Source organism: Plasmodium malariae, assembly GCF_900090045.1.
Source record: "Plasmodium malariae genome assembly, chromosome: 8".
Classification (NCBI taxonomy): domain Eukaryota; phylum Apicomplexa; class Aconoidasida; order Haemosporida; family Plasmodiidae; genus Plasmodium; species Plasmodium malariae.
In genome coordinates this window covers 31,045-103,133 of record NC_041782.1, presented here as the reverse complement: position 1 = coordinate 103,133, position 72,089 = coordinate 31,045, and the positions used below count along the sequence as shown (strand labels likewise).

Here is a 72,089-nt window from a genome sequence, read left to right as displayed (position 1 = left end):
AAACAAATCATTACCATATTTCTAATTGTTAAGTCTATTTTACTTTAGTAAAAAGGGAAAATACAATAACACATAGGAAGCTTATTAGAATAGGAGATATATATGAATTAATTGTATGGTCTTTTGATTCTGTAATGGTATTTTAAATGTATATGTTATATATTGAAGTTATTTAAAAAATAGAAGAATAAGTAGCATTAATGGTACATATAGTTTTAATTGGCTCATTATAATTTGAAAAACCTGAGGCAGAGGCTGATACTTCAGGAGCCAACTGAGGAGATTCAGGGGAATGATGTAATTGTGACCCTTGAGGATCTGGATCTTGCGGTGCATTAAGATCTGGTGGCAATGTACCCTTAGATTGAAGTTGCATTGGCGTTTCTAAAAGTACATTTTGTTCAGTTAGAATATTTTGAATTTCTTCAGTGTTACTTTGCGTACCTGAAGATTCCTTTGACGGAAATTCTTGAGGTTCAGATTCTAATGCTTGCTTAACAACTTGATCAATATTAGTACCGCGTAAAATGATAGAAAATTTTTTTCTATCCGTTTTATTATATATATACGAAACCCTAATTTTTTTAGAGATAATAAATAGAATTCGGTATTTATACTGATTCTTATTATGCCCACAAAAATTTACATTATTTTTACAAAAAATTCACATAATTATGTAATATATAGTGAAAAAATTAAAATAAGAATAAAAAATTTATTTATAAAGATAAGCTTATATTTACTATTGCACAACCTCAAATAATAATGGGAGTTTAAGTATAGTATAATAATAAAAATGAAATAGAAAAAATAAAAAGGATCATTTAACAAAATAAAACTTCTATTTAATGAATTTTCAGTGAACAAAATTTTTTACAGGTACAATATATACTACTAAGTTATTTTTATTATTATTCATATAATTATTTCCATAATTTAATTAGGAAAAAATCATTCATTTTTAAAAAGAAAAAAAGAATTTTACGAGCTATCGTTTTTACGAATATTTATATGTGTAACCATAGTGTACAGTTATATATAATTATAGATTAAGAATTATGAAAGACCTAAAAAAAATTGCATTGGGAAAATGTAATGAAAGAACTTATTTAATACTGTTAGAAGTAATGTATAAAATGTAATCGTATATATTAAGAGAGAAATCATTTAGTTACATAAAAATAAAATGGAATTCATATTTTATATTAACAAGTATTAACATTAAGTATAACAAATTATATTAATGTGAAATACTAAAATTTTGTTTACGTACTGCAAAATATACATACAAAATAGAATTATAAATACTAAAATTAATAAAAAAGGATATATTAAAAAAAAATAAATAATAATATATTTAATATAGTACATGTGATAATTGTAGTTAATAGGGATTCCTTTCTTCCTATACTAATATATAAGATAAAGCTTTATTTGATAATTTATTTTAATAACTCCATAAAATTAATGCTGTAAAGTAGTGGTGACAACCCCCTTATAATAAGAGTAGGTAATATGTTAGTAATGTTCACTATAATTATAATATAGTCAAATAAATTATTAGTTTTATATATATTTCTGAAAAATATCAATTATACAAAATTTATTTTAATTATATTTTATTTAAATATTTTTATTCTTAATTTTATAAAAATTTTATATAAGATAGTGCACTACATTCTCAATAAATATGTAATTATAATAATAATTTAAATAAATTAATTTTAGGCGTATATCATTTTTATTAAATTAAAAATTATTAAGGTTTCTTTTTTTTAGGATTTAGTTTATCTCTATAAAAATATTAAGAATTAACTTTTAATGGAAGTAATAAGTTGTTGCTATATATATTGATGTTATTAATTAAAGTTTCATAAAATGTATTTTAAGAACTTTGAAAATTATAAAACCATAATATTTATAAGTATAGAGAGATATAAAAGATAAATATATATATCAAGGAAATAGTTCTATATATTAAATGAAAAATTGATATTTTTAAATTATTTTTTTACACATAATCATTCCAAAATTTAATATTACATATTATATAAATATTTCATTAAATATATTTAAAGACAAATATAGCATGAATTTATATATTATAAATAATTTCTTAATTTTAATATTTGCAACGAAATTATAAGTAAATAAACAAAGTAAATTATTTTGTCAGGTTAATTACAAATATATAATTACATATTTTAGAGAAGAATTTCTTATAATAATAAATGTAAAAAAATTATTTCGTCATTAATATATACCCAAAAATTCTTATAAAAAAAATTATATAAATGTATATATGAAATAATTTCTGAATATGTATATTAAAATAAAAGTTATCCTACTTGCTATATGTAATTAAGTCGTGTAACATTTAAGTAAGTTAGAAAATCTTAAAATATCGTTATTCTTATTTATTCTTTTGTTGTATATATCTTATACAGTGTATATCATATTTATAAATGTTACTTTTACATAAAAATAATTATATTATTTAGTTTATATTTCAAAAAAAAATTGAAAAAGAATTATAAGAATATAATTACTATATACTTTTTTAAATATTTAATATAGCATAAGAAAAATATTAATTTCTAATATAATATATATATATAAAATTATTTAAAAAAAATGTTTTTTCTTTTATTTCTAATATTCCAGGTATTAACCCATCTTTAAAAATGACATCTATACTACAGGTTTATAAACTTTTTAATATTACATCATATTTAGTATTCATTGAATAATATTTGTTTTTTTAAATAAATATATTAATAAAATTATTCGGAGTAATAATATTTTCCCATTATTTGTAATTTTTTTTTTTATTTTAATGCTAAGAAAAGTATTTTAGATATATTATCATCGAGAAATTATAAAGATTTTGAATCATCAAAGGACTATTATTGTTACAGTGAAGAAGATAAAATTAAACCATTTATATCTCAATTAAATAGTTACAATGATATTAAAAGTGTTAAAGATAAGATTCTACATGCTTTATGTTTCATATCTTTTTCTGATAATGGTCATAAGTGTAATGAACAATGTCATAGTTTGTACTACTGGATGGGTAATAAATTATTTAATACATTATCAAATGAAGGTTCGTTTTCAGATATTATTACAATATTTAATACTTGTTCAAAAACAATTGCTGGAAGGGATAAGTGCAAGTGTGATTTTTTTGGAAGTATTAGTAAGGAGGAGTTTAATAAAATGAAGATTGTGTATGAATATTGTAAATATCACGATACTATTGAGGCAACTCTTAGGATTCATGGTAATTTTTGTGATAGTGAATCTAAAGAATACCTTGATCAAGCTATCAATACATACAATGAAGTGTTTGGAATCTGTAATTCATCCAATTCTATGGATTACTGTATAGTACTTAAGAAGCATGTTCCTGAATGTTTTAGCAAAAAGCTAACTACTTTAAAGTATGAAATAAAAGAATATCATTCAGAATATAGTGATTTGAAAAGAATAGATGATCATTTTCCTGGTGGAACGACACCTACAACTGGTCAATCTACTTATGGTATATCTCAAATTTTAATGTTGGTTGCTTTTCCACTTGCAGGAATTTTATTTATTAGCTTCATTCTATATAAGGTAAATAGAAATATAGAATATAAATATAAGTATTCTAATTTACTAATATATATTTATCTTTAATAAATAAAAAAATAATAAATATTTATTTAATAATTCTAATGTAAACTTCTTATACGCATCGTTTGTAAAATAGTTTACTCCGATTGTATCCTGGATAAATACAAAATTAATAGGGAAAAAATTAATTAGACGTAGTCTAGATGATAGTCATAAACAGGAATTAACAGAATACATATCTACACATGCATTATCAAATTTAAGGAGAAGAAAAGTAAATATAGCCTATCACCCTGCGTGAAATTAATTTACTAAAGACAAAGGCTACATTAAATGAGTCATTACTACGAATATTAATTTTATAAAAATTGTTTTTACGTAGATATTTCTATTAAAAATAAAAATATATATAATATAAAGAATTTAGAACATTTAAAAATAGTAATGAAAATAGTACTTTACTGTATATTATTTGGATGTACTGAAGAACATAACTGGTTGATAAATTATCTCTATAAAGAAGATGATTAATTGAAATATGTATAAAATTTTAAATAGGAAAATAATTGGAGGACGTAAATTAAAAATTTTGATGCTTGTTGCCTACTAATTTACCTATATCCCATTATACAATTAAGAAAGAATTAAAAGATTTTCAGTTAATGTTTTTATTAAAGATAAATATTTTCTTATATATAATAGTTTTATAAAAGTCATTATTTAAAGTAGTAAAATGAATAATATGACGAATATATTGAATAGGTTAGTAAGGTGTTAATTATTCTTATAACATAAGAAAAGCCCATACTATAAAAGAGATCATATATAATATACCAAGAGTAAAATATAAAATATACAAAAAAGTAATTATATATATTGTAAATTATACAGTATAAAATATAAAGTTTAATTTTAGAAGTATTTTATAAAGATAAATTAGAGTATATAAAAAAAAATTTTATACATATATGAAAAATTAAGTGCTTCATTTGCTCTAAACGACCATAAAAAAAGCTTGGATATCAAAAATATTAAATTTATATTAATTTTTATTATGTATATTTTTATTAATAAATTTTATATATAGAATATATTCTCTATATTTTCATATTGTGGAAACTTTTTATCTAGAAATAAAACAATGAACTCAAAAATATTTTATTGGTCAACGTAGACAAATAAAATTGGAATATTTTTATTGATAATAAAGTGTATTCTTATTATCATGTTACATAATTAACTAATGCATATAATTTGCTAAAATTTATCAAGATATTTTGCTTATATGAAATATAAAGATGATCTGTTAAAAATTAAGATAGCTCACATTAAATCAAAACGTTTAAGGCTGTTGTGTTGTAAATATACCTTTATATCATACATATATGTATTTATATTTTCTACTAAAAATATATAATGTATGGTTAAAATATAAATATACATTAGTAATATATATACTATATAAATAAAGGATGTATTTATAAATATTATGTTTAAATATTAAAAACCTAGTTATAAGATTTTCAAGTATAAAATATATGTTAGCTTACATAATAGAGTAGAATCTCTTGTATAGTATAATGAATCTATTTCTCTATAGATTTGAGTGCGTAAAATAACAATAGTGTTATTATTTTTGAATATAATACCGTATTATTAATGTTTAAAATATACATGATCATAGCAAATATATAAAATAGCATTAGTATATTAACAATGTATAAGTAATAAAAAATGACAAATATATCAAGAGAAATGATTTAATCAAAAAGTGAATAATATGAATAACTATAAAAAAAATTAAGTTAAATATAAATTTGTATAATAAAACTATATTATTATAATTATAAAACAAACAAAATATATAAATAGTTGTAAAATATTAAATATATATATTATAGAAAACTTTTTTTTTTTTTTAAATATTTTTTATAGGTGTATTTTTTTTAGGAAAATTATTATAAATTTACTATTATATTATTAAAGTAATATGTTTAATATATTATATTTTTATAATTATTCCTAGTTAGCGTAAGTAAGAGTGATCAATAAAAATATTCGTATATGCATATTTCTTGTTGTGAAGATATATTTCTTAAAACATAACCTTTATTTCAGTCATTTTAGTTTAAGACGAGTTATATTTTTACAAATAATTTTAAGAGTTATATATTTGCTTATGAATAAGCTATAAATAATTTATTCTAAACTCTATAACAATCTAATAAAAAGTATCTATATATAAAAGAATTTTCTGTGTATTATTGTTTAATATTTAATATTTTATATATTAAAATATCTTTTTTCTTGATAATATTATGTTATATTGTACATTATTCGATTTGAGTAATGTTTTAGTGGTATTTTTCTTAATGTTACATCAAGTGCTAAAATTGTTATTTTAATAATTTTTCTTTAATATATATATATTTTATTGTTAGTATTAAAAGTAATAATACTTCACGTAATTATATTCTTTTCTTTATTATATATGTATATTTCTAAAGATAGTTTTATTTTGTATATCATAATACTGATAAAAAATTTTAAGATATATTTGTATAATTTTAATTTTTAGTAATAATATATGTAGAAGGTTATTAATTCTGAGTAATAAAATATGTCAGAAATAAATTAAATGATACCTATATTTATTATATTATTAGAGGAGATACGTAGTTGTTGATATAATTTAATTTTATAAATATTAGTTTAATATATACCATATAATAAATTCATAACGAATGCGATATATATTTATATTAAAGGAAGAATTAAGCAAACACATTACTAAAACTAAATTATGTACGTATTAACGTATATTATGTAATAATATTTTTTTTTTTTATTATAGTTCTTTTAAGTATATATATTAAGTCAAAAAAAAAAAATTAAGTTAAGAATTTAGAAGCATTTCATTTAAATGTATTGATATAAGTTAAACATAATCAAGAAAAGTAGTTATGAAAAATTTTTTAAGAAAAATAAAAAATTAGTCTTCATTTTCCACTAAACTATACATTTTTTCACGGATTATATAATATAAAATTAATTAGACCTATTTAATTATATTATAGCGTATAAAGTACTATATGTGCTTCAGAATTTACTAAATTATGCGTTATAATTCAAGCAATATATAATTTTGTTTTTTATGTATTATTAAAATAATTTTTTTATTTATATGAATAATATTTTTAAGAATAATAAAATTTTCTTTTAAAACAAAATATTAATAATATTAGTAATTATTTTTGCAACATGTAGAGAAATGTATTAAATATATATTATATACCTTCTATGTATTCTATATACGCTCAATATTTCTAAATATTTAAAAAACATTTTTTTTCATTTTTATATTATTATGAAAATGTTTAATAAAAAAAATTATTTTATCAGTGCATTACTTTAATTAATAAAATTATATATTCTGAATATTTATGAATATATTATATTTTTTTTTAAATGAAATTTGCTTTTTTTTTGAAAATATTAAGTTAAAAATATTGTAATATACATATAAAGTTTTAAATTTTTTTGTAGATGTAAAGCTCCACTTAGTTTTTTGCATTATATTAAGTGTTTAAGAAGCAATAATAAAAATAAATATTTTAAACAAATGTAGTATTTTTGTTAATTTGAATTATATTATAATAATATTATTTTATTTCTATCTGAACATATCACAATATTAATGGTCTATAACATGGAGCAAATAATTAAACTAAAATTATACATTAAATTTTCTGCGTTTATAATTTTAGCTTCGATATATCATTTTAGCAGTGATGTACTATGATTATTCCATTTAAAGACAATTTTATTATTTATATTCTTAGTTTTATATATTAATTAATGATGTTTTTTATCATTACATTCTGTATTCTAATATGTGGAAAATATTTACACTTCTCTTTTTTTTTAGATAATGTTTAACAAATCTTTGAATGTGAAATGGAATCTCGATAATATATCAGAAGCAATACATTATCGACTACTAGTAAAATATAAAAAGGATAAGGATTCAAATAAAGTAGGTTTAACAGAAGATATATCGAATAGTATGAAATGCAAAAAAATAAATATATGTAATAATGAAAAATTGACCAAAGGTAAAAACAATCCATCAAACGGAAGTTTACTAAATAAGCAGCAATACTACACGGAAATTATAGATTATAATAATGGAATGTTTGATGGAAAACATTTTCATTTTCCAAAAAAATGGATAAAGAAAAAAGATTTTGATGATTTTGTTGAAAAAAAGAGGAGAATTTGTGATATAGATTTAAAGAAAATAAAATTTAGGAATTACGGTTTTGGATTCGCTCTATTTTTTATTTTTTTATTGTTAGGAATAGGAATACCAATATCACCAGGATTAACATTTTTGGATGTTAAATGGGAAACGATTAAAGGGAATCCATTTGGGAATTTATCTATAATGTTATAGATAAGATGACAAAGCATACAGGCAAATATTCTCTAATAGTATTTTTTAGCTTTTTCATGATTATATTATCTGTTATACTTATAATTGCAATTTATAAGATATTAAGGAATAATGAAAAATATGAAAAAATTAAGTTTATGTCTGAGTAACATAAATAATAGAGAATGCATATTTTTATATAGAGAAGACTTTAATATGAAAAATTATGATATTTTTAGTGACATTCTTAATAAACGTACATATAATGCTTGAAGTATTATAAATAGTATTGTACACCTTATATTTCACAATATAAAAATATAAATAAATATGTTCTTTATATTTTAGTGAATTTGAATTTTTTAATGTTTTCGAATTGGTATTTTAAATCCTCATTGTAATATAATATACATTGTTGTATAATAAAATATGTTTTTATAAATATATGATTGTTGTAAAAAATTAATAAATAATGCCACAATTAATATAAATATATATATAGGTGATAATTTAAATTCCTAGAAATCACTTTTCCATATTATTTAGCATATTACACTGGTCTAAAATTATTTTTCAGGTTTTCAAGAAAGTATATTATTGGTATTAAACTTAAACGAAAGATGTGTTTTTTTGTGTTTTATTAAAGGAATTGTATGTATTTCTATACATTTATATATATTTATGTATATATTTTACTAAGAAGAAGAATTAATGTTTAATATATAAAATTGGTTTCACTAGAAGCATGGAGCAAAATATATTTATTGTAACAATAATTTTAACTTTTTTTTTTTTTAATGTATATATATGAAATTAAAAATATATACTAAAAAAAATACACTTTGTAATAATGGACTATTTATACGTTTTTGTTGATCAGTCGATCCTGAATCGTTGCAATTAAGTGAATAATTAAAAAATATATTATTTTAATATTTTTATTAACAACAAAGTAACTTAATTTTGTAAGTATTATTAAAAAATATAGGTTACTAATAATTTTTAAATAAATATAGTATATATTTCATTTGCTTGTTTGTATCATTAAAAGATAATATTAATTAATTAAAATTAATCAAATATTTATAGATCATTTATTGAAATTGTTTTTGCTTTAGTAACTGTTTAAAATTCTAAAATACCCAAGGCTTCATTTAATATATCTAACATAATATATTACAACAAATTAGTTAAACTATTGTTAATATATAGAAAAAAATATACGTATTCTTTTCTATTCTAATAAAAATTTTTTACTTCTAATAAAAAAAGATATGTTGTTTACGTCAATCCCTCAACAGAAATGGTTAAATAATTTTATGAATACAACATATTTTTATTTCATTTAGAGAAAAATATACTATTTTCATTCATTAACGAATTCATATTTTGAAACATTCATATAATTGAATTTTTCTTTTCTAGTTTATCTTAATTCATTATACCTTTTTTTAAACATGATTGATAAAGATTTTTAGTATAAGGCAATAATATTGTTTTTGTAATTTATAATATTGAGAATCTACTGTCTCTTATTTTAATAATTATTTTTATGTTATTAATAATTGCATTTATTTTTAATTTTATATATTTATGATTTTATTATAAATATTTTTTAATATTTCTATCTCATTTTTTTAGTAATGTTTTATAAATTCACCAATTAATGCTTAAGTTTTATTATTTCTTTTATTCTTTTATCAGGATAAATATGAACATGTCATCATATTTACATTTATTTTTTCCCTGTAAGTGTAAATATAATCAAATTCTTAAAAATACATTTATAAGATTTTATCATTCATACATTATTGACATTTGTTCTACAAAGTAAAAAGTTATAATTATATGAATCTACAATATATGTAAATTCATATGTTTAAGTATTTATTTATATTAATAAATTTAGATAAAACATATTAAATTCATATTAAAAATACTTTTCATTTATATTATGGTATGCTTATAAATGAAATGTAGTTTAATTTTTTGGTACATATATAATTACATTAATTCTAGAGATTATACGAAAAAACAAATATATATAATTATTTCGATATTCATGCATGTCTTTTTGAGAATGTATGGAAAATATATAAAAATATATATATAATCACGCACTATTATCAATGCAAATAAATGAGTATAATAATAATATACGAGGTACTAGCTTTTACGTAATGTAATTTTCTATTTAATATATTATGTAATGTTCTCTTCTAAATAAAAATCTAATAACAATGTGTTGAGTATATTAATTAAAGTTATAATTATTTATGTATATAATAAATTTTTTTTTTTTTATATTTCTATAATAATAAACATTACATAAAGAAAAATTATAGTATAATATGTCATAAAATATTTACACAAATAAAAGTTATAATTATAAATCTACCATAAAAAGATCATCCAATAAATATATTATTTTTTAGTTATTATTCTCCAATTATTATAATGTTCAAAATTTCCTTTTTTTTAAAATTAACCAAAATTATACTAAAAAATTTTCTTAACTAAATGATTCCATGTAAATTAGCATATCCTTAAATATATTAATCTTTGCGTAAATTTATAGTGTTTAATAGTTTTTTATTTTTTTTTTTATTGTTAAATTTTTATAAAAATTAATTTTTATGTAATTAAGAGTTTATATATAAAAAAGAAAAATAAAAGTAATTTCGTGATATATTACTAATACATGAAGTCTATAATTTTGAAGAAATATATATGGATAAATAGTAAAATCCTTTTATTGAGAAATGTGAGGAAAAAGGAAAAAGAAAGAAAAACGTTTACATAATTGTATAAAGATATATATTTAAGAAAATAATAAAAAAAAAAAAAAGACGAGTAATATATGTGAATACGAACATTTAACAACTGACGTATTTTTTGGAAAATCATATTATTTATATATATATAAAATAAACATAATTATATATAGATCTAAGAATAATTTGTTCAATTTTTTGTGTAGATTTATTTTTTAATTTTTTTTTATGCTACGTAGATTTATAATAATATTTTTGAAATATTTTCTCTTTTTTTAGTTATCTATCTTTTATTTTGTTTTATATTTTATAATTTATTTAATCAATATTTTAAAACCATATTTTTATTTTAAAAAGTGTTCAAATAAAATGTATAATATCTATAAAAATTAAGTTAATACATTAGAGATAATGAAAAATATCGTTACATATTGGGGATTGAAATACAGAATATTGATGAAAAATGGTCAACTTTTATTAGAGTAAAATTAATTTATGTAAGAATTGTTTGATTCAGGATATTAACATTAAATCTCATAATTCCATACAATAATATGAAAGGATATTTATATTTATTATATGATTATTACAAGTACATAATTAAGCATTCAAAATCTTTTTGTAAGAATTTCTTGAATAACTATGATATAATAAATTGACAATAAATAATATACATTTATATTATTATTGAAAGACTCGATATATGAATAATTGATCATAGCAGTTTATCCTGATAACAATATATTTCATAACATGATAAATGATATTTATTTATTTTTTTTTAATTATATCGACAATATTTCTAAATAAATATATATAATTAATAAAAAAAAAATTTTATGTAAAGGAATTTAGAAGCATAATATTTACAAATAATGATATGAATCAAATATAATTAAAAAATATAACATTCGAAAATTATTATGCAAACGTGAAAAATCATAAGTTATTTACCTTTTAAATATATAATGTTTTACGGTTTTGGTAGCGCAATATAAATTCGATTTGTTAAATATATAAAAAACCACTAGAAAACATAAGTACTGTTATTAATAAATCATAAAAATTTGTAAAAAACTTTCTTATTTAATTATGTCTACTATTGTATTATCATAATAATATTATTTATTAATAATAAGCTGCTCTAAAGTATAATATTTATATAATTATAATTTCTGACGGAGAAGCACAGTTAAAATTAGTTATTGTTCTTTTAATATATAGAACATTAAATTTATCTATATTCTACATATTCTGTATATTCCATATTCTACATAAAGCCAATATGGAAATGCTAAAGAAACTTATATATTTTTTTTGTTTTATTTTTAAAGAATACTAATAATATAAATAATTTAATTACTGAACTACAATAAATTATGTATATATAATATTTATGGATAAACTCAAATTGCTCCATTTTAATAAATATTAGTTTTCTAAAAGTTAAATTAAAATAAACTTTCTTCACTATATTTTTAAAATTGTATTTCCTTGTCTCTATTGTAATAAATATTATATTTACATAATTTTTAATAAATTTTACGAAAACAAAAAAAAAGAAAAATTAAAATTAAATAAATAGTTATGTTTTCTTTTATTATTAAAAGATTATTATATTATTGTTAATTTATTACTTAATATATTATAATATTAAATAGCCATATAATAGAGAAGAAAATGAAACTATGGTTTTTAATTGAAATTACAGCATTTACCCTCTTAACATTGAGAATAAACTTAATCAATGATGTGGTGCTATAATATTATATAAGAATATTTCCATTTTTCATTTTTTTCTTGTTATATTTTTATTAGAAATGTTTTTGAGAAAGTCATATCCTAGTATTTATATAACAAATATTTTTTTTTTATTTTAGTCTTCTTTTAAGAAATATTTCGACGAAAACTACAATGTTCTTAGAAAATTAGATAAAAGAATTTATAGATTACTAACAAAAAATAAGCAGAATTCTCATTTAAGTACTATGAGTTTAAAAGAAGAGGTACCCTATAATGGAGAGAACAAAAAGAAACATACTTATAATAATGAAAAAAGAGAGCTAACAAGAAAGAAACTATTAAATGTAAGTTCATTAAATAATTGTAAAAGTCATAAACAGGATAGAAAAAATAAATCTTTTATTTTTGAAACAAAAACATTTTCTTATTTAGAAAAAAAAATATTTAAAGAACTTGATTATGAGAATTTTCTTAAAAATAACAGGGTAATAAATAATAAGTTGTACAAAGAAATAATGTTTAAAAAATATGGACTACGAATTGCCTTACCTTTATTATTGTTTTTGTTATTATCAATATCACTAGTATTAGATTTATTTGTGGGTTGTGGTCTTATAAATATGTTGCGCCAATTACTGAATACGCATGATGAAAACATTTGGAAGTTTTTAGGACAAACTTTTGGAAATTTTATAGGAAAAGATTTGGCAGACTTTTTAAAGCCTTTATGGACATATACTAAAATGGATGGTAGTAATATTAAAAAGGAGGTCTATGCGTCAACTGGTTTATGTGGTATATTAATATATTTCTTACCTTTCATTATATTAGGAGTGACACTCATATCAGGAATTATTTACTACCATAAAAAAGTTAAAAAATTTGAAAAAATTAAGTTAAGAAAAAGGTAAAATGAATAATATTTAGTATGTTACTCTCTGCAATGAAGTCATTAATATAAGGTAGAGATAGTTATATCTTTACTTATTAACATATTAAGAATAACCATAATTTCTTAAATTTTATAAATACACCAACGTATACATGCACTTTTTTACCCGAAAGTGTAAATTAAGTTCTTAATTTTTTTGAAATTTTTAAGTTTTTAATATATATTAATTTTTATTATAAAGTATTATTGCAACTTATTAAAATATGTTTTTTCAAAAAATATATTTAGTTTTTATTTAATTAGATTTTTATCATAAAAAAATTTTGTGAGTTAACATTAGTATATAAGTAGGAAAATTTATATAATTTTATTGAAATTTTGTGCTAATATATATATTTATTTAATTGTGCTACTTTCTATAATGTATTTTGTTCTATTCGATAAAGGCTATTTTTTCAGGTTACAAAGAAATGTATTATTATTTTTAAACTGGTTATAAAGGTGTATTGCTTGGAATTTAATGTAAGAAAGTGCATATGTTTTGTTATTTTAAGATGTATATATGTATTGTTTTTAGTAAATATTAATTTTAATATTTATTCTATAAAATATATTTTATGAGAAATATGATATAAAACTTAATTAATGATAAAACTATATTAATACACTTTTAGTTTTTTTTTGATTTATATATATTTGAATATTTACATAATAAAAACATTTCCTTATTAAATTTTGATTATTTATATGTGTTTACCAAATTATAGATTCTGTTTATTTACATTTAAAATGAAGATTTAGAAACATTTATTAACTTTAGAGTGTTGATTAAATTTTAGACCACTTAAATATATATTACATTTGAAATATGCGAAAACTATTTACATTTTTTTTTATTTTTTACATTATATAAATGTTAAATAAATTAATTAATTTTAAACATATGTTAATATATAGTATGGATAAATACATTTTTCATATTTTTTATAATTGAACAAATTTTAATGTGAGTATATATCTGTAAAACGCTAAATTATCATTAGTGGTACTGAAAAATTATATATTACTTGAACAATCGTAAAATAATGTGTAAATGTTTTTTTATATATATTTCCTAATTTTCATGTATACTAATATATAATAAAGTTAACATGATTTTAAAGTTGTATATAAATATGCATAGTTTATGATGACAATTAATAATCCATTTATATGGCCCAATTTTTAAAACAAATGAAATTAAAAAAAATATATTATTTTTTTTATATAATTCATATATATATGACTATTTCTTTTTTTGACCACATAAGTTTTAATAAGTTGTGTTTAAAAATTATTATATATTTTTATATGTTTTAATTAAATAAGTGTAATGCAAGTGATTTCGTGTACGAATAATTTGCTAGTAATATTATAATTAAATTTAATTTATTAAATTTATATTTTTATAGACTAAAGCGAAAATTATAATAAAATATTAATATATGTTTCAGTAATAGTATTAAAATATTATTATAATGTTTCGTTTAGTCAATGCAATAATGCGTACATGTTTGTTTTTTTAAAAAATATAATAAAGAGAGAGAGTATATGAGAATAATTTACAAGAAACATTCTGAGTGCTGAAAGACAAAATGCTGCTAAGAATTTCAATAAAAAAATATTTACATGTATTTCTGTTTATTAATATTAGTCGTTGCTGTATTTTATTAAAATATTATCTTATGTGTATATAATATATATACTTATGTAAAGTGATTATATTACACTAATATATATTTTCTTTTTCTTATCTGTTCTCTACTTTTTGAATTTTTTTTAAATAAATACATGTGCATATGGGTACTGAATATAAATTACACACATATATATCTCCATAAAAAGTTTACTACTTATTGTTTATTTTTTTTTTTAACTCAATTTTTTCGTTTTAATTTTTTTTGTATTTAACACGTGGAAAATTAAAATACAAAAATAAAATGTTATTAAATTTTATTTGAATAATTTTGTGTAAAAATCTTTAAATTATTGAAAGAATAAAATTTGCGTTCTATCATCGTAACATAGTCATTGAATTGTGAACAGAATATTACACTGATCTAACGTTAGTTTTGATATATGTAATTATAATTATAAAAATTATTATATTTTGGACGAATAGTGTACCATATATCATTGTATGCATAAGTATTGAAAGAGTAGGCATTTAAAAATTTTATTAAAAATAAAAAATAAGTGTTGTATGAATTAACAATATGTAAACTTTAAGAATAACAATATTATGGATATGAGCCATACGCTTTTTTTTTTTTTAGAATATTTGTAACTCTCTCAGGATAACTCGTTCAATGCGAAAGTTACAATTAAAAAGGGAAGAATGGAGAAAAAGTTAAACCATATGTCGACAAGCCATGCAAAAGTAAATCCAAAAAAATGAAAATAAGAAAAATAAAAAATAATTAAGTAGCATAAAATCTGATTAATTATGACACAAAGTATATATGTTTAATTTCAAATTCGGAAATTACTCTTTTTCTCTCTTTTTTTGCAATGTTATAACAAAAATTACAATTACATTTTGCTAAAAACGAATATGGATATACATATAAATATTTAATGTAAAAGAGAAAGAAAAAAAATGGAAGTGTATCTCTTTGCAAAATTTTTCTAATTTATTTTTTCTTTCCTTAGTTTTTCTGAAAAAGCTAATAATAGCAAAAATAAGTCTCTAATTATATACGTTCCTAGTAATTGGGAATATGAGAACTGAAGAAAAAAAGATTTAAAAAAATTTTTATGTGTCATACATGTTGCTATACCATGTATATACATGTGTGCATGTGTATGTACATATGGGAATTTGTATATACTAATGTAAATACATGTATTCCATAGGAATATGCGTCCATATATATATTTTCACATATATAACTTCATATATTTTATAAAATCTGTATTTATTTTTATGAGTACCATTATATTTTGACTTATTTGACAGTGTTATCAATAGTGTTAATGTGAGAATTTTCTACTGCACAGAATAAACAAGAGAAAATTAAAACAAGTAAACGTCATAAAAAGTATTTTACATGATATTATTTATCCATTTTCCCTTATGATATTTTTTGAGGAATTTCTTCTAAGATCAAGCTTCCTATATCTGTAGGTAAATTGTTTTTTAGTTTTTGACTCCATTAGAAAAATATTTTTTAAAAAACACTAATGTGTATTCTATCCATTTAAAACTAAACATATCTAATTAAACATTTATATTTGAAAGGTGATTTTACATATATTAATAACTAAATTAATTTTAGGACATAATTCTGCACATAATTTTGTGTGTACATAAGATAACATTACTTATGAATAAATGCTTATTTATTCATATAATACATATCTATATATATATTATTTTTTGTTTTTTTTTTGTACTATCTTTCTTTGGGTATATTAGCTTTACATTGAAAAGTTGTAAACGGATTCACATAAATATATATATACATATAAGCATATGCATGATGAAAATTTATTTACATGTTATTTCTCACATTACCAACTTATTTTCTCTTGCACGTGTGTCCATGTAAATGCTTATGTATAAAGGATAGAATGAAACGAATGATGGAACTGTGATGTATGACAAGGTACAATATCAACTATATATATAGTTCATTGAAAAAGATATTTTTCTTAAGTATATTAAAAAGAGGAAGCGGATAAAATATGCGGGGTAAGGCACATACACCTAGCTCCGTTTAAATAAATTTATTTCTCAGAGAATTCTTTTAATAGGAACTCCATTTTATATAGCATCAAAATTGTGGAAATACTTTTTTTTACTTCTATGAAGGAATCATTTATAAGGTTTTAATTTGTATTTACATAATAAGGTTTAAGAAGGTACAAAATAAAACATAAAAAATTCAAATGTAAAAGTGGTTAGTCGTTTGTAAAGTGGAGCAACACTAGTTGTATATGCACATAAATGTGTGTACGTATAAAATGAACTTACGAGTAGATGCACATGTTTATATTATTCACCATGTATAAACGAGTAGGTAAGGAAGTGCACTAAAGTATTATTAAAAAATATGTACAAACAAATTATTTATACTTATGATGAATACATTTATTTGTAAGTTGGAAAAAAACAAATTATACTATAATCTTTGTTGTTTTTTTTTTTTTTTTTTTTGTAAAAATTACTTTATATAAATGTAGGTAAATGTATTTTTAATATTAAACCGTTAAGTATATATTGAAAAAAATAAAATAGTTGTAAAAAATAAATGTATATAAAGTGCTAAAATAGAATGAAAATGAAGTAAATAAACCTCTTAATTATTTTCATTTTAACTATTAATGTAACATATATAATTTGTGCGGATATGCTTCAATATCCTTCATAATGATAATAACATTGTTGAAAAGATTTAATAGTTCAATAATAAAGATGAATGTAATAATATTACTTAATGAATCAATAGAAAAATTATAATTTCACTGAAAATATATATAATCCGCAATAATATATTATTAAATAGGAAATTATTAATTTATGTAATTTTATTCATCATATATTTTTCATGATGGATAGTACTAATTATTAAGATAAGTTATGTTTTTTTATATAAACATAAATTTGGAAATTTTGACAAGGCACGGAACATAAAAATATAAAAATTACTTAAGATATTAGAATCATATATCTTTTTAAATATATTTATATATATATATATCTATATATGTATATAAAAATATTACATAAAAAAATAATTTTCTTATTTTTGTAAAACATTGTAGGGTAATATGTATGATATATAATACTAAAAATTTAAAGATTTTATATATTTTTATTTAGTTAATTATTCCTTTCAAAGGTAATTTGCTTACACAAATTAGTATCAATTTATTATTATACATATAATGTAATATATGTTATATATTATATTTTTGTAAATATCTACATTTAATATATACAACAGACAATATGCAATATAAAATATTCTGCTTTTATAAATATATTTAATTAAATATTTAATGTATTTTATTTAAGTTACATAAAAGTTATAATTTAATATATGCTGTTGAGTAATATTTCTTGGAGAATCAACAGAAAATTATATAAATTGTTATCTCCAAAATAAGGATGTCAAAAATATAAATAATGAAATAATTATATTCCTGTGTTTATTGTATGTTATTTTGTGTATGTTGTTTTCGCATTAAAAAAGATATTATTTCTTGTTGTAAATTATTTTATTTAAAATAATATTTTCATCATAAGTTTTTCTAATTATCATGGCTCCTAAAAACGTTTTTTTACTGTATTCATTTTTATATTTTTATTACTTTTTTTATTATTTTTATATCTATAGAACTTAATAATTTATATTTAAACAAAAAAAATAATTAATATAATTTAATTCTTAAAGTTAATAAATTTTATTTTAGTTATAATAAATAAAGTGTTCTATTTTATATAACATAAAAATTATAGTGTTCCATTAATAATAATGTGACGAATATATATAGATGTGTTAAATTGGGAGTATTTTTTAGAACGTAAAAAATTTGTAAGAGAATTAAATCAAAAATTCATTTTAAAAATTCTTCTTGTGTAAAAGCTCTACGCGTTGTAGTTATAAGGTACATAGTGGAATATTTATTATTAAAAAAATCGTTGTCTTTTATTTTTATTTTTTTTTATCATATGAAAACTAGTATATGCTATGGAAAATGTATGCTTTTTAATTATAACTTAATTTTTAAAAGGTATAACTTATACCAATAACTAAGCTTATTATTAGTAAGCCCAATAAAAATTTAATTATATACGTAATATACACTTATATACCTATTGTCAGCGAATATATTTTTCTATTTTAATTGTAAAGTAAAATATTTATAAACAAAAAAAAAAATTTTATTTTATTTTTTGAAAAATATGGGCAACACTAGTTTAAAATTGATGTCAGATCATTAAAATATATATATATATTTATTCTTTGAGCATTTATTAATAAAATGAGTTTTATCGTAAATTGTATTATACGTTGTTGATCATTTTATAAATAAGTTTACTAGAAATATTTAAAAATATTTTTTAAAATTATCTCTTCATTTTTATACTTTATGTACTTTTTTTATGTCTATAGTTTAAAACTCTCTAAAAATAAAAATAACAAAGACAATAACTGCATCCTTTTGTTACTATCTTATCAATATAAAATTTTTTTTTTAATTATTTGGAGTATTGCAAAATTAATTAATTTTAACCTGTATAGATAAAATAAATATTTTATTTTAACTAAAACTATACTATTTGTCATTTTTATTTGGTTCTATCTAAATTTAAGTAATGCGGTATAATGATATTATATTAAAAAATGTGGTATATTCTTTTTTCTGCTTTATATTATATATATATATTGGATATGTTTCTTTATGAGTAATAAAAATTATGACATTATAAATAATAAAAATATTTTCTTGTTGTTGTAGTGTATCATGATAAATCTTAATATAATTTTTACAGTGAAGATGAAACAATAGATTTAAGAACTCATATATTATTTTTAATAAATGAGGAACGAACAAATAATAGAGGATTAAATAGATGTTATTTGAAAAAGGATATAATTGTATAGAAAAAGAAGTTGTTAATATTGAAATATATTATTATGGAAATGTATAGTGTAAGGATAAATAAAATTCAAACGATAAATCCAAGAAATTATTTAATAAATGCACATAAGTTATATGTATGCTATTTAAAATGATAGATATATTTTTTTGAAAATCTACTTTTTAGGTGGTTTATTCTTATAAATAAACACAGAAAATGTACGTATGATACCCAGAAAAAACATTTAAATATTTCAACATTTATTAGTAGAACTTATCATTAACTTTGCAAAAATGCTTTCGTTAATAAAATTTGTATTACTGTTATAATTTATTATTTCATTAGGAAATTATTTATATATAGAAAAGTCAAAAGTAATAAGAAGATTTAGTTCCCATGAGGTACAAACATATAGTTATTTACTTTATTATGTATCTTAACGGTTATTTATGTATTTTTAAATTTCTTAAAATAAGCCGTAAAAATATGTGAAAATGAAATTTAAGCCTGGTTTTAATTAATATATTTATTTCAGAAGTAATTCCTTTAATGTATCTGAAAAAGTTTTTATTTATGATTAAAATAATATAATTGTTGTTTACTTATAAATTTTCTCTCATTGAACCCAATTAATGTAAACATACATAATGATACACAAATTTATAGAAATATATAGTTAATTATTTTAATAGCTTACATGTTGTTGTATCTGTATTCTTATTATATTTTATTTTTTTAAGATACATTACTTCTCTTATGTAGGACCTATATATATGTCGCAACATAAAAAAGTTTAATAGTTATTGCTTAATATTACCAATAAAAATATGTGATTTAAATTCAAAAAATTATGTGTCAATATTTCAGCTGAATTTGAGTTATATGAAATATCTTATCGCTTAGTTTGATATATAATATCATAATTAATATAAGTTCAACCAATGTAGTAATTTATTTTCAACAATTTCCCTTTTTTTTTATTTATGGTTTTTAGTGACTATATGAATTGTTTTTATAAAATATTTGTTATATATCAGATTTAAATATAATGTATATTGTTTTGTTGTTCACTCAACGAAAGAAAATTCATTATTCTTTTTGCATTGACATGTTTTTTTTATTTATAAATAAGCATAACAAATTTTACACATAATTATTATGAGAAATATATGTTTCATAACAGGACGTATAATAATTAAAAATTGTTTTTTTTTTTTTAAGTTCTAATATGAAATCATCAATAAATAGTATCATATTTTTTCTTTGAAAAATAAATTATTAGTAGATTATTAATAATTTTAGAATTACTGAAGTTTTATAATTTAATGGGTTCTTAAATTTTAATTATCATTTTACTTTTTACTTATATAACCGTTGATGTCAATAATGGTTTATAAAAATAAATATTTGTGATAAAATATATAGTTATAAACAAATCACATTTATTATTACTTTTGATATAATTAAGAAACTACAGTGTTCTACCAAAATTACTTTTATCTTAATACAGTTTATACAATAATTACTGCATATTAATAAATATTTTATTATCTTATCGTGTAATTTATAAATAAATAAATAAATATATATATATATATATATATAATTAAAAAAAATATTAAATTAAATAGGTAAATTTCTAAATTTTTCATTTAAAAATAATATCTTAAATTATATATAATTAAATATTTTGACCATCAAAAATTATATTACAAAAATATAAAATCAGTGTCTACTTGTCTTTCAATTATATACGTATATAGTAGATTATAATTTCCGTCATAAAATTCATTTATATATGTATTATCTACGATAAAAGAATATATATTAACGTAATACATAATTCCAATACTAAAATTGATATCGAGAAAAGATTTATGGAAAATATTTTTTTCTTTTATTATTTGTACTATTATACTATTATAATTATTAATAATTTTTGAGGCATAACTTTTTCAAAAATAGAATGTTTATAAAATTAAAACTATTATTACGAAAACATAGATGAAAAGTGTGTTATATAGAATAATGTATTATCTATATTCTCTATATTCTATATTCTACAAATAATAAGTATCTGGATATATTAAGTAGTCAAATATATTTTATTTTATTTTATTTTAAAATGAATTAATAAAAACAAAATTTAATTACTTTATTATATTAAATATGTAATTTATATATTTTGAATATTTATTGAATATTTTTATTTATATTATATTAACTAATCTTATTTTTTTTAAAATAATATTTAAATAAAAAATTTTTAGTTTAAAATTAGAGTTATTTTTTTTTATCACTGTTTTAAAAAAATTAATAATATTTATTTTTTACTGTTTTTATGAAAAAATAAAAAATAAGATAAGGAGTTAAATAAATTATAGTAGAATCCATCATTGGAAGAATATTAAATTCTTGTCAATTATATCTTTTTTCAGCATATTAACCTATAAAATATATATATATTATGGAATATAAAATTAAGTCTCCTTTATTTAATAAAATTGCTATATTTGTCTTTTTAAGTTGGATATATCATTTTTACCATGATGTCGTATGATAATATTTTTTAAGGATATTCGTACTATTTATATTTATTGTGTTTAATTGTTAGTAGTACTTTTCTTACTATAGAATTATTCTTCTGATTAAATAATAATCTTTTTTCACTTTTTTAGTGTACTCATAGCAAATTTTTAAATAAAAGAAGTAATAATTGCGGAAAAATAAATGAAAGAACATATCGATTACTGGGAAAATGCATAAAGGATAATTATTCAAATATTTTAGGTTTAAAAGAAGAAATACCTAATAGTGTTGAACACAAGAAAAAAGATATAACTTATATTACGAAGAAACCCTCAAAAAAAAAGGAACAATCTCTTAGAAATCCATCAAAGTTTTTAGGATGCCATAAATCAGCTATGAAAAAAAAAGCTAGTATATTTGAAACAAAAAAATATTCTTATTTAGAAAAAAAAATATTCAAAGAACTTGATTATGAGAATTTTCTTATAAATAACAAGATAATTAGCGATAAGTTGTACAAAAAAATAATATGTAAAAAATACAGATTACGAATCACCTTACCTTTACTATTTTTCTTGTTGTTGTCATTATCACTCATATTGGATTTTACTGAGGGTTGTGGACTTATATATGGTTTATTTAAAATAATAATAATTGTCAACCCAACTATGAATAGTACTGGTAAATCATATGTTGTTTTAGAATCTTTGGCTAATTCGTTGAAGGATTCACCATTAGAATGGCTTTTTAAATCTGTGGTACGACAAACAAATGGTAAGACTTTTGTCTATCGTATAACAGGTTTTTTTGGATTTCTAATATATATTGTACCTTTCTTTATATTAGGTGCCATACTTGTATCAGGGCTTTTATATTATCATAAAAAAGTTAAAAAGTACCAAAAAATTAAGTTCAAAAAAAGATAAAAATTATAAGAAATATTTTTATTTATAATTAAATCAACAATTTGAATTATTGTCTAAGATATCCTTAATGATATGACTAATAATTATATCCGTAATTACTAGAAAATTCATAAATGTGCGTACATGTACTTTGCTTCATTAAGACGCACAGAATAAAACAATTTGTTACGAATTTTATTGTGATTTTGAACATTTCATTTTTTTTAAATTTGTAATCTAAAATATCTTTTCAGATTAATTAAATTCTTTGGCTTAATATATACATTTGTGTATATAAATAGATTCCTGTGAAAAATATATACGTATGGGTTATAATTAATATAAGATAAAATAATTAATATACTTTTATTGATATTTTGTATTAATTTATATTTTAAGTATAACCAATAGTTGGTGATATTTTTTTATTTTTTTCTATGCTAAATATATTTATTTGTTCATGTATTTAGAAAAACATTTAAATTAGCTTTATATTAAATAAATTATATCTTATTTTGTGATCAATAGCACAAAATGAATGTATATAATTGTATATATATATACATAAATGAAAACTTTGTATATAATATATTAAATGAATTTTATGAGAAACATAATATGGAAAAATTCCAAAAAAAAGCCCTTTTTATTAAAATTTAGTTTTTTGACACAATATAAAATGTAACATATAAATAGGCAATAATATAATAACTTTATTAAATATTGGTTATATATAATTCCTTAATAACTTAGGATTTCTTAATATTAACAATTTAATGATGTAATAATGTCGTTCTATTTCTTTATTATTACGTATAATTGTAAAAAATTAATTAAATATATATTATATTGAAAACTTATAAATATACTATATATATATATTTTGGCACTATTAAAAGATTAAAATAATAAATTAAATATAATTAAGCATTAATATATATTATGTATATATACTTTTTTTTTTCTTTCTATAATAGTGTAATTATGATTGCCTTTATCTATGTAAAAGGATAAATTATCTCTACGGGTAATGAAAAAATATATAATTTTCCTACATTAATATAATAATGTGCAGTTATTGTTTTATGTATACTTTCTAATTTTTTATTATTATTAATATATTATGTAAATAGTTAATATTCTTTTAATGACGTATAAAAATGTATGTATTTTAGGTTTAAAATTACTAATTAATTTATATTTATTGCGCTTCATTTTTTAGCAAAAAAAAAATTACTTATTTTAAAAAATTCATAAGCCCGTTGCTTTGTTTGTTTTTTCTACATAGGTTTTAATTAGTTGTTTAAAAATTAAATCTATATTTTCTTGTAAATGTCTTAATTAAATTAATGTGATAATTTAATACTAAGAATATAGAAGAAATCATAAGAGATAACAAGTTATAAAATATATTAGATTTAGTTCTGTATATGTAAAAATATTTTAATTACATTTTAGACAATAATTATGAACAAAAACAAAATTGATTTCTCTAAATATTTATAGATACGATTATCTTATCAGCTAAAAATACAATACATTAGTGTAAATAATAAAATTAGAATAAACTCTTGAAAAAATAATATTGTATCTGCAGGTGAATGAAATAATCGTATGACATTAATACCATATATATATAAGAGAACGATTCACTTATGTTTTACATGTTAAAGGAGAAAAATAAATATTTTATAAGGAAATTAATTTAATTGTATATTATTTCTTAATTTAGAAAAAATATAAATAATTTAGAAAAATATATATTATTTTAAATAAAATGGTTCAAAAAATCTATTGAAATCATGCATGCTACAAAAAGAGGAAAATCCTATTTATAATTAATTGTTCAGTAAAATTACTTCATTCAATGAGCTTATTTTTATAATGTATCTGTGGGTTATTATATGTTTTAAATGTTAGGTGGCTTATATTGCATATTTAAATATTAGCTGTGAGTAAACTGTTAATCTATTAATTCATTGTAACAATTAAAGGATGATAAGTAGGAGTCTTTTAAAATGTCAGAATAAATGCACAAATATTGTATAACTATAAAAATTCGATGATATTAAATTTTGTATTATTTCAACTTTTTTTTAATTTTTTATTTATTACCTTGGAAAAATGATAAATTTTAAATAGAAAAATAATATAATGTTATATTTCAGATAATAATAATACTTGTTTAAATGTATAATTTATTTATAATTACGATTATTAGGGTTATTATACCCAAGGAAAATAATTATTGGGATATACTAAATTTTTTTGTTAAAAGAATTTTAAATAAAATATTATATTTTATATATTTATATAGACATATTGCGACATAATTTTAAAATATGCTTCTCCTATATTACATTTTTAAGCTAATAAAAAAAATAATATATTCTTTATAAAAATAACAATAAGAAAATTACCAAATCATACACTTAGGTAAATTATACTGTAATCCTTTCTTATTTGTTATATACATATTATACGCTATATATAATATTCTTATTTATAATTTTATTTCATTTGAATTATTATTAAATCCATGTAAATTAATGTAATATTTATGTGACGTTCTTAAGCTAATTCTCTTTTTTTCTCTTTCTTACTATATTAATAACCTATATATGTACATATTAATTAAAAAAATTATAAAAAAAAAATTATGCGGATAATTCTGTAAATGTTTCTTTTGGAAATAATGACATAAATTAATCTTAAATAAAAATAACAATTTCCAAAAATTATTGTTAAAGAAAAAAGATTCGTTCATTGTTTTCTCATAAAAAATGTTCTTTTTCATAGGTTATTTAGTATATTATTATTAATATTTTTTAAAAAAAATGTGATCTATAAATTATTCTCTGTGTATTAGGAGTAACTAAAAAATGTACTATAATTAACATAATGTAAAATACTTTTTTTTTCATTTATTATTATTATTATTAGTTTGTTATTATAATAAGTATTTTTTAAAAATAGTTAGTTCTTAAATATGTTAATGAAATTATAAATATTAATGGAATAGCATCCTCATAATTAGTGATTATTGTTATAATATGTAGAAAAATGTATTATATATATGTTCTATACGTTCTATATTCTATATAAACGCAATATTTCTAAATATTAAAAAATGGCATATATATTCTTTTTTACTTTTTTCTTAATATAACATTAAACAAAAATATTTAATTAGTAAACTATATTAAATAACTTGGTTATATATTTTGAATACATAATAATAAATTCAAATTATATTATTTTAATTATATTAGTTCTTTAAAAATATAATTAAGATAAAAATTTTGTAATACATAATTAAATTTCTTTTCCTTTATAAAATTCGTATAATATATTATAGATATATACATTTTAATAATAATTTAGAAAGAACGAATAAAATATTTTTTAGATGTATATATGGATTCTTTAGTTATTAGAAGAATATTATATTATTTTTAATTTGTTACTTATTGAATATATCATAATATTAACTCTCTATAAAATGGAACGAATAATAAGGTTACTATTACTTATTAAAATTACTGCGTTTATTTATTTAACCTGGATGTGTCATGTTAACAATAATATGGTATGCTAATTACATTTAAGTTCCTAAGAATTATAAAAAAAAATTCTATTTTTATTTATATTAATATTTTTTTTACAGTTAGAACATACATTTTATTGAAAATATAATATGTACTATTTTTCTTTTTATTAGAGGACATATGACAATTCTCAGAATGAGTACTCTAATCAAAGTAAAAAATTATCTTCAAGAAATTATCGATTATTAGCAAAATACAAACAGGATAGTGATTCACATATTGTGTGTTTAAAAGAAGGAATACCAAAAAATAGGAAACACGAAGAAAAATATATACCGTATAATGTGAGAGGTACCAAAGCAAAACAGAAACAATCTAATAAATGTTCATTAAGTAAAGCACAATATTATGTAGAAGTTATGGATAATAATAATGGAATTTTTGATGGAAAACATTTCCATTTTGAAAGAAAATGGATCCGAAAAAGAGATTATGATTATATTATAGAGAAAAATAAAAGAATATATGATATAGCTTTAAAAAAAATTAAATTTAGAAGTTATGGATTTGGCGTTACTTTATTTTTAATTTTTTTGTTGCTAGGAATAGGATTACCAATATTAAAAGGACTAGAGTCAATGGAAAATATTCTACAATATAAACCATTTGGAAGTTTTTATGGTTTATTAAATGAGAATAAGCTTCTAGAAAGTGTTTTACCAGAAAAATACTTTTATGTGTTATTATTTGGTATGATTATCCTTATATTAGGTGTCATACTTATAATAGCTTTTAATAAGATATTAAGAAATAATGAAAAATACAATAAAATTAAGTTGATGACTCAGTAAAATTAATAATAAATAATATGTATTTTTCTTTAAAGAAGTTATAAATATGAAGAAATACCTGTAGTATAGCTGAAGATATTCTCACAAAACCTATTTATATTTCATTAAATATTATAAATGAACCTATACAAGTTTTATCTCTTTGTTGCAAAATAGTAATAATATATAATATTAATGTTCTTCAGAAGTTGATGTTTTAATTTTCTTATGTGTGTATTTTAATAGGAAGTTTTAATTTAATTAAATATTGTGGTTGCATACATATTTTTGTGTATATAAATAGCTTTTTATTATAATATATATTTTTTCATTAAAATGAATATACAATAATATAATATTATATATGTATGGAACTTAAATAATATATACTTGTAATAAATATTTGCTTCTTCTTATTTTAAATTATTTTTTACTATAAAATGGCATTTGTACAGGTTGTTAAAAAATATAATGTGAATTATAAATTATAAATAAATGTGTTTTGTTCTTTATTTTAACGATAAAAGGTAAATATATTACATTACATTGATATGTGAGTATATACTTTTTTTACTTAGGAAAAAACTTAATATTTAATTTATAGTATATCTTTTATGTGATATATAATATAAAATGTATTAGTTGTAAAGATATTTTTAAGATATACTACAATATTTCTTTGAATCAATTAAATATGAAATTATAAGTATATATTAAAATGTTATTGTTAATAATTATGGATTATTTATGATTACTTATCAGTGTGTGGACCTTATATTAGGACAATTAAGTGAAATCTATAACGAATTGTAATATGAGTTTTACTAATTGAAGTGATAATAAAATTTAAAAAAAAATTTATTAAATACATAATGTATTGAAAATAAATAAAAAAATATAAGCTATTTTTATTTTTCATGTCTTTGGAATATTAGATTAATGAATTAAATTTAATCATATATTAAAACATAATATGAATAAACTTTTTTTTTTTTTTATAGATTTAAATTTCTAAAATACATTTAAAAATATAGAAATAATCATTAGGAGCAAATAAAATGAATACATTTGGAGACATATTGCTTTATAATGTGTAGGTATATATTTGTGTGTTTGTTGCATTTTTTGTGGTTGTACATAAATATATTATTAAAAAAATTTATATAATTTTTTATATATATAAATGTGCAAATGATTTATATTGATTATTAATAATGCTTTCGCATTTAAAGGATTCCTTTTTTTTGTTAAAAAAAAAGTAAAAACTAATTTTTTTTTTTTATTATTGATATATAGATTTTTAGAATTTATAGTTATGGACCAGAAGTTAAAAGTCAGTTTATTGCCAAGAAATAGTATACATGTATTAGTATAATTTCAATTTCAGTATCATTCTTATATAAACAAATACTTATTTTGTTATTTGCTATAGTGCTTCAGAAAATATGAAAATAATGAGATTTATATATTAATTATTTCCATTGATTGTATGTCGATTTATTTCTAATTTATAAATATTACTTAAATGTCTATTATAAAGGAAAATGGCATCAAACATATAAATGTGTTTATATTGAAGAAATTAAAAATATTTATCAAAAAATATTTTTTTTTAAAGTAAGGAAAAAAAAAAAAAATGTTCCAAATTAAAGATTATTCGATGGAGTGCTCTAGATTATAAATATATTAACATATTATCTTCATTATATTAAACAGAACTTATATGCTAATTGAATTTATTTTGTAATGTTAGTTATAACATTTTTTTGTTTTATAAATTTGTATATGTTTAGCAATTTTATATGTAAAAATATTTATTTAATTCGTTAAAAGTTTTCGTTGTTAGAAGGATGAATAACTGTAAAAGATAATAAACGAATGTTATTATGTACGTTAAAATAATTATATATAATGTAATTAGAAGAAAAAGTAATTATGTTTATTCAAGCAACATAATTTAGTTATACAAAAAAGTTACTATAAATTTAATAAGTTTTTTTATTCTTTTTTTAGATATATTAATATTTCTCTAGGTATATGTTTATTTATATTTTGGGAAGAAAATATAAATACGTAATTTATATACTTTTAAATAATTCATTAAATAACAATAAATTGTATTCAGATTTATAATCAAAATATAATATTGCAAAATTCTTATACAAATATATAGTGCTAATTATTATAATGCTTCTAAAAATATACGTATATTAATAGATTTTTGTAACTATAAACGTTGTTTTATTAATATATAATAATTTATATAAGGAGATATATTTTTTATAAATATATTTTAAGGTTTATATAATCTAACAAAATTTCATTTCAGAACTTTATATAACTTTTCTATAATTTTTTCTGTTATATTAATTTATATTATTTAAATGCAGAATGAATATTTGCATGACATGCTTAAATTTAGAATTATTTTATAAAAAAGTTAAAATTTTTGATAACTAACATTTGCATATATATTAATATATATTTTCTATATACTGCGCTTTCTTTAAAATATATGCATTATTTTTTCAATGATTAAATAATTTTCTATCTGATTTTACCTTGTATAATTTTGTTCTGCAAATAATTTTTTTTTTTGTTTATATAATAAAAAAAATTTACTGCAAATTTTTGTTTAAAAATTAAACCGAATAATTTAAGAATTTACGGTATAGTTGTATTTAAATTTTTTTAAAAATAGTCATTTTTTTTTTTTTTTTTCTATAATAGAATTCTATATAAAAATTATACTGGTTTTAAATTTATTTTACATATGTAAAATTTAATTCGAAATATATTTATATAACTTCAATTTACTACTTTAAAATAAAATAAATAAATCAAAAATAATAATATAAACTGTTTCCTTTATTATTTTAAAGATTTTGAATATAGTTAATATTTTCATTATTTAATATATTATGGGATTCTATAAGTATACAATGAAAGAAAATATTAAGTCGCTAATTTTTAATAAAACGTTTGCATTTTTGCTTTTTATTTGGATGAGTTATGATATAAATAATGTGGTATAACAAAAATATTTCATATATATTCTTTTTTTTTCATTCTATTTTTTTATGTTTTATTTTTAATAATAATATTTTCTCAGTATGCAAACATATATTTTTATAAATTACAAATGATTATTCTTTTTTAGAGGGGTGTCATATCGTTAGATAAACAACATGGCTATATTACTTTAAGAAGTAATAGGCTATTATTAGAGCCCTCACTTGATTTGGGATCAATTGAGTATTTAAATTATGACGATAGTAATTCTACATTGCAGGACGAAGATATATATAAAAATGATCATGGTTATAAATCCGAAATAGGAGAATCAAGAAAAAGCTTTTTAAGTATAGGAGAATTGTATAAATTAGATCGAAAAAAAAAGTCCTCATTACTTAGTAGAATGGATAAATTTTGCGAAAAAAATATCTTTAATCAGTTAGATTCCATATATAAAGTTAAGGATAATAAGTTTATTAATAAAATGACTGCAAACAAAAAGATATTTAAAAAGGTAGTTTTAGCAGTAATTCCACCTTGTTTAGCTATGGGTGCTGGATTAATAATAGTTACAGTATTAAGTTATTTATTTTGTAGTACTTTATTGACCAGTTTGTCATCATCTTCATTACTAATTGTACTTCCCGCATTAATAGCATGTATGCCAATCTTATCTATAATGTGTATTGCTTATATTTTCAGAAAATTTATGAAATATGAAAAAATCTATGAAAATAAACCAAAACTTACTCAAAAATTGTTAAACCTTTTGTTTGGAAAAAATTTTAATATGGCATCAGAGAACATGTAGTATTGTTTAAAATAACACGCTAATATAGGAAATATGAATACAATTATTTAGTATATATGACGTCATCTACTTATACATGAATATATGCATATAAATTATAAATATGTATATTCTTAATTCCTAATGAAAGTGATCGTTTTAATTTTTTAATTTGTGTTTTAAAGAATTGTTTGAATATAATTTATTATATTGGAATAATATATATATGTGTATTTATGTATACTAGCATATATAATATATGCATGTTCCATAAAATTCATATAAAAATGGGAAGTTTCTAATAATTCGTTGAGTTAATTAGAAAATTTATAATGTTATCTATGAAAAGAACAACTATAATATTTCATTTCATTTTATTTACATTTATTTGACCAACATGATTATTTCGTTAACTAGTTAATAAATTGTATGATTTTCCTTAAGTTAATTGTAAATATCTTTTTCTATATATTATAAAAACAAATAAGTGTAATTATTTTTTTTAATAAGAGGTAAGTTTAATTATTATTTATTATAAATTGTATTATAAAAAATGGACAGTCGTACTCATTTGCTACAAATAGGTTTTTAACACATATTTAACATTTTGAATGATTTATATAAGAAATTATAAATTTGTGATAATATAATATTCATTATAAAAATGAATTATATATAGATGATTAATAATTCATGTAATCATAGATTATTAAAACCAAACTTACACTATATAAATATGATACATTAATTACTTAATATGTACATTTCAATAAATTTTATGAAAATTACATAAATATCTAATATATAGAAAAGTTATAGATAATATATATATATATATATATATATATATATATATATTTTTGAATTAATAAAATATAATTATATATATATATATATAGTTTTACATTGTAATTAAAAACAAAATTTTGTAACAGAAACAATTGTTTTTTAGGTATAACTTTTTTAATCAGAAATAACTTGGTTGTTTAAGGTTCTAGTATATACTAATTTCCAATAAGCCAAACTACATGGTATAATAGAAAATATATTGTATCTTTTTTCTTTCAGTGAATTTTACTTTTTGTCTTATATTTATTTATATAGTAAAATTTATATAATAATGTACATATATAAACTCATATGTATTTGTAATCTTTAACTAATTTAAAGAAATTTGTTTTTTAAGTTTTCCTAAATATAATTTGGAATAATTTAAGAATCTAGCATAAAATATATTCATACATAGTAATAGGTAGTTGCACACATTCAATTGCATAGTAAACATTTTAGTGACTTTAAAATGATTAAATTAACATTCTTTTTAAAAGGACAGCACTTTAAAGAATTATTTAACTTATTTTGTGGAATTATTAACAAATTATATTCATCACATCTAGGATGAAAATTAGGTTAGTGAAAATCCTTATATAATATTATTTTATTTGTTTATATATTTATGCATTAGTGATGAAATTAGATAAAATACAATTAATCAAGTTCATTAAAATATGTATATATATTAATAATAATAAAAGGAAAACAGTACTAGTTATTATCGTACTTATTATGCGTTAATTAATATCTACTGCCACATATTAATAAAAGTTGTTTTTCAAAAAATTAACAGTGTTATAATGATCTGATAGTACATAAATAATAAAATTAAATTATCCTAATATTATTCGTATTTGACACTTATGTTGTATAATGATACCTAAACATATATAAAAATGAATATTATGAAAGTGATCAATATAAAATTGTTTAATTCAAAAAATTTATATATAATAAAAGGATGATTATATCTGAAAATAAAATCATTATGTGTAAAGTTGGAATAAATGTATACAAGAACGTACAATAAATAATTTATTACATTATATTATTTTGCATACATAAATAAGTGTACCAAAAAGTAATAGTGCTATAAGATTACGTAATAAATATCAACTGTGATATTGCATTATTATTAAATAATAAAAAAATTAAGTAATAAAATTTTTGTAGAACATATTTAATAGATATTTATTATTTATTTCAAACAAATATGGGTTGAAAAACATTATTACTATATATTATTATTGTCTTGATCATTAATCAAAATAAAAAAATTAATATAATAATATAATAGTATTAAAAATTATTAAGCCCTTATGTTATATGATATCTTATTGTAAATTTGTCAACGTTAAAGATCAATATAAATATATATAAAAACAAATTCACTTATAATAGACATATTAAACATGGAATAAATTAAATATTGTAGAAAAAAAAGAAATGGTTTACAAATGCCTCAATTTTGTGAGAATATAAAAGATTTAAGTGATGTTTAATATAATTTAATTATGAAACCGTCAAATAATAAATCTTTTTAGGAATACTAAATATGGTTATTTTTATATTAGACTATAGTTCGATTTATATTAAGAATAAATCTAGAATTATAATATTACATTCGTTCAAAAATTTTCATCACAAAAGTAAATAGATTTATGAAAAATTTTCTTCACATATATTATTAAAATAAAATATTAAATAAAAAATAATTTATATGTAGAATTTATTTGGAAATATATTTAAATAAATTATTCTTAAAATTATTATTACTTAATTTAATGAAAGTTAACCAAAATTATTATGAATTTTTTTCTTTTTAATCATAAATATTAATTCATTTATTTGAATAAAATAAAATAAAAAAAATTTTTATTTTTTAAATTTATTGATATATTATGTATAACAATAAAATGTATTTCCAGAATATAAGCTATATATAATATTATTAATTTATGATAAAGAAGCAAAGCTTTCATATGAATTACACTTTTGAAAATATAAAATTTCATATGTTAAAATTATAATGAAAATTCCATATCCTACAATGTATTGTATTTCATCAAAAAATCCGTTCTATATTAGTTATTAAAAAATAAATTAGAATGGAATTCCTTTCTTAGAAAATTAATTTTTTTATATATTTTTATAATTAAAAACATTTAATTATAAGAACTAAATTTTATAATATATACATTGCATGTACTAAAAATAGTAATAAAAACAAAAGTTGAAATTAATAAAGTCTTAATTAATTGTATTGTCTGTATCAACTACAAAATGTGCTTTTTATAATTTTGATATATCAAAGAAGTAGAAATATTCAAATAATAATTTTTTTTTTTTTTTCAAAAGCGTTAATAAAATATTTTTTAGGAAGTTTGATATTAAATAATTATTTTATATATTTCGAGTATTTATTAATGAGCTTAAATTACATTATTTTATTTCAAATTAAGGTTTTATTAATAACATTAATACAAAAATTTTATAGTTATTTTTTAATATTCCTTTTATGAAAGATATTAAGTTTATATGCATTTTATTAAGTTCTGTATGAAGTATTAATAAAAAAAAAATTTTTAATTAATATAGAAACCTTTATTATTATATATAAACTATAATGGTGTTAACTTTTTTTTAATATATATATTATAATATTACTAATTAGCATAATGAAAACAAAAAATAAGTTACTGTTTTCTAATATAATTTTTATGTTTATGTGGTTAAGTTGGGTGCGCTATATTAGCAGTGATAAGGTATTATAATATTATTTAAGAATATTTTGTATTATATTATTACTGTTGTTTGTTCATTAATATATTAGATATGAATTAATTTATTTTTTCTTTAAATTACAAATATTTACATTTTTTTATTTTATTTATAATAAGTTTAATGTATCTTTGGACGAAAACTACAATCTTCTTAAAAAGCTAGCTAGAAGAACATGTAGATTATTATCAAAATATAAGCCCATTAAGGATTCAATTACTGTATTATTAAAAGAAAATATTTCAAATAATGAAAAATACAAAGAAAAATATGTATTAAACGATGTTGAATTAACAAGAGGAAGTTATATACATCCAAGTAAAAGTTCATCAAATAATATAGAATGCTATGAAAATTCTAGGAAAAGTAAATCTTTAGTATGCCAAAGAAAAGATCCACATTTTGGAAAAAGAATATTAGACAAAATATATTATTCAAATAATGTTAAGTGTGCTATGAATTCTGATTTTAATTTTTTAAAAAATTGTAAAAAAAACAAAATATACTTTTTGTACGCTTTGTTTTTCTTATTTGTTGTACGGCTAATACTAGATATTGCTTCAATAGATTTTAAGAACTGGAATATTAACTTAAAATTTCTACAAGAATGGGAGATACCAGCACAAATATTAAGCTATATATTGACTTTAATATTTTTATTAATATTTATTTTAGTCTGCAGAAAGATTAAAAAATACGATAAAATGTTGCATGTAAAAAGTGAAATTAATAATAGCCAATATAATCATTTCCATAGAATAGGCTTATAAAAACATTGTTACCAATTTTTTTTAGTTATATATATACATCAAAATTATAAATATAATTTCGTAACTTTTATAAGTTCACCTTTAGATATCTAGTCCTTTTTATAGGAAACGATAATAATAAACGTCTTCAATTTTTTTTTTTGAATTTGAATGTTTTAATAATTTTCAATTTGTATTTTAAATTATTGTTTCAGTTTGACAATAGATATCATCATAAAATGTATAAATGCGTATTTACATGTATTCTCTTGAAAAAAATATATATTTATGTGCGTTAAGAAGAATATTGATTGGCATAAAATATATAATTGTATGAATGTGTGATAATTCATATTTTATGTAAAATTGTTTCTTTCTGTTTTTTACCTTGTTTCCCTACAAGATGACTAACATTTTTATATTATTAGTTAGATGCATTATTAGTTTTAAATAATCAATATATGTATCTTTTTTGTATTTATTAAGGAAATTTTAATATATTCTGGTGAAAAGATCTTCATTTATTATTTTTTTTTTTTTTTTGCTAAATATAAAACATAATCTTTGTTTTACAATATTTTTTTTTTGAAATATGTTACGAAACATAATTACTGTAAAAACCTTTTTAATATATGTATAGTGCTTTTTGACAACATAAATATTATGCTATAGATACATAATAATAAAGTAGACTAACGAAAATAATTGTTATTTATAAATAGTTTACTAATTTATAGGTTCTACACCTGTAGTATTAAATGAATAATTAAAAAATTTTCTTCTATTAATGTTCGTTTTAAATGTAGTGCTAATTAAATATTAGAAAGTTTAATTAAACATATAAGTTTACTGAAAATATTTAAATAAATATAAAAATTATATTTTTATTTTTAAATCTTTAAATGATTACATTAATAAATTGAACTTAAGCTTGTATTAATAGAGAATATGCTGAAATTATGTCTTTTTGTTTTTATTTGCCATATTATAATAATAAAAATATATGAAAGTGTTGTATTGTTATAAAAATGAAAAATTTCATTAAAGGAAATGAAAATAAATGAATTGTTTTTTTGGTATATTATAAAAATATGTAGAAAAATATTTTTTTATATGTTGTTTTTATTTACTATTTTCTATTTATATAATAACAAAAGAGTTAATATTATTTTAAATATATACGAAATTGTATATAATTTATTTAAGCAATTAATAATTTCATCAAAATTATAATTATAATTTTTTACATTAATTAAAAATTCAAAAAAGAGAACCATCTACTTGTAAATTATTAACTAAACCGTAATAATTTTTTTTATATTTTAGATAAGTTTTAACAAAGATAATCTAATGAATTACTATATTTTATTAGTGGTATTTTTAGTTAAATGTGTGTAATGTATAATAATTTTAATGGCACTGGCTTTCGATTAATAGTAAATATTTTTTTTAATTTATTATATTTTGGTCTATTTTTGATTAATTTGTAAATTATAATATATTATAATATTAATACATGATTCAGTTGTCACATATACATAGATATTATAAGGTACTGTTTAGTAAATTAAATAACACGTGTATAATTTTTCGTAATATGTATATATTTAGGAAATACAGAATATAACACTAAAATATATTGATTGTGCTGAATAGCATAGTTGAAATACTACTAAATAAATTTTAATATAATTTTTGTTTTTTTGTTAATGTTTAATAAAGTTATAATTTATGAAATAATGTTTTTTTCAGTTAATATTATGTATTAGTGCACAAAGGCATTTCAATTATGGTTTAAAATATTTGCAAGAAATGACTCGATATAATAATATAATTTTAATATTTAATAATTGCGCGCAAGAATTTACTAATCTAGTGTATTTTACAAACTTATCAATAAATTAAAGGTATTACTGATTATGTTATTACTACGGATAGTTGTTAATTTAATTATATTTTAAAAAAAGTACCTAAATATTTATTATAAAAAAGCTCAATAACAAAAATATATATTCATATTTACATTTGGGTTAATTAAAAGAACAAAATGCTCATCCAAGTTTATAATTATGTTAATACATTACATATAGTAATTACATCATAATTTATATATTTTATATATTTTTTTCTTTTTTGCTTCTTATTAAATTATTTCAAAACAAGTATATTAGAAAAAAAAGAAAAAAATATTAAAGTTTACAGCTTTACAAAATTTTCTTTCGTAAATAATGATATAAATATTAAATAATAAAAAAACATGACTTTGAAAAATTATATTAAAAGTATAAAAGATCTCTCATTATTTATCTTTAAATAATATAGAGTTTCGTGCATTAGTTACTATTAATATTTTTTATTTTTAAATATATCATTGTACATAAAGGTGTTAATATGTTATGTACTACTAATGCAAGAGCTATAAAAAATACAATGCAGTATTTTGTATAAAATGTATTTTCCTGCATTTATTATTATAAATATATTATTTCCAAAATATTACTTTTTTAAAAAGAAATATTTTTTCCAAAATTAGAATTATTAATAGAAAAAAATCAATAAAAATATTAATTATTCTCTTAATATATAAACAAATGTTTTATCTACATTATCTGAATTCTATACTCTATGTCAAAGCAGTATATAGGAATGTTAAAAAATCATATATTTTTTTATTATTATTAAATTTATTGGAAATAAATTTATTTAATTTTTCAAATATATTGAATTATATATCATTAGTATTTGTGAGTGAATAAAAATTATAATATTTTTATTAATGTTAATTTATTATAAATAACATTAAGATATAAATTATATAATATATTTTTAATGTTATTTTTTCTTGATTACGTTTTAAAATGAAATCATGTCATATTTATTTTACTAAGTTCTTATGAAAAAATAAAAAAATTAAAATAAAATAAAATATCATTTATCATTAGGAGTACATTATAAGATTGATAAATTTTTTCTTATTGCATATATTTCATTTTTACTAATCTATATCATGGAGCGAAAAATTAAATTAAACTTTTTATTTAAAATTTTTATGTTTATCTTTTTAATTTCGATATGTCATTTTGATTATGATATGGTAAGATAATATTATTTAATGATATTTGTGTTATTCATATTTTTTGCGTCATATTATTATCATTACTTTGTTAGAAAAAATTTATATATTTTTTAAACCATGGATATTTATTTTTTTAGAGTATCGATAATGAATATTTGTATAAAAATTACATTGCTGATATAGAAATAGTTACAAGATCATATCGATTACTAGGAACGCATAAGCAGGAAAAATGTTCAGATATTGTATATATAAAAGGTGATATACCAACTATCAGGGAATACCAAAAATTGAATACTTATAATAGTATAAAAGTAACCAAAGGCATAAATAAAAAGCAAAATGAATGTTCATTATATAATGCAGGAGGTTATGAACATGGTGGGAGAAGTAAAAATTCTGTGCACTACGGAAGAAATTCAAAATTAGGAAAAAGAAAATTCGACAAAATATACTATAGAAATACACTTAGGAATTCTACTATTGCAGATTTTAAGTTTTTAAGAAATGTTACAAAACAAAAAGCAGTTCTTATTTGTATTTTATTGAGCTTCCATGCAATAAGTGGAATACTACTAAGTTTTTTAATACCAACCGACACGCTAAGAAATGGTAAAATTGTGATATCAAAGCTTTGGAATTTTGGAGCAACTGTAGGATTTTCCACATTCACATATATAGTTATACTATCGTTTATTCATCTCTTCAGTTTAATTGCAAAGTATATGAAGATAATACATAAGAAACGTGAAATAAATTATACAGCGTATCCTTCTCTTAGTAAAGTCTTTTATAACAGTAATTATATATAATTCTCCAGGATATATACGAAAATAACACAACTATAAAAGATTATAATTTATAAAATCCAGTATACATTTCTGGACTTTTTCAAAAGCAAAAGTAAAAATAGGTGTTTTTAATATTTTGTTATTTTAAATGTATTAATGTTTTTTTTATTATATTTTATGTTATTTTTTGAGTTTTCTTCAATATTATTGTCAAAATACATATATGTTTATCTACTAAGGTCTTTTTAAAAACTATATGTGGCTTAATATCATTATATATAAGTAATATTAATATAATTTTTGTTGATTTTATTTTTCAGTTTTTAGTGGTCACTGTAAAAATAGCCTTAATTATTTTTGCTTTATCTGTTTCTAGAATTAAATGATTATTTGTTGTGTAAATAGAACATACTATTTGTTTATAATTAAAAATAAGATTGTCTTGTTTATTACATGATGAAAAGGATTCAATAGTATTTAGTTGTATGGATATATATATATATAAATATATATATTTAAAAATAAAAACAAACTTTATGTTAATTCTACGTATAAGCTTTAAGACAAATACATTATAAAACATATTTTTTTATAAAGTCTTTCTTGAAATTTTTTTTACTTTTTTGAATGGTCTAAATATGAAGTTATATACATATCAAAATATTCTTTCTAACTGTATTTCCGAGATTAGGTCTTATGGTAAATATTTTAATTTTACTTTGGATGCAATTTTTTTTATCTATTTTGTTATCTTATGTGTAATATTTAATATACAATTAATTCTTTTTTAAAGAGTGAAAAATAAATTTCGAAATTTTGAAAAATTGTAATATTTTTTTTTATTTACATACATAATGAAAAAAAGGTTAAAGGAATACAATTTGAACTATAAAATTATTTTTTTTGAATATGCAAAAATTGTTTTATTATATCTTTAAAATATAAATAAAAATAATTTTTTTATTACTGAAATTTTATTTTTATAATAATAAATCATTAATAATATATGTTGAATTTTTACGTGAAATAAGAAAATGTTTCTTATAAATTAGTTATATTAAAAATATTTTTAATTGATATTACATATATAAATCATTAACTAAGTAATACTTTATTAATTTTATAGTTTTCTTTTACCATTTCTTATCATAAAATTCGCTATATATACGTAGTTTAATAGATCTTTAAAATAAAAAAAAAAAAATTATTAAAAAATAGAAAAACTTAAATGATGTCTTTATATTAATATGAATTACAAAGAACAATCAGAGCAATTATTTCCGCATTAAATTTATGATTACTATAAATATATAGGCATTAAAAATAAAATTGAATACCTAATTATCATCTAAATATTTATATATATACTTTTTATATGAATATGTCGATATTTCAATAATAATGTATAATTTCAATATTACATATTTTTTTGTTTTGTTATTCTGAACGTTGTATTATGTATAATCTAATAAATAGCATATCTGAATTAATAATTAAAATTCAGGTATATAATGGAATCCTAGGTCATACATAGTTATATGAAATAATTTAGACATATAAGTATTCTGAAATTTCTAATTGAATAATTATAACAGAATATGAAAATATTCCATAATAAATAACGGGATTCCCATTTTAAAACATTTAATTTATTCTAAAATGTATATATAAGAGTTTCAATGGACATTATAAAAATGGATTCCATGAAGAAATTTGAAGAAAAAAATTACCTTAATTTTTTCTGATCCTTTTATATTATCATGTTACTTTCTAATATATTTACCAAATATTTCCTGTATTTTTCCATTTGTTTAATGTGCATAATAATGAAATGTGGAAATATAAATAGCATTTGTTAATATTATTATATATTTTTGTGAAAATATTACAATTATAAAGATGTGTTATGTATATTTTTTATTTATCGTATATCGATTTGTTTACTCCTCTTAGATATCAAAATATAAAAGTGTATTAATGGAAAAAAAACACATTAAGTACAGAGCTCTAAAAAAGCATATTCATGAATTATTAAATAATGGATATCATTGTTACTATTTGAATTTAATCAACAAGAGAATTAATATCCTTATGACAATTTAGCTTTATTTTTACTACAGTGCGACGTAAAGTATATATTATTTGAAGACAACAAAGTTAAAAGTTTTGTATAATTTTTTAAAAATGTAATTCTATATAATTGCAAGGAAACAACGAATAATAAAAGTTTCAAATAAAGTTCGTTATAAATAAAATACATTTATTTTTATTTATTGAATAATGGTTTTATTTTAAATGTTTTATTTTTTTTTATATTATAATATTATAAGTTTTTTGTTCCACATTTATTTTTCTAATTTTTTTGTCTTTTTTGCTTCTTTAATACTTAGTTAATAATTTTTACTTCATATTATTGTGTAAGAAAGTTAATAATTACTGAATATTCTTGCGTTATTTATTTAAGTTTTAATATTAATGTTTTTTTAGTTTGAAGAAGATAGAATATATAATTGGATTTTTGTGTTACTGTCTCTTACAGTAGTATTTTATTCATGTTATACATTTCTTTGTATAAATTTTATGACATTATTTTTGTAATATGTATACACCCGCAATCATTATTTTGCTTTTAGAGTGTCTTATTTATTAATGTATTACTCACTTAAATGTAGCATTTATATCATTGAATATACAATTTTTTAATGAATATAACATATACTGTAGTATTTGTATTAAACAACTCCTTGAGGGTGAAATCCTATATTATGAAAACATTCTTCATAATTTCTATTTACTTCTTCAGGTGAATTTTTTAAGGATTCTCTTGTTTCATCTTTAACATAATTAAGTTGAATTATTTTTTTACTTTGTAAACTACTATGTAACCATAATTTCATTGGAGTAAACTGTACAAAAAAAAAAAAATATTTATATTCTTAAAAATATAATTTTTTTGTTTTGGTAATTAAATGTAAAATTGAATATACGCATTGTCGTAGAATTTTCTCCCTATTAAGTATATTTTTTATTAACCTTATATAAAAAAAATAAGGTAAAAGTTGTTAGTAACAGGACGGTTGTTAAAATGGCAGGAAAAATAAACTCTTTAGAGGAGCTAAAATTTTTGGTACATAAAGACAAATCGTTATATTGTTCACTGTTTCAACATATGCTTTCTTAAAATATCTTAACGCTTCACAAAATTCGTTCAATATATTCCCTTCATATTCCTTGTAACGTTCTATATAAAATTCATAACAATTTTTAGGATTTTTACAACTTGTGGATGTATTTTCTGAGATGTCGAATTTTTAAAATTCGGATATAATTTGTATAGGTTATTAAGTTTTTTTTAAATATTATCGTCAATTTTTTATATTTCTTTCTTGCATATATTTAATGTTTTGGAAGAAAATTCATTATATCCCTAAAACCAATAAGGATTTCTATTATAATTTTTATCAGAATTTATCCTGTAACTTAAGTATTTACGAGGTTTCAGGGTATGAAATTTACAACAATTATTTATCTCAATAAAATATCTAGAAATCTCTTGACACGCAGTAGTAAAATTATCATAATTAATTGATGCACATTTGATTCCAGGATTTCCACCAGATCCACTACTATTTCATGCATCTGCTATAGCTTTATTATTAAATTCGTCTTTATATTTAAGATATAATGTCACAATATTCTCCTAAAAATTAATAAGGTATAATAATAATATATAAATAGACAGATTTACATTTTCATTAACCAAATTTATGTATCATTTCTAGAAAAATGAATGCTTGGCTATAATGCCAAATATAATAATTATAATATACAAATAAATTTTGCGTTTTCTTCCGTACTATTAGCCACCATTGTATATAGATTTACGTAAATTAAATAGCAAAAATTAAATTGGTGTAATATTAATATTTATATAAAAGAAAAAATATATTTAATATGTTTATATGTGGTTTGTAAATTTTTTTCATACAGAAAATTTTAAAAACAAAATACACAGGAAAATTACCTTTTTACTTTTTATTAGTATTAAAATACGGTAGAATAATTTGTAAAATATGAAATAAACTATTCTAATAGACAATATAATTATTTGAAAAAAAAAGTTTGTATAATTGTAAATAAAAATAAATTTAGAGGAAACTGCTTTTTTCTGTTTGTTTATTTATATGAATCTCATATATTTGTACTGATATATTATACAAATAAATAAAATAATTCTAGTTCATTCCAATATACATTTCCTATTATAATGCAATATCTATTTAGGAATATTTTGGACATTTTAAATTAATATAAATAGATAAATGTTTAGTATGTATAAAGCATAGATGTTTCTCTTTTATTTTATTATAATTGTTTTTATTGTTAAGATTATAACTCTCATATTATTTTATTTAATATTTATAATAAGTTTTAACAATATATACACTGGTTAAGAATCTGAACTTCACGAAATTTACTAAAATTAAAATTTAATTAAACGAAAAGTAATTTTAAATAAAATGTAAGTAATGTATGTGACAATAAGAATTTATTACTTAAATAAAAATTTATGTTCTGTAAAAACGTGTTTTAATTATAAACGTAATATTCGATAAATAGACTATATCATACAAATATAAAGTAATCTGTGAATTCTCTCTATCATAATGTATATGGAAGTTAAAGTTTTACTTTTACCTTTATAATATTTAACTTGGTATAATATATATTTTTATATTCTATATATAAATATATGTAGAAACATTAAATATTTTTACATTTTAAATGGATTATAATTATATAACAAAAATAAAAGATGAAAAAATTTAATTAACTTTTAAATAATATAAGTTTTTAATAGTATGAACATTACATATATAAGTACATCATAAAATTTTTATAGAGGTTTTGACAATACTATAACCTCTAATATATTATAATATAGATATAAATCTTTATATTATAAATAAAGATATATTATACTGTTTTGTAAGAAATTTATTTATGGAATTTTAACATTATTAATCTCTAATTTTGTTGAAATTGCTTTACTATAAGTTCATATTGAAAGACCCACTTAGATAATTATTAGATTTATTAATCATATGCTAAGTATTTTTGAATATATATAAATTAGAACATGAAACACCTTAAATATTTCAGCCTTTTTAAAAACATATAATTGGTCATTGATACCTTAATATCAATATTTTTAATATATATACTTAGCAAAATTAGGAACCTTGTTAATAGAACTTTTAATGTTTTTTAATTATTTATTTTTATCTTAATAAATATTAAAAGTTATGATATTTTATGAAGCCACATACTTTTCTTTATATGACATAAGCTTGTATTTAACTCTTGTTGCTTCAGGTTCAAGTTATTAGTACTATATATTCAAAAATTGATAATTCAATTTTAATTTGTAATGGTTACATACATGGTAGACAATTAGTTTGCTTATTATGAAGTTTTACCAATAAAAGAAAAAATACATTTATTATATTTTGATTACACTTGCATAACAGTGTATTTAATAATATGATATACGAATTAATTTAATATTTATTACAAAATAAATTAGTAACAAAAATAAAAATTTCTTTTTATTCCAAATATTATTATGGAAATATATTAGTGAACCAAAGTTATTAGGATTTAGTATATTTTATATAGGAATTACTTCATAGTTTTTTTTTTTTTTTTAATAATACTGCTAAAAAATATATATATATTAAAAAATAAAAAATTGAATAATATCCTTAAATTTACAAAATTTGCATTTAGAAATGTTAATATAAATAATATATAATTAAAAATTATTCCATTTAAAAATTATATAGTAGCGATAAATATAAATTCTTATTTGCGTTTAAAGTAAGTATTTTTTGTGGAATATTTCCTGTGTTCTATATTTTATTTTTAAAATATATTATTGTCCATAAAAGAAATGCATAAATTTACCTATTAACTAATATATTAGCTATTAAAAATATGAGAGAAAAGGTCGTACAGTTTATTTTTTTCTTCATTTGTTACTACTATTATTATATTGTTATAATAATTAATAATTTAATAGGCATAACAAGTTTTCCAAGAATATAATTCTTATGTTAAAAATATTAATAGATACGTATCAATAAGAACAGTAATATTTCTCTTAAAATATAGAGCAAAGCATTATATACATTCTCTACGTTCTCTATATATTCAATATTTCGATATATTAAGAATTAAAATATATTCTTTTTTATTTTGTTTTGAAAATAATTAATAAATATTTACTTAATATACTGTATTAAATTAATAATTTACATATTTTGTATATTTATTAATTAATTTAGATCACTTCATTTTAATTAATTTTATTTTTATGTACATATAGTTAAGATAAAAAATTTATAATATACATTTAAATTTACATTTGATTAACTCAGTTGTAAAAAAAATAATAGTTACATAGTTTTCATTGCGTTTTTATAAAAAAATATAAAAGACAGATTAAATAAAAAGTAATTGTATATTTCATTTTTAAAAGAGTACCATATTTTGTTAATTATATTCTTACTTCGTGTATTTCTATATTAAAGTTCTATATAATGGAAAAAAAAGTAAAGTCACTGTTATTTATTAAAATTCCTAAGTTTACCCTTTTAAGTTGGATATGTTATATTTACATCTATATGGTACGATATTATTATTTAAATATATTTGTGTTATTCTTGTTTTTTTTTTGTTTCATTTTTGTAATTACTTTTTTTAGTGTGATATTTTTTATTTTTTTGATATTCATTTCTTTTTTTGATTTTTTAGTGTACATTTAATAAATATTTTTATGAAAGTTACAATTATAGTATAGAAATACATGGAAAAGCATATCGTATACTGTCAAAATATAAACGGGATAAATATTCAAATGCCTTAGGTTTAAAAGAGGAAATGACAAATAATGGAATGACGAAAATAAAAGATATATCTAATCATATGGAAGGGTACACTGGAAAAAGAAAACATGCAAATGGAACACCATTAGATTTTACAGGAAACTGTAAATCATATATGAAAAAAAACAAGTGTATGTTTGAAACAAAAAAATATTCCCACTTTGAAAAAAAAATATTCAAAGAAATGGATTTTATGGATTTTCTTAAAAACAACAAGACAATTAGTAATAAGTCTTACAGAAAAATAATACGTAAAAAATGCGTAATACTATTTCTTTTACCTTTATTAATGTTCTTTTTGTTATCAGTATTGCCAATAGTAGATTTATCGTGGGGTTTGATAGATGGAAAAATGGGTTGTGGGGTGCAATAGGTTTTTCGAAAACTTTGAAAGAATGGGGAAAAATGGGTGGTTGAATGCAGTATATAATTCTCTGAAAGATGTAGTACAAGGGTTTTGGAGATCCATTGGAGAAACGCCTGGAACAACTATCAGTGAATTGCATGTATTATTTAGATTATTTAGAATCCTAATATATGGATTACCACTTTTTATATTAGGTATAACACTTATATCAAGGGTTGTTTATTATCATAAAAAAGTTAAAAAATATGAAAGAATAAAGTTCAGACAAAGATAAAATTAATAACGAGTTACATACCTTTTTCTGTAATAAAATAATCAATGTAAACTAATAATTACAATATATATAAATATATATAATAAACATATTAATAATTGCTTAATTTTTATATATATGAACATACAGATAAGGAAATTTTTTATGCACAAGTTAAAATTTTATCTTAGTTTTTTTGTGAATTAGAATGTTTTAATATGTTTCTATTTGTAGTTTAAATTATAGTTTGAGCGTTAATGTAAATAATGGTTTCTGGTATATTAATGTATTCCACTAAATTCGTATATGTTTTTGTACGTTATTATTACTATATAAAAAGATAATTTATACAATTTTATCAACATTTTGTGGTGATTTATATTTTAGCTATAATAAGATTTCTTTTTATTTGATTTCTTTATAATCTAAAATGATTATTTGTTGATATATTTAGATAAATGTTTAATTAGATCTACATTAAAAAAAATGGATTACATTTTTCGTTTACCAATTATATGTGAATGTATATTGTTGTATTAATACATATATATTATATAAGAAAATATTTAATAATTATTATATATATAAGTTTATTAATAATGTGTTATAGAACTTATTTATTTAAACGTCCTTTTAACAAACATTTATTTTTTTTTTTAATGGTTTAAAGAGAAAATATAGATTTATATTAAATTATTATTTTTATTAAATATTTTTTTGTTTATATTATTTTACTTCACCTTTTCACGTATTGCGAAATTTTTAGTAGTTCATAAGAGGTTTAAGAAATATTTTTTCAAAGTATAATAGGAGTAATAACCTTTTGTAAATACATAATAGATATGATGATAAAAAGACTCGTACTATTACATTATATATAATCATAAAACATATAAATTATCACAAAAGTGTTAAATTTATTAGTTTATTAACTTTTAAAATTTTAGAATATCACTAATAATATATATAACGTATTTTCCTTATTAATACCATAGAGGGAATACAAAGCGCACAATAGACATCCATACAGTTCTTGTAAATACTTATCGACAAAAAAGTATTAATTTAAAATGTATATATATATATATACTATTATCCTAAATTTAAAATTCTATAGAATATTGTACAAGCAAAATGATAAACAGTCCAGGGACTATATCACATTATGCTTATTAATTAACTAATTTTTTGTGTAAGCAACACTCGAATGAAAAATTCTGTATATAAGGATAAATAGAGAAATTAGAACACTTGAAGAATGATTAACTAATATTTCTTTTATCATTCGCATAATTAGAATTCTCTAATACGTTTATTTAGACGATGCTAAAATATATACATTACACTCACTATAAAAAGGTAAAGAAATAACTCAATCCAAAAAGTAATTTTAAAAAAAATAAGGATACTCCTTAAACAATAAAACAACTAACACATATTATTAAAAAAATAAGTCTTTTATTGTTGATAATTTGATAATCATGTCAAACTGCATAAAATATTCAACATATTTAATATACTATTAGTGAAGCATCAAAAGAATAGCACAGTTCTTAGGAGTATATAAAAAATATGCTTTCCAATATTTAAGCCAAAATTAATAATATTTGAATAAATAAAAATTATATTTAAATTATTCAGTTTGTATATACCTATTATATAGCTTTCATTTTGAATGCTTTAATATACATACATATATATATATGTCGTTCCTTAACTATTATATCATCTAAACAGTGAATAACTTAAATAAATGTAGAGCATATATACATTTGATATAGCACTATATGAATATTAACACCTAATGTGTTTCTTATATATATTTAACAGAACATTTTAGACTAGTCGATAATAATAAAATAATTCTTTAAAAATTATTTGAATTTCACTAATGATGCGAATCCCTATAAATATATGTTCTACTTACTCCTTCTCTAATTAATATTAAATATAAGAAATATTATCATGTTGAAAGGTTAAAGCAATAAGCGTAAAGCAGTATTGAAATACATTGACAATATAAATTTATTGCTATAGTCAAAATGGATAGAACTAAGAGGAATTACTCATATACATATTGCAAGCGACCACCTTTAATAAATTTTATATACTCCAATTCTGTTATTTAATATAAAAAAAGAATAGGCTTCAAATAGCCATTGTAGTATTAAGTTTTATATTCCAAGTAAATATTTAACATATTCATACTAATAATAGGAACTATTCAACAAATAGTAGGAACATATAATTATTCTATATTGATATCCCTAAGCTGCAATTTGTGAAATAGGGTATCATACAATAATTATGTCCATATAAAATAGCAAAGTGAAGAATATGCATAAATAAAGCATAATAGTTATTTCCTATGTTTATTAAAAAAAAAAAAAAAAAAAGAAATATTATCATTGAAGGAAAACATTTCTATCCGTTCCTCCTCATGCAGTTTTATAAATTTTGGAATATTCTGTTTTACTTTCCATTTCCATTTTTTATTCCACTAATATAAACTCATAATTCTTGATCATAATATTATATATAATTCTTTTATTCACATATAAAAATTTAAAATATATAATACCGTAAAAAAAAGTAAAATATTCTTATCTTCTTAGGTAAATCATAATCACGATATATATGTTGACGCGAATTGCAGTAAAAAGCAGGCACTCTATAAAAAGTAAAAACTTGAACTGTTTAATGGTATATAAAAAAGCGTAAAAATTAAAAGTAAATCAAGCTAACAATTTATAAGTGTAATATGTTAACTAAATGTAATTATGACAAATTAAATATTCTGCGTAAACAATGATACTGAAAAACATTTTATCCATATATTTTTTCATTTTAATATTTCTCACCATTCTCTATCCCTTATGCATACATTTTAAATGAAGCATTAAAAATATGAATTATGTATTTCATTTAAAAGAGTTAATAAGATATAATATTAAAATAAAATTAATAAAATAGGATTTATTATATTTTAGGGGCATAGAATTGTATAATAATTATTAATCAACAATATAGTACTTATTTCGAAAAAAAAAAATTATATATACTATACATAGATAAAATACTTCGTTAAGGATATAATAGAGGATAACATTTAACTAGTAACGTTTACATTATTATGTATGTAAATAAAATTTTTAGAACAATTTTGTTTAAAGCCGTTGTTAGATGTTGAATAATTAGAGTTTTCTAGAGATTATATACTAATTATCCTGTAATCTTTTTTAAAAAATTTTTCGATAAATATTATTAGTGGACAAAGAAGAATATACATATTCATATCAAAATAATGATATATTACTTATGCTTGTATATATATACTATTCATTTTAAGTATAATTTATATTAATGAAAACTGTGATTACGCAATATAATTATATAATATATACGTAGTTTTACTTTATGTAATAAAAAATATAATACATTTTTGATCTGTATAAGTATTTAACAGTATGCTCCATTTAATCCTTGAAAAAGATGTATATTCTTATATAATGTCAATAATTCTAATAATATAGTGCTAAAAATCAGATTAAAACTATAAAATATATACTTTTATTATGCTTTGTTTTATGAAGATTGCAGTTATACAATTAGGATGGATATAATCAAAAATAAAAACAAATAAATAAAACAGTATCATTTTATAACATACATTTTGTATTTCAATATTTTACTCATATTACTTTTGTATATTACTTTTTTTTTTTCAAGTTTTTGTAATTTTAGGGGAGCATTATTATTTTGATTTTATTTTTTTCTTTTTAATAAATTTATTTGGTTTTTTTTAAATAATTTTGTACATTTGATGAAACATGAAGATCCTCTGAAAAAAAAAATTATGAAATCAAGAGAAATATTTTATATTTATGTTAACAAAATTTTCGTGGAATGAATTATATATGATAAAATTAAAATGCGAAGGAAACAAAAAAAAAAGAAAAAATAAGGAGTTTTATATTGTGTTTATATGATATATATTATTTATATACAATTTTTTTTATATATGTGAAATTTTTATTTTTTTTTTGTTCATATACTTCTTATTTTTTAATATATTATAAAAAACATAGAGTGATACTGCAAATTAAATATTACATTTATTTAAAAATGATACAAAACTAATAACAATTAATATGATTCATTGGAGCTGTTTTTATAGTACAATATATATATTATATATTTATTACAAATAAAATATATAATATTAAAATTGATTCTTTCTATATGTAAATTTTGAACATAATATAAATATATATATTGCAACAATAAATAGTAACACAAAACGAAAAAAAAGTATAATTGAATGTAATTGTATTTAAAAAAATATAGTTGTTTAAACAACAAATTATATATTTTTTTTTTTTTTATCTATTATGTATAAATGCCCAAAGTAAGAACTGCGGTATATATTATTAGAAAAAGGCCCATACACATTTAAATTTATAGTGCATATTATTTCATATTAGAGTTAATAATAATTTATATATTATGATAGTGAATTCATCCTTAAAGAATGAAATATCTTGAAAATAAAATTAAAAAAATTATTCTCGTGATACATATATTTTTATATTATATAGATTCTTTTAGTTATACTGATAAATATAAAGTTTCATTACTGCATAAAAAAAGTTTGTTTAATATGTGATTGTAGTGAGAATGAAATAAATTATATTTATACATATAATAATAATCTAAACAAGTGATATTGTTCTTATATATAATTAATATCGTTTAATCTTATTGAATTACATATATTCGTTCTACATGTAATATATTTAATATCAAATTGTAGAACTTTAGAACTGATATTTCAAAACGTGATCTCACATTCTATAACATAACTATTTATTTAGTTATCATGCTATAAAAATTATTATGTTTGTATTAATTCTACATTAATTTATAACATATTATTATTATTACTACTACTAATTATTAGACGACATAAAGAAAATTTTATTTTTCACAGTACCTAGTGATAGTATTATACCAATTTATTTATTTAATTGCTCCTACTTTTATTATATGGATGAAGTTGCTATAATAAATATCGTACTTCCTAAGTATGTTAATCGTGAGTAATAACATTAATATTATTAATTAATATTAACATATTTTTAAAGAATATATCTTTTTTCTTAGTGACATAAAATATTTCAACGGAAGAATTATTATTTAATTTCAGGGTGTTTTTTTTACTTTGCTAAAATATTTAGCACTAATCTTTATATATGGACTTTTTATAGTTATCTTAGAAGTGTACTCAGCTGTATCATATTATTTTACAATATTATTATTATAAAAAATTTATTCTGTATTTTTTTTTTTTGATATTTTTTTAAAACGCAGTTATATTAACATGTACAGATATGTATTTTATATTTCGTATGATTTTTATATTTGAACAATTATAAGTTAAAGTTATTTTCGATACGATGTACTATATTGTATGTCGTTCCACACATATATGTCTGATAATTCTCAGAATAATGAATAGTTAATTGATCATTTTTTTTATATAGATATTTTAAAAATATTATATGCTTTTTTATTGAAGCAACTTAATTTTTCAAATGGAGTAAAATTATATAAAAAAAAATACATATTTGTAAATGTGATATTAATAGATCAACAATTTCTTGTTGTAAAAGAATAAATGGATTGTAGAAGAGAATTTTCATGTATATTTGTAATAACTTATCGTGTGAAAAAAAGAAAAAATATGAAATATGATAAATATATGTTACCGTAATTTTAGAAAAACTTTAGATTAATTAGTGTTACTGATCGTACGTATGTACTTATTCTCGTGTGTAAACTTCTCGCGAGAATGTTTTTTCAGGATATAGGATTCATTTATATTGAAGAGCTTCATTCCCTTAATTGACAAATTTTGAGAATAGTCCACCTTATGACTTAGTCATATAAATATTACGAGTACCATAATTATATTTTAAATTTTGCAATTTTTTAAAAAAACTTATTTGACATATGTATAATACATCTATTTATAAATTATTATATAATTAGTCTTGTTGTTTAGCATGTATTTATAGAGTGTATGTATTGATTTAAGTATTTACATTTTTTAGAAACATTAAACAAATAATTTATATTAAAAATATAAAAAAGAGGAAATCTGTAAGCAATTTTTCTTCTTCAAAACAAAAAAAAATATAGATATACATAAATAAATTATAGTTCTAACAATGTAAACGTTATATTACATTCTATACAAATTGAACATTTAAATGCAAAATGTATATTTTTGTAAGTTTTTAACTGTATATTTAGGGTAAATATGATAATTATATTTTGAAATTTAATATTATCTTTTATTTGACAAGTTTTATTAGTATGTATTAAATATAAAAAATCATTTTATGGAAAGCATGTAATCTTTATTAATATATATATATTTATATAATAGCACAATTCACATATTGTATATATACTTAAAAAGAAGTATATTTAATATTTTACAACAAAATTAAACTATTTGCATATGAATTCCTATTTAAAAAAAAAAAAATAATTAATATAGGAAAAATTATATATACTGTTTAAAAAAATAGAACAAAAAAATATTTAGAAATAAGCAGTTCTTCTAAAATTAAAAAGGCCTATTTATAGCTGAATTTTTATAGGAATTAAATTATATAGTTTATTTATTTTTTATTTTGATTTTATAATTTATATTTATATTTTTGTAAATATTAAAAATAGGTTATTATATTTTTTATGTAGTAACATTACTAGTAAAAAACTAAGGCAAGAAAATTGTGCAAAAAACTAAATGAAACTAAATAAGATTCTTTTTCATTATTGTAAAAACTAGATTACATATACATTAAAATAATACAAATATAATTATGTTAATTTATGTAATTTAAAAATTGTGTTATAAATTTAGCTATTTATTTACTTTTTTAAATTTTTAATTATAATTCGAAAAAAATACTTGTTAATGAGGATATTATAATGTTATATTTTACAGGATTAATATAGTTTTTGGTATATATACAATAATTTAAAAATTATCGTTCTCTTCAAAAAATCATAAAAAGAACAAAATATTGTAGGAATTATATTTGATGATTTTAATAGTATTTTTCATAAAATATTATTCATTTATATATTTACGTCGATTCATTGATCATCGTCAACAATATATGTTCCTTATATTATGTATCTTTAAAAGAATAAATAAAAAAAAATATATATTCCTTCTAAATGTATAAGCAGATAAATTACTAAACCATATATATTAGTAGAATATATTGTTATTCTTTTTGATTTCTTATGTATATGTTACATCTTGCATATACTATTCTTATTTGTAAATTTATTTCATTTTATATATTTCTAAATTAATGAAATTATATGTAATATTTTGATGCCATTTTTGATTTTAGTTTCTTTTTTTTTTTTTTTTCTTATTTAATATTTTTTCTAAATATATATAATTAATTAATAGAGAATTATAAAATTATGTAAATTAATGTAGGGATTTATAATTCAGAAACAGTGATATAAATTAAACTTAATTAAAGTAGAAATATTAATGAATTATAGTAAAACAATAAAAAATTACTCCTTATTTGTTTTTAGAATATATATTTTTTCATATATTAGGTAGATCGCTAGATATTTCCTTTAAAAAAAAATTATACACTAAAAAAAAATTGTGTCTACTTGGCGATGAATTAATGCATTTTTTATAATTAAATTAACAAAAATATTTATTTTTTTTATTATTTCTATTATTGTATTATTATAATAATCTATATTTCATTCAAAATTTGAACTTTTTCCAAAATAAATATTTATAAAATTTGAATTTAATATGGTATAGCATTCTTAACATAAGCAATTATTTTAATATATACAGGAATATATAATATATGTATTCTCTACATTCTATATACTATATAAAATAAATATTCAAATATAAAAAGTATTTACGTATTTATTTCAGAATTTATTGATAAAACAACAAATAAATTATTATATAATTAGTTTCCTATATATAATAATTAGATTAGATATTATAAATATTTATTAGTTAATTCAAATTATTTCTTTTTAAGAAAAGTTGGTTTTTCTTAATTATGACTATGATAAATATTATGCAATACATTTTAAATTTATTTTTGTATCATAGATGTTTTGAAGTATATTATAGCTATGTATATTTTTTACTTACTTAAGAAGCAATGATAAAAAAAAAATTTTAAAAAGAATTTTGCTTTTTATTATTAGATGTATAGTATAATATTATTAACTTCTTTATATTGATTACATTGTAATATTATCTATATAATGGGAAAAAAACAAAAGACAATCATATTTATTAATTTTTTTGGGTTTATCCTTTTATCTTGGATATGTCCTTTTTACATTGATGTTGTATGATAATATTATTTAAGGATATTTGAAATACTAATATTTTTCTGTTTTTTTTGTTAATACTTTTTTTTTCCTTCTAGCTTATTTATACTATTAAATAACAAATATTTACGTATTATTTTTTTAGAGCATGTTCAATATATCATTGGATAAGTACTGCGAGCTTAAGAAAATACAAAAAACAAGGAATTATAGATTACTAGGAAAGTGTACACATAATATGGATTTAAATTTTATATGTACAAATGAAGAAATACTAAATATTGGATTAAATAATAGAAACGATATATGTAATAATGAAGAAAGTGTGAAAACACAAATGAAGCAGTCAAATGGAAGTTCACCAGGAAATACAAGAGGTCATAAAAAATATATGAAAAATAAAACTTGTACATTTGAAACAAAAAAATATTCTCGTATAGAAAAAAAGATATTCAAGGAACTTGATTATCAGGATTTTCTTAAAAACAACAGAACAATTAGTGATAAGTTGTACAAAAAAATAATAATTAAAAAAAACAGATTACGGTTTGCTTTGCCTTTATTATTGTTTTTGTTGTTTTCATTAGGATTAATATTAGATTTTTCTTATAATTGTGGCCTTAGTAGGGGGTTATATAAGTTATTGAGTTTTTCATTAGGTCCGTCAATAATGGGGAAGTTTCATTGCTATTTGAAATCCGCTGTAAGCTCGTTTTTCAAGTATTCAGTACCAAAAAATGGTGGAAGTACTACTGATTTTTATATAACACCGTTTTTTCATTTTATAATATACTGCGTACTCTTCTTTATATTTGGTATAACTCTTATATTAGGAATTATTTATTACCATAAAAAAGTTAAAAAATTTGAAAAAATTAAATTCAGGAAAAGATAAAGTGAATATTAATAAATGTATTTCTTTTTTGTAATAAATTCCTTAATATAAAATAGCTTCTATAATATCATTAACTATATGCTTATTAGAAATACTCATAACTGATTATATTTTGGAGCTGAACTCATATATATATATAGTATTTTTGATATATATGTGTAAAAATATATTTTCTAAGATTTTTCGGAATTTGAATGTTTTAATATTTTTTAATTTACATTATAATATATTGTACTACTTTGAATAAATATAATAGTTTTGTATATATTTTTTCGTTTTATAATTTTTTTCTATGAAAAATATATATATATTTATGTGTATTAAAATGAATAATGTAATTCAAGATTCATATAATGATATTGATTGTGATAAGTTATAATTGATATAAAACATTCGTTTTTTGTTCATTATTTTTTTCTAATCTATAATGATTATAATTTCTTTCCATTAAGAAAATGTATTATTAATATTGTATTCGAACTGAATAGGTCTTCTTTATTATATAATGATTAGAAGACAATATATTTTCTTAGAATGATACATATATATATATTTATATACTTAAAAAAAATTAAAATTTATTGTATAGAAGTAATTCTTAGGGAAATAAACTATGAAACAAAATAAAAAAAAAAAAATTTTAATATATGCTATTTTTTTTCTTAATGATATCCTTATTAGGACATTAGTATATAATAAATATCATTTATTTATTAAATATCCACTGTTTATAATTCTTTAAGAATTTATACGTTTTTTATCTTTCCATTTAAATAGATAGTTAATTTTATTACTTTATATTTTTCTTTATTATTGTGTTAATTCTATTTTGGAGACTTAAATATATATTATATAGAAAATTTATGAATAAATTAACTATATATTTTTTTTAAATTTCACATACTTAAAAAATTAATTCATTGAAGTTGAAAATATATTAATATATAATACATATAAATTCCCTTTTTCTTTCGTTTTTCATATTTTTAGCAATTTAAATATATGCTTATGTCTATAAGAAGGTGAATTATTGTTAAGGGAGATAAATAAATATATATTTTTTACATGATCATATAATAATGTGTAGGTAATTCTTTATATGTATATTTCCTATTTTTTACGTGAATATTTATAATACTAGTTATTACCATTTTGGAGGTGTGTATATATACATATAGTTTATATTGTAAATTAATAATTCATTTATATTCATAATGTCATTTTTAAAATAATATAAAAATAAAAAAAAAAGAAGAACTACTTTTTTGTAAGCAAAACATTAATGAGTAATATAGATTTTCTTTATCAACTAAGTTTTAATAAGGTTTGTTTTATAGTATACATTATTTATTTTACGTGGAATAAGTAGATAAGTGTAATACATAAGCATAAATATGAAAATATTTCTCGAGTATTTTTTTTCAATAAATTATATTTTTATTCCTTACAAATAAACGTTTTAATATAGTACTAATATATGTTTGAGTTTGATAAATATATATACTTACACTATTGATTATTCATTAAAATAATCCATGTACATTAATTTTAATTTTTTTTTTTAAAAATATATATCTGAGCTACAGAGAATGAGACGGATATATATAGAATATTCTTTATGGAAAAATGAAAACATGACTAAAAAGAATTTTGCTAAAAGAAGCAATTACTTTTTTTATTTAACCTTGTGTTTATTTTTAATATAAAGTAATACTATAATTAGTTAAAATATGTTATTCTCTACAAATAACATGTATGAGCATAGATGTATGTAAATATTCTACCGTTAATATACAAATTCTTTTATGTTTTTTTTTAATTGAAATATTATATTTAAAATAAATATTAATAAAACAAAAAAGAAAATAAATTGATGAATTTAAAAATATTTTATTTATAAATAACACAATTCCATAACATTAAAAAATATAATTTTTAAAAAATAAGCTGCAATTATAAAAAATTAGTTCGTACTTTCTTTAAACATATATTTTTTTGTTGATTAGTTGGTACATTATAAAATAAATTTTTTTAATTATATTTGGAATGTAAAAATCTTTATATGAATAAGGACCAACTAAATCATAAATTTTAATTTAGATGACACAAAATATTTTCTTTAATTAATATATGTTTTAATAATTAATATTCATTAAGAATAATAAGTGGTTTATCTAAAATATAAAATTTGCAAAATTATAATTTCTAATAGCATAAATTACACAAATTTATTAATAATAGTTTTAATATATAGGGTAATGTATTATATATATATCCTCTATCTTCTCTATTAGGCATAAACTGAATATTTACATATAATTAGAAATGTCATATATCTAAGTTATTCTGAAATAAATAAAAAAAAATTATATAATATTTAACTAAATAAATAATTAAATAATATTTTTTTTTGAATATTTATAGTTCAATTCAAATTATTTTATTTTGAAAACTCTTGATTTTTATTAAATTATACTTAATCATAAAATAATACAATATATTTTTCATTTATATTTCTATGTAGTTTTTTCAAAGTGCATTCTAGTTATGTATATTTCATCAACACTTTACCTCAAAAATATAAAAAATAATAAAAAAAAATTAAATAAATATTTATAGTGTCCTTTATCATTAGACGAATATTATATTATTATTAATTTATTCATTATTTTAAATATTACAATATTAAAGATATATTATATGGAACTAAGAATTAATAAAATATTATTTAATATAATATCTGCTTTTAGCTTTCTAACGGGGATTTTCTTTTTTAAAAATGATGGGGTATGATAATATTGTTTATATTATTGTATAATTTCTAATTTTCGTATTTTTTTTTTTATTAATACAGTTTTTTACAATTAAATTATTTATACATTTTAATAATAAATATTTGTTTTTTGTTTTTTTATCAGATTACGTTTAAAGATTTTTTATATGGAAATTGCATTATGAGTAAAAGTTTAGATACAAGAAATTATCGATTACTAACAAAATATAATCAGGATAAAGATTCAAATAATATATATTTAAACGAAAGATTTCCAATTAATGGTGCAAATGAAAATAAAGATATTTATAATAATAAATTGTGGTATATAGACAAAAACAAAAAATGCAATAAAAATATGTTAAATAAGGCTCAGTACTATACAGAAGTTGTGGATTACAATAATGGAATATTTGATGGAAAACATTTCCATTTTGAAAAAAGATTAATCAAAAAAAAGGATTATGATCATTTTCTTGAAAAGCAGAGAAGAATTCAAAATATAGCTTTAAAAAAGATTAAGCTTAGAAATTACCGATTTATAGGTACTATATTATTACTTTTTTTCTTGTTGGGTATAGGATTACCAATATTACAAGGATTTAAGTTGCTACAAAGTGCAGGGGATAGTATTAAAGAATTGTCATGGGTAAAATCCTTGTGGAGTGTTGTTGAATCATGGTTAGATAATGCAAAATATCATTTTTTTATAATATCATATGGAATAATAATTTTCATATTATTTGTAATACTTTTAATAACGCTTCCCAAGATTTTAAGAAATAATGAAAAATATAATAAATTGAAGTTGATGATGGAGTAAAATAAGTTATAATATATGTGAATTTTTCTCAAAGGTAGTTATTTATATGAAGTAATATATTTAAAGTCTTTGGTGTTATATTCCTAATATGAATTCCTATAATTGGAATAATTCCATAATTTCATGTGTGTATAATTTGATATATTAATACACAAAAATAAGTATATATTTCGTTAATTTTTTTTTGAATTTAAATATTTTTAAAGATACATTTTGAATTTTAATGTATTATTTCAGCTTAATTATATCTAGAATAATACATATATATGTATATTTAAATAAATATTTGTGAAAAATCTACGTCTTTGCTTTAAAATGAATATATAATATCAAAACTTATATAATTTTATAGACCTCTGGTAATATTTATTTCTACTAAATTGTACTATTCTCTATATTATATCATATTATGTCTAAAATTACATTTCAGTTTATTACGAAACTATATTATTAACATTAAACTAGAAATAAAACTGTCCTTATGTTGCACCTAATTATAAGAAGCTAAAGTATAATGATGTATTGATATTTATATATGTGTTTATTTTTTTTTCTTCGCTTAAAAACACAGTTATTGCTTATTATTTAAAATAAGCTTTACGAAAAATATACAACAAAACATATCTATTGTAGAAGTCATTATAAGGAACATGTAGCTTTTTTGAATTTTATTAAAGTAAAATTATAAATGTATAATAAAATTATATGCACCTTAATAATAATTATTTATAATTGTTTACAAACTAGGGTTATTTAAATCTTTGCACTTAACAGTTAAAAAGGATTATTATATTCTTAGTGTACATGATTGTTGAGAAAGTCTATTTTTTCAAATATTATTTAAAAATATATGGAATTGAAGTTGAATTAACTAATATTGTTTATTTGATATATTTTTTTATGTCGTTGGAGTATTATATAAAAAACTTAATTTTAATCATATATAATCAGATAATATCGACAAATCCTCTTTTTTTTTTTTTATAAATGTATAGTTTTAGAAATGTGTTATAAATCTGTAAAAATTTAAATTAATATTAGGGTAATTAAAATAAATATATATATTGCAAAATAGTTTGATTATATATAAATACATAGTTGTATATATTTTTTATTTTTCATTATTGTCTATAAATATAGTCAGTAAAAAACAATATATATATGCAAATATTATATATTTTCAATGCTCATGAATTACTATATATGTAAATTTTTATTAGGATTTAATTATATTTGGCTTTCATTTTTCATAATTTATTTTATAATTTATATATGAATTAATATGAATTCTTAATTGACTAAAGATATATTTCATATAAAAATATTAAATGTGAATTAATAAATGATAAGATAATGTAATGATATAAATTAAAAGATATTAAATAAGAATAATTTAAAATATGATAAAAAATGTATAAATAATTTAAACCAGTGAAAGAAGTATAATATTAATTTCTGAAAATTTAGTTATTTGGGAAATTGAGTAGTATTTTAAATTTATCTATTTTTTTTTTTTATAATTTTTTAATTATTTCTCGAAGAATATAATATATTTTAAAGAAAACAAATGTATAAAATTTTATTTTGTCTGATTAATATAATTTTACGCATATCATATATTTATTATTATCATATTTAGGGTTAAAAAAAAAATTTAATATAAAATACATAAATACTTGGGTATAATATATTTTTCTATTAAAAATTCTTTTAATAATATTTTACGTATTTATATAATTATGTAGATTGGTTATGATTAACCTTTAAAAAATATCCTGGTATTTTGCTTATGCAAAGGGACTAATAAAAAATGATATACACTTTCTTTAAATAACAAAATAAAATTAATTAATTATGTATTTTAGTAAATTTAAGGTTATTCACACTCTAAAAAGTTATGTACATATTATACGCAATATATATTATTCGTATTTGTAAAAAATTTTAATTTTTAATAGATTTTTATTTAATATAATTATAAGTAAGTTTCTTGTAAGAATATTATTTTTAAACATTTTTTAAATTTATTAATACGCTTTTAAATATATATATTTTATTGATAAAAAAAAAAAAAAAAGTTAAGTGTATTAAATTTAAAACTCTTCATTCAGAAAATATGATATAAATTAAGTTTTTTTAAAAAATTAAAAATTTTAAGTATGATGATATAATAAATATTTTTTATAAAGCGTTAAATTATATATTTTTTAAAATATTATATAGTAGTACTGTATAAATTTTACTTTTTAAATGTATGATAATATAGATTTCAAGTTTCATAATTTATATAATATGAAATACAAAAATTTACTTTTTTATTTATTATTATTACTATTGTTATATTATTATGATAATTAAATTTATTTAAGAGTAATAACCATTTTTTGAATATATAATTCTTATAGTAAAGAATTATTAATTTGAAATCAGAATTTATATATATAATTATTCTCTTTCAATATTTAAAAAAAGTATTCTCTATAATCTATAAAATGAACAAACTCATTTTGTTTATAATAATAAGGAATAATATATATTTTTAAAATATTTTCTTGAAGAAACTAATGGAAAAATTATTTAACAACTAAACTATATTAAATAACTGTATTAAATATTTTGAATAATTATGAATGTATGTGAATTATGTTATATAAACGAATGTTTGTGTATTAAAAATAGTATTAAAAAATATTTAATAATTCTTTGAAATTCGTTTTCTTTGTTTATGCTGTAAAGTATATTGTAGTTATAAATATTTTAATTATATATTATATAAAAAATAAAATGATAATGAAATAAAATTTAAAAAATAAATATTCAAATCTTTACAATTAAATGTATGTTTTATAATAGTTACTTTATTCATTATTAAATATATTTTAATATTAAAGTTCTATGTCATGGAAGAAAAAAATAAATTTCACGTTTTTTTTAAAATACGTACTTTGCTCTTCTTAACTTGGATATGTAAAATTTATATAGACATGGTATGATATTATTATTTATAAGGATATATGAATCATTTCTATTTTTTTGTAGTATTTATTTATTAATAGTTTTTGTTATCATAAAGCTATTTATACTTGTAAACCATGGATATTTGTTTTTATAGAGTATCTATAATAAATTTTTGAATGAAAACAACCATGTTAATATAAAAATAGATACCAGAAATTATCGTTTATTAGCAAAGCATAATCAGGGAAGGCGTTCAGATATGATGTGGATAAAAGAAGAAATTCCAAATAATAGGGAATACGAAAAAAAACCTATCTGTAATAATGAAAAAGTATCTAAAGGAAAAAATAAACTTCGAAATGAATGTTCATTAAATAATGCAAGAGATTATGGAAAATATAAAAAATGTAAGTCTTCTGGTGGCAACATAAAAAATTATTTTGGAAAAAGAATGTTAGACAAAATATACTATAAAAATAAGGTTAGGGCCGCTATAAATTCAGATTTTGCGTATTTAAGAAAGGACATATTATTAAAAGTAGATGTTATTACTGTTTTATTTAGCTTCATTGTACTATATGCATTAGCAGTCATTCTTTATAGATATTTCTTTTTAAAGAGTGGTTGTACGTTTGAAATATCATTTGATAAGTTTGATTTGCATGAAACAAGTATAGCGTTGTTGGTAATAGCGGTTATAGTTATACCAGTTATTATTTATATAGGCAGAAAACTCATAAGAAATGTAAAGTTAAAATATAAAAAATGTGAAATAAATAATACGGCATATCCTTCTTTCCGTAAAGCACTTTTTTTGTAACAATACATACATATAATTTCCTGAATGTTATACAAAAATAGAGAATATACCTGTAATTGCTTAAATTTTATAAAATCCCTCATATCTACTTATCCTTTTTTATGATGAACATTAAAAATAAACACTTTTTATTGTTTTTTTAATTTGACTATTTTGACTTTTTCCAGTGGATTTAGAATATTTTCTACATCTAATATCATATCATGTTTCACATATATGTTTCTGCATTCAAAAAGATATTTTTAAAAAAATATTTGTATAGTCCTTAAAATTAATAAGTAAAAACGTATTTATATAATGTTATTGTTATTGTGAGTTGATTTGTATTTATTATCATAAAAAAGTGTCTTAATTATTTTTAATATTTTTTAGTTTTAAATAATATGGTGTTAAGTGAATAAAAAATGTGTAATATACTTTTAAAATTATAAATGAGTATTTATTAGTTAGTAAATAATGAAACGAACTGATTTTATATCTCGCTTCGATATATTTTTTTTAACAATAAAAATAAAGTTCATTTTTATTCGGCATAATATATTTTATAATAAAAATATCAATCATATTTATTTAAAAAATAATTTTAAAAGATATTTTATTTTACTTATACGTTAAAAATATGAAGTTATAGATATAATGTAAATAATATAATTTTTAATTAGTATTCGGAGTTTACGTTTTATAGTAGATATTTTAATTTTACTCCTGTTACATTTTTTCTTTAAGTTCATTGCTTATGTATATTATTATATATCCAATTAATTCTGCTCTAAAAAAAGGAAATAAGCTTCGATAATTTAAGAAATTAAAATATGTTTTATATATATATATATAACAAAATGTTAAATATAAAGAAATATATATTTCTAAAATATATTTTTGATTTGTGAAAAAACTTCTTTTTATTTAAATCCTATATTATTAAGATATAAATAAAAGTAATTTTTTTTATTACATTAATTGCCTTTTTATAAAAAATATAATATTAACAATATTTTGAATTTGTAGAACTAAATTTATAATATTTATAGATTAGTTCTATTAAAAATATTTCATTTGGGTAATGTATAAATAAATTAGGAAGGGGATATTATTTGATTGTTTTATAATATTTTTTGTTATATACCTTATTATGCTGTTGACAATGTACGTACATATATATATATATATATATAGTATAACAAATCTTTTGAGTGAAATTAGAAAAGACATAACTAAGTAATGTATTTATATTTATTGGAAGTATGAACGATATTCTGACATCTCTTATCTCTACTAAGTTTATAATTATCATAAAGAAATTCCTATAAAAAATAATATAAAATGCCCCTAATTAAAGAACGATTTGCATTTATTTTTTTAATATACGTATCTCAATATCGAGTTAATGTATTATAATTACAGTAGCACATATTTTCTGTTTTATTATTTTGAATATTGTATTACGTATAATACAAAAAATCTCTTATTTAAATTGATAACATATGTTCACATATATGGTAAAACCCCAAGACATAAGTAATTATGTGCAGTAATTAAAAAGAGAACATAATGTGTATTTTTTACTTTACGAACTAGTGAAGCATATGAAAATTTGAAATGATGTAAAATTGGCTTATCCACATCCAAAAGATCATATGTTGAGTTATGTCTATAACTTCCAAGAGAACTATAGAAGTGGAATTCTACATGAAATATCAAAGCAAAAAAGAATTACCTTTCAATTTCTTTTATCCCTTATATATTGTTATGTTAATTGCTACTAGTTATGGAAGTATTTCACATGTTTTTCCTTTTGTAAAAAATAAATGAAAGTTAAACATAAAAGTATAAATACTTTTTATTCTACTGTAATATACTTTAGTGAAAATTTTATAATTCCAATATGGTTTCATATGTTTTTTATTTTTTTATATGTGTAATTGTTTACTTAACATAGATGTTGTATAAATAGAAAAAAAATTAAGGGAAAAAAAAATTAAAAAGTGGCTCTATAAAAGAACACATATATAAATTATTAAATAATGGATAGAATTGTTCCCATTTAAATTTTAACCAATAGCTGAATCACTATACCTTATAGTCATTGATAAATATCTTTAGTACAGCGCCTTACAGAATATTTAGAAGATAAAAACGACAAAAATTTTATATAATTCGCTAAATATTTAATTCAATATAATTTCAAAGAAAGAAGTAATAATAAAATCTCAAAAAAGTGTTATTTATATATAAAATATATTTATTTATTATTTATAGAATAAGGTTTTTATTTTAATTTCTATTTTTTTATATATATATATATAATAATATTGTGCGTCGTAATTAATATATATATTTCTAATTTTCTTTTTTTTTTTTTTTTTTTTTGATTATATTAATATTCCTTCTAAATGTTTACAATTAATTAAAAATAATTAAGTAGTAAGATATAAATAGTTTTCACTTAGAAATAATGATATATATTTATTTTAATTAAATCTATAACTTTCAAAATTTTTCGAAAAAACAGGAAAATTAGAACTTATTTAACTTTATATATTTTTTCAGAAATTAGGTATTTCCATATATACTCGATTCTTTAAGCATGGTCTAGAATATAAAAGATCGTATTTCCTTTATGCATAAGTATATTATGCTGATATACTAACATATTACAAAATATTATGTAAAATATAGTTATCCTCATTTATTATTACTGTTTTTGTATTGTTATAATTAATATTTTTTTACAAATAATTTTTTTTAAAATATCATGTTAATAAAATTATAATTTTTAATGAAAAGATATTCATAACATTACTTATAGCTTTGGGGTATGAAATAATGTATTTTATATGTATACTATACGATCTATATGGTATATAAATTCCTTATTTCCTTATAATATGGAAATATTATTTTTTTCATAATATATTCTGAATGAAATTTATAATAAAAATCATTTAGTTAAACTACTCTTCTAAATAATTAAAATATATATTTTGAATATTTTTATATAAATTAAAATTATTTTATTTATATGAAAGTTATTTTTTTTTAATAAACACTATAAAGTTATAAATTATATAATACCTTTTTAATATTATTTTTGTATATCGATGTTATAATATACTTTACATTTATATAAATTTTATTAAGTAGATACAAAAAAAAAAAAAAAATAGAATTAAGTAACTACTATAATATCCTTTGCCTTTAAGAGGTTATAGTATAACTTTTTATGTATTTTTTAATAAATATTTTAAAATATTTAAAGAACAAAAGATGAAAAAAAGCATTATGATTTTCTCATTTATTAAAATTGTTGTACTTATCTTTTTAACGTGGATACCTCATTTAAGTGATCATGTGGTATGATAAAATTATTTAAGTATATTTTTGTTATTTATATTTTTCATTTTATATTTTTATGAATACTGTTTTCATCATTATATTATTTATTCATTAAATAACTATTATTTATTTTGGATTTTTAGATTAGGTCTAACAAATACCTAGGCAAAAAGTACACGCTTGCTATAAAATTGGACGACAGAATATATCGATTACTAGCAAAATATAAAAAGGATAAGGATTCAAAAGTTGTAATGTTAAGAGATGATATATCAAATAATGGAATGGACAAAAAAAAGGGTATATCTAATACTGAAAAGGAGTGCACAGAAAAAAAGAAAGAATTATATAGAGGTTCACTAAATAATTATGATGGACAAAAACAAGATATGAACAATAAATGTTCTAAATTTGTGACAAAAAAATACAGTCATCTTGAAAAAAAAATATTCAAAGAGCTAGATTTTGTAGATTTTCTTAAAAGGAACAAGAATATTAGTGATAAGACTTACAAAAAAATAATGCGTAAAAAATTCTCATTACGATTAGTATCACCTTTATTATTGTTTTTGTTGTTATTTAGTCTACTCATAGTAGATATATCTCTGTGTTTATCTAATGTAGATGCATTTTGGGAATTATCAGGATTGAAGTCGATTCTAAGTCCCTACGAGGGAATTTTAAAGCAATATTTTAAGTGGTTATTGACTGGTGTAACAAATTCATCTAAAAGTGTATTAGGAGAATTATTTAATATTGTATTATATGTTATACCTTTTTTAATATTAGGTGTTACACTTATATCGTACGTTTTTTATTACCATAAAAAAGCTAAAAAATATGAAAAAATTAAGTTCAATAAAAAGTGAAATGAATAATAAGGAATATATATTTATAATGTAACGTATATTTTAATATGATTTAATATCTACAGTGTTATTAGTTATGTGTACAATAAACATATAGTTAATTGCTGAAAATTTATGCAATCAATTACATATTAATGCATTTTCTAACTCCAAAGAATAAAAATATATGTTCTTAGTTTTTTTATGGATTTGAATGTTTTAATTTGTTTAAATTTGTATTTAAAATTATTGTATTAACTTAATTATATACCACTGTATATATCATCTATTTTTGATTTAAAATAGGTTTCTACGAAGAATATATTCATATGTTTTTAAATGAAAACATAACAGTATAATCAATACAATTTTATTAGAGTATTTTGTTTCTTTATATATGAAATAATAAAAATTTTGTGTGCTATTTTTTATCTTTTCTTTGATGAAAATTACTATTTGTTAATGTAATTGAAAAATATAAAATTCCTTTTAATTTAACAATAAATGTGTCTTGTTTTTTTTTTAATGAAAGGAAATGAAGAGAATTTGTTGCATTAATATATATGTATATTTTATTTATTTAAGAAACGGCTAAAATATTTATTGTATAAAATAAGTTATATGAGATAAGAGTTATTAAGAATATTTACTGTAAAAATCATTCAAATATACATTCAATTTTATTATATAAAAGTAATAAATGAGAAGTTAATAATATATAAGAAGATAAGGTTTCTTTTCTATTTGAGTTATAGACGGAATAGTTTACATACTTTGCATTTTTAAATATGTAGAATTTAATATGAAATTAAAATTATTAATAATTTTATTATGGTTTCTAATTGTGCGTTAATTCAATTTTGCAAAAATTAATTAAATATGAATTACATTGAAAATTTATAAATAAATATAGTATATATGGCCCTAATTTTTTATGTCATTCAAATATTAAATTAAAGAAATAAATCCAATAACATATTAATAGATCATATATACAATAACTTTTTTTATCTCCCCTATATTGTAGTTCTCTCTAAAAGTTATATATGTATATAAATATATAAATTCACAATAGGAGTAATTAAAATAAGTATGTATTTTATATCATCCTTTCTTCGCGTTTAGATATATACATATACATTTATGCTTCTTTTTATAGTTGTCTATAAATAAATCAAGTAATATTTTAATAATATTTTGAGTATATATAAAAAAATATATGAATTATATTTATCATAAATAAATCTCTGATATTTAGAACTCATATTTTTTTTAAATAAAATATAAGGAAAACATAGAATTACTTTTTTACATGTAATTCATAAATGCAACTTTGAAGTTCACGTTTCTTGTAAAAAATAGCTAGATTTATTGATATTATTTTAGTCTTACTAGAATTCGTATGTGAATGATTGTTAGATTTGCATTAATTATACAGTTACTAAGAATTATAATGTACTTATACTAATTATTTTATTATTACATATACATAACGGTTAATTATATACTATTATAAATGTATTGAGTAAATAATTACGATAAAATAAATTGACATAAAAAAATTACTTGTACCGTATTATTTCTATTATTGAGGAAATAAATAAATAAATATTTCTATTAAATAAAAGGAAAAAAAAAGTTTAAGTTAAATAAACCTTTCAATGTATGCTTGAGAAAGTAAAAAATTAACTCACTTACTTCATTACATTAAATGGAAGGTGTACGTTATTATAATTTGTTAATTAACACAAGTTGCATACTTTTTATTTTACAGGTATTTATGTGATAACTTATTTATATATAAAAAAATTTAATTCATAAAAATATTTTTTAATGAAATAATAAAAATAAATGAAGAATACTAAGAGAGTGCCATTATTAATGTTAAAATAAGCACATACAAAGTATTGGAATAAAAAATATACTTTTCAATTTTTGCATCTTAGTTTAGTAAACCAAAAAAACTATTTAAACTATAATAGTTTAATTTTATTTTGTTTAAAGGGAAATAATGTTTTACTTATAATAAATTATAATTGCTATCTGTTTTTTTATAATAAGCAAGGAGTAGAAATAAGAGTATATGAAATAATTTTCTCGTTATATGAAAATTTTACATTATATAAATGATACTGTAGCTTTTATTTCCTTATAAAAATATATTTCTCAGTATCCATTTATATAAAATAGTAAAATGCTTATTCTTTCAATAATTTCTTTATCAAAAAATTTGGTTCATCTTCAATAATTCATAGTCCGTGTTTACCATTATTTTATATATATTAAATTTTTATTTCATGTGACTATGCTTGCTTGGAATAATATATGACTACAATTATTTTTGAAATTCTTAAATTAAATACAATAGTTATTTATGGTAAATTTATTTTTACTTCCTTTTATTATTTTTTTTTTTGGAAGTATTTTTTCCTTTATAAACGTATGTTTATTTATACTTTTTAAAAAAACATAAAGTATGAAATATATAAATATTTTAACACCACTTTAAATATTAACGAATTTCGTTAGTATATGAATGAATGGTATAAATTTATAAAATCATTATAAAAAATTATAATGCTCGTTATTATAGTACTTTAAACAATATGAAAACTTGTACATATTTTTTTTTAACTGTAAATTTTATTATATGCTTAAAAATTACAAAATAACATATAGTTCTTTAGATACATAATAATATATATATAATATATATATAATGAAAAATATATTTTATAGCTCCAGATATTTTTACTTTCATAATAATTAATTTTATTTAGCTATAACATGAAACACTAGAAAAAACAAGTATTTTATTAGAATCATTAATTCAATACAAAATATAAGTTCATAATTAGATTCAGAATACTTTTATGTGTATATTTTCTACAAGATACACTTTCTTTTATATAAATGAAAGATTTTTATCTCTAATTAAATAATTTTTTAATTTTATTTTATCTAGTATTTTTTTCAACACTTATAATTATATTAGCTTTTATGCTTATAATAGTGATTACGAAAATCATAAGTAATATTGAAAAATACAAGAAAATTAAGTTGGTGGCTGAGTAGAATTAATAATAGGAAACACATATTTTCTAATAAGGAATTTATTAATATGCAATAAGATCCGTAATATCTTAAGTGACATATTCTGAATAAATGTAACTATAATTGCTATATTTTTATAAATGTTGTATTCTCACCTTATCTTCTTGATACATAATTGTAAGAAAATGTATTATGAGTTTTTTTATGAATTCATATGTTTTCTGTTGATTCTTATTTGCATTTTAATATACTTTATCTGCTTAATTAATTATATTTGGAGTAATATATGTATTTATATATTAAAATTGATTTCTATGAAAGTATGTTTTTTCTGTTTTAAAGTGAATATATGATAGAACAGTTCAAAGAATTTTATATAACTGTCATAATTTATATTTAAACTAAGAATTTCTACCATTTGCTTTATAACTTTAACTATTTTTAAATAACTATTTGTTCATGTTATAATGAAAATGTATTATTATTGTAAAATTATGAATAAATGTACGTTGTTTATAGCATTATAAAATGACTTGAATATAATTTTTTTTTGTCCATTTAACAATATTTGTTTTCATGGAACTATAATAATATGTTATAATCATAAGAATATGTAGAAGTATAGTAAAAAACATTGTCCTATATACACAAAAAAAAAA

At 18.5% G+C, this 72,089-nt stretch overlaps 13 protein-coding genes and 2 pseudogenes across 13 annotated transcripts, besides 2 other annotated features; 13 read left to right on the top strand and 2 right to left on the bottom strand.

Moving 5' to 3' along the window:
• Window positions 1-646, bottom strand: part of PmUG01_08012200 — a 1,845-nt pseudogene extending 1,199 nt beyond the window's left edge.
• Window positions 1-646: part of a sequence feature (STP1 protein, pseudogene) that runs on past the window's edge.
• A 2,038-nt stretch (window positions 647-2,684) lies between these two features.
• PmUG01_08012100 (PIR protein) lies at window positions 2,685-3,922 on the top strand (the record flags this gene model as incomplete). The annotated part of the gene is made up of 3 exons (XM_029004288.1): window positions 2,685-2,702; window positions 2,845-3,621; window positions 3,758-3,922. 3 exons carry the CDS (start codon window positions 2,685-2,687, stop codon window positions 3,920-3,922), a joined length of 960 nt encoding a protein of 319 aa, XP_028860992.1.
• A 3,396-nt stretch (window positions 3,923-7,318) lies between these two features.
• Window positions 7,319-8,077, top strand: PmUG01_08012000 (fam-m protein; the record flags this gene model as incomplete). Its single annotated transcript, XM_029004287.1, has 2 exons — window positions 7,319-7,414; window positions 7,550-8,077. The coding sequence occupies 2 exons, from the start codon at window positions 7,319-7,321 to the stop codon at window positions 8,075-8,077; spliced, it is 624 nt and encodes a 207-aa protein (XP_028860991.1).
• A 4,433-nt stretch (window positions 8,078-12,510) lies between these two features.
• Window positions 12,511-13,484, top strand: PmUG01_08011900 (fam-l protein; the record flags this gene model as incomplete). The annotated part of the gene is made up of 2 exons (XM_029004286.1): window positions 12,511-12,585; window positions 12,711-13,484. The coding sequence occupies 2 exons, from the start codon at window positions 12,511-12,513 to the stop codon at window positions 13,482-13,484; spliced, it is 849 nt and encodes a 282-aa protein (XP_028860990.1).
• Window positions 13,485-22,563: 9,079 nt separating this feature from the next.
• On the top strand, window positions 22,564-23,551 carry PmUG01_08011800 (fam-l protein; the record flags this gene model as incomplete). The annotated part of the gene is made up of 2 exons (XM_029004285.1): window positions 22,564-22,650; window positions 22,775-23,551. 2 exons carry the CDS (start codon window positions 22,564-22,566, stop codon window positions 23,549-23,551), a joined length of 864 nt encoding a protein of 287 aa, XP_028860989.1.
• A 3,481-nt stretch (window positions 23,552-27,032) lies between these two features.
• PmUG01_08011700 (fam-m protein) lies at window positions 27,033-27,929 on the top strand (the record flags this gene model as incomplete). Its single annotated transcript, XM_029004284.1, has 2 exons — window positions 27,033-27,119; window positions 27,252-27,929. The coding sequence occupies 2 exons, from the start codon at window positions 27,033-27,035 to the stop codon at window positions 27,927-27,929; spliced, it is 765 nt and encodes a 254-aa protein (XP_028860988.1).
• A 2,921-nt stretch (window positions 27,930-30,850) lies between these two features.
• On the top strand, window positions 30,851-31,734 carry PmUG01_08011600 (Plasmodium exported protein, unknown function; the record flags this gene model as incomplete). The annotated part of the gene is made up of 2 exons (XM_029004283.1): window positions 30,851-30,937; window positions 31,069-31,734. The coding sequence occupies 2 exons, from the start codon at window positions 30,851-30,853 to the stop codon at window positions 31,732-31,734; spliced, it is 753 nt and encodes a 250-aa protein (XP_028860987.1).
• A 3,491-nt stretch (window positions 31,735-35,225) lies between these two features.
• PmUG01_08011500 (Plasmodium exported protein, unknown function) lies at window positions 35,226-36,098 on the top strand (the record flags this gene model as incomplete). The annotated part of the gene is made up of 2 exons (XM_029004282.1): window positions 35,226-35,312; window positions 35,448-36,098. The coding sequence occupies 2 exons, from the start codon at window positions 35,226-35,228 to the stop codon at window positions 36,096-36,098; spliced, it is 738 nt and encodes a 245-aa protein (XP_028860986.1).
• Window positions 36,099-39,084: 2,986 nt separating this feature from the next.
• On the top strand, window positions 39,085-39,965 carry PmUG01_08011400 (Plasmodium exported protein, unknown function; the record flags this gene model as incomplete). The annotated part of the gene is made up of 2 exons (XM_029004281.1): window positions 39,085-39,171; window positions 39,291-39,965. The coding sequence occupies 2 exons, from the start codon at window positions 39,085-39,087 to the stop codon at window positions 39,963-39,965; spliced, it is 762 nt and encodes a 253-aa protein (XP_028860985.1).
• Window positions 39,966-42,676: 2,711 nt separating this feature from the next.
• Window positions 42,677-43,583, bottom strand: PmUG01_08011300 (annotated as a pseudogene).
• Window positions 42,677-43,583: a sequence feature (PIR protein, pseudogene).
• A 2,963-nt stretch (window positions 43,584-46,546) lies between these two features.
• Window positions 46,547-47,264, top strand: PmUG01_08011200 (fam-l protein; the record flags this gene model as incomplete). The annotated part of the gene is made up of 2 exons (XM_029004280.1): window positions 46,547-46,633; window positions 46,761-47,264. The coding sequence occupies 2 exons, from the start codon at window positions 46,547-46,549 to the stop codon at window positions 47,262-47,264; spliced, it is 591 nt and encodes a 196-aa protein (XP_028860984.1).
• An 8,590-nt stretch (window positions 47,265-55,854) lies between these two features.
• PmUG01_08011100 (fam-l protein) lies at window positions 55,855-56,818 on the top strand (the record flags this gene model as incomplete). The annotated part of the gene is made up of 2 exons (XM_029004279.1): window positions 55,855-55,941; window positions 56,069-56,818. The coding sequence occupies 2 exons, from the start codon at window positions 55,855-55,857 to the stop codon at window positions 56,816-56,818; spliced, it is 837 nt and encodes a 278-aa protein (XP_028860983.1).
• Window positions 56,819-59,518: 2,700 nt separating this feature from the next.
• PmUG01_08011000 (fam-m protein) lies at window positions 59,519-60,414 on the top strand (the record flags this gene model as incomplete). Its single annotated transcript, XM_029004277.1, has 2 exons — window positions 59,519-59,605; window positions 59,737-60,414. 2 exons carry the CDS (start codon window positions 59,519-59,521, stop codon window positions 60,412-60,414), a joined length of 765 nt encoding a protein of 254 aa, XP_028860982.1.
• A 2,900-nt stretch (window positions 60,415-63,314) lies between these two features.
• On the top strand, window positions 63,315-64,192 carry PmUG01_08010900 (Plasmodium exported protein, unknown function; the record flags this gene model as incomplete). Its single annotated transcript, XM_029004276.1, has 2 exons — window positions 63,315-63,401; window positions 63,527-64,192. The coding sequence occupies 2 exons, from the start codon at window positions 63,315-63,317 to the stop codon at window positions 64,190-64,192; spliced, it is 753 nt and encodes a 250-aa protein (XP_028860981.1).
• A 3,267-nt stretch (window positions 64,193-67,459) lies between these two features.
• On the top strand, window positions 67,460-68,397 carry PmUG01_08010800 (fam-l protein; the record flags this gene model as incomplete). Its single annotated transcript, XM_029004275.1, has 2 exons — window positions 67,460-67,546; window positions 67,672-68,397. The coding sequence occupies 2 exons, from the start codon at window positions 67,460-67,462 to the stop codon at window positions 68,395-68,397; spliced, it is 813 nt and encodes a 270-aa protein (XP_028860980.1).
• Between the last annotated feature and the right edge of the window lie 3,692 nt (window positions 68,398-72,089).